The sequence below is a fragment of the Papio anubis genome, chromosome 1, assembly GCF_008728515.1.
Source record: "Papio anubis isolate 15944 chromosome 1, Panubis1.0, whole genome shotgun sequence".
NCBI lineage: Eukaryota > Metazoa > Chordata > Mammalia > Primates > Cercopithecidae > Papio > Papio anubis.
This window is the reverse complement of record NC_044976.1, coordinates 133,801,929-133,873,249: the sequence shown is the minus strand read 5'-3', so window position 1 is coordinate 133,873,249 and position 71,321 is coordinate 133,801,929. Positions and strand designations below refer to the sequence as shown.

General features: G+C 50.9%; 1 protein-coding gene and 2 long non-coding RNA genes across 4 annotated transcripts; 2 read left to right on the top strand and 1 right to left on the bottom strand.

Moving 5' to 3' along the window:
* Positions 1-12,443: 12,443 nt before the first annotated feature.
* WNT9A (Wnt family member 9A) lies at positions 12,444-42,082 on the bottom strand. Of its 2 annotated transcripts, XM_003893018.4 has the most exons (4): positions 41,940-42,082; positions 19,067-19,323; positions 17,939-18,201; positions 12,444-15,744 (listed from the first exon to the last, which is right to left on the bottom strand). In XM_003893018.4, exons 1-4 carry the CDS (start codon positions 42,032-42,034, stop codon positions 15,262-15,264), a joined length of 1,098 nt encoding a protein of 365 aa, XP_003893067.1. In that variant the 5' UTR covers positions 42,035-42,082; the 3' UTR covers positions 12,444-15,261. The 2 variants fall into 2 exon arrangements, with proteins under 2 accessions (XP_003893067.1, XP_009184287.1); XM_009186023.4 differs by lacking the exon at positions 41,940-42,082 and having other exon boundaries at positions 19,067-21,784.
* LOC103877481 lies at positions 28,732-34,001 on the top strand. The gene is made up of 2 exons (XR_004178230.1): positions 28,732-29,572; positions 33,240-34,001. It is a non-coding gene; the product is annotated as an uncharacterized LOC103877481 (long non-coding RNA).
* A 154-nt stretch (positions 42,083-42,236) lies between the features above and the next one.
* Positions 42,237-45,243, top strand: LOC103877478. The gene is made up of 3 exons (XR_637186.4): positions 42,237-42,399; positions 42,640-42,746; positions 42,862-45,243. It is a non-coding gene; the product is annotated as an uncharacterized LOC103877478 (long non-coding RNA).
* The last annotated feature ends 26,078 nt before the right edge of the window (positions 45,244-71,321 follow it).

The following is a 71,321-nucleotide window of genomic DNA, read 5'->3' as shown; positions in this document are numbered from 1 at the left end:
GACACCTAACAGCAAGAGAAAAGGGAAGGAAAAGGGATCAACAGTCTGGTCCAAGGAGAGCCACATGGACAAGCAGCATCCTGGCCTGACCCTAATGGATGTCAGCGTCTTGCAAAGAAGAGACCTTGATATGGGCAGAGACTTGGCCTGCGGATGCTGAGTGCTGACCATGAGTGATAGCAGGATGGCATCTGTTATGATGGCTGCCTCGAGCTGGTGAAGCCCTGTTCTTTTTATGGCCAGAGTCCTTGGCAAGGACGGATGGTAAAGAGTGTGCCTGGCTACGCCCTTATCTGGTGGGGGGCAGCCTCTGGATTAGGCGAACATCTGGTCCCTGCTGGCCTGATGCCCTCTCAAGTGCAGGAGGGAGTCTTCCTAAGAGGGAGTGACTATGTGCAGAGTGCCCTGCACACCTGTGCAGCTTGTCCCCTGCTCCACCCATACCCGAGCAAATCATGCCAGCCTCCCCACCAGCATGCCAGGCCCATCCTAGAGACCCTGGCACCTGGAATCCCAGCCACCCCAAGAGAAGCTTGCTCCTCCCAGCCCCTCGCCAAGGGGCTGCCTCACCCATAGCCCACAGTCGCCTCACCAAGGGTGGCCCACAGCTACCTTATCAAGGGTGGCACCCTGCAGATCCCTAGGCCTCCTTCTAGATGTGGCCAACACCTGTTCTGCCACCTTGGGGGCCACTGGCTCAGAGTTACAGGGACATCAAGGTTGCACTGGTTGTGTGGGGGGTCCCTGTCACTCTGAGTAGACAGAGATCTAATGTGTGGGCCAAGTGCTTCGAAAGTCCCCAAGGGGCTGGGCATAGTGGCTCACGCCTGTAATCCCCAGCATTTTGGGATGCTGAGGCAGGAGGATTGCTTGAGCCCAGGAGTTCGAGAACAGCCTGGACAAAATAGTGAGACCCCCGTATCTAGAGAAAATTAAAAGTTAACTAGGTGCAGTGGCACACACCTGTGGTCCTATCTACTTGGTAGGCTGAAGTGGGAGGATTGCTTGAGCCCAGGAGTTTGAGGCTGCAGGGAGCTGTGATTGCATCACGGCACTTGAGCCTGGGTGACAGAATGAGACCCTGTCTCAAAAAATTAAATAAATAAAATAACAAGACCTAGGACCATGCCATGGGCCCCTACACTTAAAGAATAAACTGTGTTCTAACCGCGCTGCAAGGGTTTTTTCTCCAGCAGCTAAACAAGCACTGGCCTCCAGCTAAGCAACGTTAAGACAACTGCAGCTTACCCAGCTCACTGTGGCTGACTCTCTGACTCCCTGCTCCACCAGCCATGACAGCAGCGTTCACTGGACAGGACACTGACTTCAGGAGCTTTCTCCTGATGAGAGACCACGACCATGGGCTGGTCCTGGTCAGTTTACAGAGGCTGTGCACTTGAGCACCTTTGAGTCTTGGAAAGACCTAATTGGAATACATTCACATGTGAAGCCTCCACCCCAAGGTAAGCATGTGTCACATGTCACATGCATGTGTGTTCCATGAACATGGGTGAGGGCTGCCCTCATGGATCTTCATAGCCCTCCTGTAGCCTGTGGAATATGTGTGTTTAGCACCTGGACTGCACACCCTTCTCCATTCTCTGCCTCCTCCCAACCAGCTCCTCCTCATTGTCTGTGCTGCCCCTGCAAGACTCCCCAGAAGCTGCTCTGGCCACATGCAGGCTGGCCAATGACCTCCAAGGCCAAGTCCACCTGCTGAGTTCTTCCTTCATCATGCTCACCGTCAGTCCCCTTGTCCGCAGCCTCTTCCACCATTAGAATGACTTTCAGAAAACCAAAACTAAACAGTATTGATTGGTGTCATGTATTTATAAAAATCAAGCAAAATATAAATGCACCATGAAAGTAAAATACGACCCCAGATTCCTTCCCTGAGAAGTAAACTGTGCTAACCCTATGTGAAATTTAATCCAGCCCTCCCCCATGCATTCTGTAGGATCCTGGGGTTAACATACAGGCCAAGAGACTTACAGTTTATTTAATTATAGGGCTACCTTAAATGAATAGTGTTGACTGTAAATATGTTCTTTAAATTATGGGAAGGAAGGAAGGAGAAAGAGAGAGAAAGAGGAAAAAAGAAAAAAGAAAGGAAGAAGAGAGGGAGGGGGGGAAAGAAGACAGGAGGGGGGAAAGAAGAGAAAGAGAGGAAGAGAAGAAATAAAAGAAGGAAAAGGAAAAAGAGGGGGGGGGAGGAATGGAGGAGAAAAAAGAAAATATGAAAGGAAAAATGAAAAAAGAAGGAAGGGAGGGAAGGAAAAAGAAAACAAAGAAAAAAGGGAAAGAAGAAAAGAAGGAGAGAGGAGGCAGTTTATGAGGAGGGAGGAGGAGAAGGGAAGAAGGAGGGCGAAGGAGGAAGGAGGAGGAATATAAACGATGATGATGATGGCTCTGTTTGATGGTTGATGATTTTATTGATGGAAACGGAAGTCAATTTTATTTAAAACAACATGATGACGGAAAATGGACGATGATGTCGACCTTATTTTTGTTTATTTAAACGATGGTACCCAATGATGATGATGCAAATGTCAAATATTTTATTATTTAAATGATGTGATTTAAATGATGATTTGGGTTGATGGAAATTCTAAAATGGAAAATGATGATGATGGATGACATAAAACAAAATGATGATGATGATGATGATTATATTATTATTAAAATTTAAATGATGATATTTATTATGATGATATTATTAAATTTTAAAAATGATGATGATGATGATGATATTTGTTTGTCGATGAATGACATTTTATTTATTTAAGTCGGAAATTCCAAATGATGGAAATGATGATATATTATTAATTTTAAAATACTCTATTTATAATATTATTGATGATGATGATGATTTTAAAACAAATGAGGAAAATGATGATGATGATATTTATTTTTAAAACGAAAATGATTTTAAAATGATGATATTTATTTATTTTAAATGATGATGAAAAGATGAAACGGAAATGATGTGTTCTGTCCATATTAGCTTTTATTTATTTTTAACGTAAGTCGATGATGATGATTTTAAAACGAAATGATGATGCAACGGAAATGAAAATGATGTGATGAATGAGAGGATGCATAATGGTACGAGTTGTTGTTGTTGAAAATGATGATGATGGAATGAGTGAGGAAATAGAGATGATACGAATGATGTTTGTTACGAGTGATGATGGAAAATGGAATGATGGAAATGGTAGCCGAGGAGGATAGCCGGAGAAAGCTGATGAATGATGGAATGGAATGATGTGATGATGAGGATGATGATGAATAAGATGATGTGAAACTAGTCAGAGGATGAAGAGGGAAGAGGGAATAGCCGAGGTATATGGAGGAAATGGAAGCCGATGTATAAGTTATACGAAGAGCGAAGGATGATATATGATGTGATGAGTATAAGGAGACGATGATGATGGTACGGAAGATACGATGTAATGGCGATGCAATGATGTTAAGTAAATATGCCGATGAGTGATGATGATGTACGATGAGCGCTGCGCGCGCGATGATGAGATCATCCGAAGCCGATCACCGAGGAACCCGAGACAACCAATCACGTCACACACGCGTTGTCAAATCAACCTCCGGTCGGCAGGTGCGCGTCCATGCCCGTAACCTGCGCTAACTCCTGCATACCGGCTACAAGTAGATTACGACGTCAGGAGTTCAAGGCCAGCCTGACCAACATGGTGGAAACTCGGCCCTACTAAAAATATAAAAATTAGTCGGGCGTGGTGGTGCTCTGTAATTCAGGTACTCAGGAGGCTGAGGCAAGAGAATTGAAGCCAACTGAAGCTGGCAGAGGTTGCAGTGAGCCAAGATCACACCACTGCACCCAGCCTGGGTGTCAGGAGCAAGACTTGGTCTTGAGGCAGGGCGGGGGAGGGAATCCTTCTTCCATTAAAATAAATGGGAGGATAGGAGTCAAGATAGGAGCCTTTCAGCCCATGCTGGAGGCTCCCATGTCAGCCGCCCAGCCCCAGGAGTCATTGTGCTGGGGACTGTGATGCTGAGAGGTTTCTGTCTGCTCCTCCGGGGTTCAGTCCTCAGAGGATGGTAAGTGGGCTCCCACTACCCACCGTGCCCAGCCTCCTCCTAAACAGTTCTCCATGTCGAGGTCTTTATTTTTATCTTAACACAAGGACCTGCTTTGTTTGTTTGGTTTTGTTTTGCACAGAGACTCACACAGACTGGCTGTCAGGCCATGGCTATCCCTGCCTCTCTACCTCCCTGCCCTGGCTGCAGGGCCAGCCCCGCTGCAGCTGCTGCCTGATTCCCTTCCTCATCACGCAGAGGAGCTGCTCCTTGGGACCTCCAGAATTCCTCTCCTTGGTTTGTTCTCTTGTTTTGTGAGAGCACACCCTCAAATAAGTTGACTGGAAAAGATGTGAGGGTAGTGAACTTTTCTGGAATTTGCCTGCCTGAAAATGCCTTTATTCTAGTTTTTTAAAAGGAAGTCTGGCTAGGTGTGGACATCTAGGTTGCAAATGACCCTCCTTACAGGTTTGCAAGGGGCCGCTGCATTTCAGCCCAGCATCCCTGCTGCAGATGACAGGCCTAATGCTCCGGGCTTGATGTGCACATCAGTTAGGAACAACTTGGGTGGCAGATGACAGAAAACAGCCAACTCTAGCTTAAACAAATACAGTTTCATTTGTTTTAAATCACACACACAACAAAAGCTAGGATTTGGCCTGGTGTGGTGGCTCATGCCTATAATACCAGCACTTGGGGAGGTTGAGATGGGAGAATCACTTGAGCCCAGGTGTTTGAGATCAGCATGGGTAACATGGTACGACCCAGTCTCTACCAAAAATACAAAAATGAGCTGGGCATGGTGGTGTCTGCTGTCTTTATAAAGCTCATATAAAGCTGGCGCCTGTGGTCCCAGCTACTCGGGAGGCTGAGGTGGGAGAACAGCTTGAACCTAGGAGGTTGAGGCTGCAGTGAGTCGAGCCCTCACCACTGCACTCCAGCCTGGGCGACAGAGCCAGAACCTGTCTCAAAAAACAAAATAAAACAAAACTAGGGTTCATGTGAGAGCACCACGAGGTCACGGGAGCCTTTTCTATTTTTGCTCTGTCATCCTTAATGGTTCGCTTCCCTACTCATGATCTCAAAACGGCTGCAGTGACTCCACCATCACATCCTGTGTCCTATGCAGGAAATGGATGCAAGGGAAAAATATGTGCTGAGCAAAATGGGCATGCTTTCAGCAAAGCTTTGCCTGCTTGCTGGAGAAGAGAGCTTCTCACTGTAGGAATTTATCATGACATCTTATTGGCCAAAACGGTGTCAAGTGCGCACTGTAGATTCTCCTACAGCCAAGGAAAAGTTGACCCATTTTTTTCTCACTAGATTTCTTGGGCTTTATATTTCCAATTTTTATTGGAAATAATTACTTCATTGGCCATATTTTTGTTTTCAGTAGTTTACTTTTTTGTTTTATTGTTCCTTTTTCATAGATCATTTTCTTTTTCTTCTTCTTTTTCTTTTTTTTTTTGAGACAGATTTCACTCACGTTGCCCAAGCTGGAGTGCAATGGTGTGATTTCAGCTCACCACAACCTCCGCCTCCCAGGTTCAAGTGATTCTCCTGCCTCAGCCTCCCGAGTAGCTGGGACTACAGGCATGCACCCAACCATGCCTGGTTAATTTTATATTTGTAGAAGAGACAGGGTTTCTCCATGTTGGTCAAGCTGGTCGCAAACTCCCAACCTCAGGTGATCCGCCCACCTCGGCCTCCCAAAGTGCTGGGATTACAGGCATGAGCCACTGCACCTGGCAGATGATTTTCTTTCTTTTCTCCCTCCTTCTTCCTTCCTTCCTTCCTTCTTTCCTTCTTTCCTTCTTTCCTTCCTTCCTTCCTTTTCTTTTCTTCCCTTCTTCCCTTTTTTGAGACAGAGTAGTGGCATGATCTTGGCTCACTGCAACCTCACGTCAACCTCCTGGGTTCAAGCGATTCTTCCACCTAAGCCTCCCAAGTGACTGGGGCTAGCAGCACCCAGCACCTGTAATTTTTAAAATTTTTTTTGCAGAGAAAGGGTCTTGCTATGTTGCCCAGGCTGGTCTTGAACTCCTGGACTCAAGCAATCCTCTGGCCTCGGTCTCCCAAAGTGCTGTGATTACAGGTGTGAGCCAATGCCCCAGATGGTTCTTTTTTCCCCCAGGTTTTCCTAATGATACTTACTAGAGTTTATTTAAAACTCTTGTCTGTGCCCTGGATTATTTGTTTTTTCAGCATCATTTTTTGGTCTGTCTCCCTGCAGCATCCACATTGATTCTGCGGACACATAATGAGACCACATCTCACTTCTGCCTCAAACCCCTGACATCCAGAAAGCAAGGAAGTCCTCAGAGACTCAAAGAATCACAATGGCATTGCATTGAAACAGAAGGAAGGACCCATGCATCTTTAGCAATACTAAAAATCAAACACAAATAAGGGAGGGAGAGTTTTCTTTCCTGAATGATGACATCTCATCGGTGTAGCAGGGAAACAGAACGAGCTTGAAGTGCTGATGTCAGGACTGAAGCAGGAGCATCCGTGGGGCCCAGAAGCATCGCCATTCAAGGGCAGCTAACTCTTCACCTACGGAAGCAGGCAGTCCCTGAGGACGAGGCACGGCCTTGATTGGAGACTGGATTCGGGAAATACACAAAAAACAAGAGCAGCTCAAAGGAGCACCATGGGAGGGAGGATAGGACAGGACAGTGCAAACGCTGTGGGCCCCAGCCCATCCAGTCACACTGTCACATGTGAAAGGAGAATGCCGATTCACCTACGGTACCAGATGCCTCCAACTTCCTCTCTAAGGGGCCAAAAAGCAAAAAGACATTCATCTTGTTTTTAGAGACAGAAGAGAAGAGAGATCAAATGACTACAGCTCATCCTGGAACAACGTGGAGGTTAGGGGCGCCAGCCCCCATGCAGTTGAAAATCCCCACATAAGTTTTGACTTCCCTGGAACCGAACTGGTAACAGCCTCCTGCTGACTGGAAGCCTTGAGAAGAACATGAACAGGTGATTAGCAGGCATTCTGTATTATCTGTGTCACATACTGTGTTCGCACAATACATCAAGCTAGAGTCTAGAAACCTTAGTGGGCAAATCCCAAGGAAGAGAAAACGTACTTCCTCTTCCCTGCATGGAAGGGATCCTCCTAAAGGCCTTTGTCTTCCTGATCTTCATGCTACAAGGCTGAGGAGGAGGGAGGGGACTTGGCCTCACTGTCTCAGGGGTGGCAAAGGCAGGAGAAAATCCACATGGAAGGGGCCCACACAGGGCAAACCCATGTTGTTCAAGGGCCAGCTGTAAATGTGAACAGTTGCTGAATCCCGATGCAGGATGCTGGCCACCATGGCAGACAGTCCCTCATGCATCCTGTGATCCCTGCGTCCCAGACTCCTGCCCTGACCTGCTTCCTGCCCAGCAGAGCACAGCAGCGGCGCCTGCCCCATCCCCCCCCACCCAACCCTGTTGGCAGCTCCACAGACTTCAAGGCTCCTCCTTCCAGCAGACTTTCTCCATCACCCCCACCTTGGGAAGTGAAGGAAGCGCCCTTCAGAGAGGCCCTCATGGCAGGGAGCTGAGGATGGCCTCCGGGGACAGCTCCCGAGGACCCAGGTCCTCCCTCTGACAGGGCACGGTGCCTGGAAGCAGAACCTGCCCCAGGCGAGCCTCAGATGAGACCCTGGCTCTGGCTGACACCACATCCTCAAGAGACCCCGGGTCTGAGGCCCCAGTCACCTGCAATGGGTGCTGATAAGCCTGTGTAGATGAAAACCCATGCACGTGCACTCACCTGTGACCCAGCCCTGGACAGATCCAGGGCGCCTGTGAGAGCCACTGCTCCCTTCCACAGCTTAGGACTTGCTGCAGAAGGCAGGGAGGACTGGCTGCAGAGCTAAGGCCACCCCTGGAGGCCTGGCCTGGGACACGCCCCACCCCAGCCGCTTCCCCTGTCTCCCCTCCTCTCTCTCTTCCTCTTTTAACTCCCCTCCTCCATCCTCTCCTCTCTCTCCTCTCCCCTCCTCCTTTCCCCTCCCTCCCTGCTGGGGAGGCCTCAGCCTCTGGCTGGTAAGCACAGCAGGAGCCCCCAGCCGTTGCCATGGACGTGGGCCCAACACAAACACAGGATGCTAGGCTCCCTTGCCAGCCCTGGACCCCCCACCTCCAGTCTGGCCCTGTGCAGGGTTGGGTGGGCAGATGAGGTCATTGCCATGGGAGCCCCCTCTGCAGGGCTGCAGGCGGAGTGTTTATTTGGTCTTGTTTCCCTGGCAATCTCCTGGACCCCTGCTCCACTCTGTCCACCATCCACAGGGGCATTCCAGCAAAGCCACACAGCCAGGCCCCGCTGACCCTGGTGCCTACACCAGCCCCTCCACCTGGCCTGGCCAGCCCCACAGCAGACCCCTGCCCAGAATCCCAGGCTATCAGACAGGGGCTGCCTCCTAAGGGGTGGATGGGGAAACTAAGGCCCTGGAGCCCGGTAGAGGCAGGACCAGGCAAGGCCAGGACTCTGGTCCCCAGCCTAGGCCCTCTGCAGCCCCCAGAAGTGTCCTGTTCTTTCCCGATCAGCCCCCTGGGCCTGGCTGACCCAAGGCCACCTCCAGGGAGGTGACAGCTCTGCCCAGCATCTGCTCCTCCTGGGCCAGCCAGCTGCTGTATGCATTGGGCAGTGGGCGGGGAGGGGCTTCCGAGGAGCACAGAGGCTGCAGAGAGAGCGAGCCCAGTGGGACTTAGAGGAGCAGGGGCTCTAGTGCATGTCAGGGGCACTAAGAAGATAGGCAGCATGGTCAGGGGACGAGATGCAGGACAGCTCGAGGCCACCCCCTTGTGAACAGCCACCCCTGGCCCCAGGATGAGGCCCACCCACATGAACAGGCCCCGGGAACAGAGTGTGCATGCAGAGAAGGTGAACCCCTGTGACCCCAGGCCCCAATGCAGGGGCTGTGGCCTGTGTAGCCAGATGGGGCAGGGAGTGAGTTTGAGCCTCCCACACCTCCAGATTCCTGCATCCCGGGGCCTCCTGGGCCACCTCCTTCTACCCTGACGGCAGCTGCCTCATGAGCTGGCCCCAGAGCACCTGCATGTGCAGCCAGACCCCATGGAGGCAGTGAGGACATCATCCTGGGGTCCCTAACAGTTCCCAAGGTCCACGACACAGGAAGGGCAACACAGGACCCCACCACGGCCTGTCTGGGCTCTGGGGCACCAGACTCACTCTTTGCACCCTCCCCTCCTCCTCCTTGTCCCTCCTCTTCCCTCCTCTCCTTCGCCTCCTCCCCTACTCCTTCTCCCATCCTTCCCCCTCCTCCTCTCCACCTTCTCCGTCTGTCTCTGAAGTCAGTCTGGAAGGCCAGGCAGGATCCCACCCAAAGCTTCCTGCTGTACACCCCAGGTCCTTCTAAGACATTACCTAACCGCGCCTTCTTACCTAATCCCCTAGCCATCCCCTGCCGTGCTTGGAGGGGAGCCAGATGCCTGCCACCGCCCCAGCCGCCTGGGCCCAGCCAGCCTGGGCTCAAGCCTGGGTTTGCCTCTGGCCACCTGTGTGTCCTGGACTTGTCTCCCACCTGCGAATGGCACCTGAGACCGCTCAGCTAAAGTAGCTCCATGCCCTGTGGGCCCTGCTTTCCTCCCCCCCGCAAGCCAAGATGGGGATGCCCTGTCGTCCAGAAACTGCCCAGGAGCATCTGACCTGTGCTCGAGCAGGTGAGGAAGCACCTTGCGGATTCCAAGGTGTCTCCACTCACCTGGTGGATGTCGTTGGATAGGGTGGGCCCAGGGCCAGTGGGAGCTTGTCAGCTGGAGGAGACCAGAGTGGGGATAGGGGCCAGGCCTCAATCACCCAGGAAAGGCAAGGTAGGAGACTAGAAAGGAGATGAGCTATGGCTCAGCACACACCTACAGCACTCAAGCACATGTGTGCATGCAGAGACACGCATGACACAGACACATGGACACGTGCACGCATGTGCACCTGCCCACATGGACACAAACACACATGTGCACATGCATGCACATGCACCTGTGTGCAGAGACACACATGACACAGACTCATGGACACATGTATGCACACATATGAATGTAGCTGCATGAATCCAGCCACCTATATGCACATACACATGCACTCACCCATGTAGACAGATACACAGACCCAGCCATACATACATACATGAAGAGACACACACAGACACAGATGCATAGGCCTAGCCATATGCATGGATGCATGCAGACACACAAAAGATACACACATATGTATGCACATGCATGCACAGACACCAGACATGCATGCACAGCCACACACATACATGCAGACACACTCGAGACACACATGCACACCCGGACACAAATGCATGGACTTAGCCACATATATGCATGTACACATGTGGACACATGCACAGACCCAGCCACATGTATGCATGGAGACACATGCACAACACACACACACACATATGCTCACATGTAGACAACACAAACCCAGCCACACAAACATGCATGCTTGCATATAAATGCACACAGACATGTGGACACATACAACACACATGCACACACACACAATACCTACAGACACAGATGCACTGACATGCAGACCCACACGAATCCAACCTCACACACACACATGTGCAGATGCAGACCAGACACACAGAGCATCCACCATACACAGGGGACCCCAGCCCAAACAACTAGACCCAGGACAAAGGGGGAGGGTTGGCTGTGCACAGTGGCCTGTCCAGCCAGTCCACCCACCAACGACTTCTCTCCTCAGCAGCCTGGCCCCCGCCTGCCCGCCGCCTGCACCCGGATTGAATTCAGCTATGGTTTCACTGCTGTCACTCAGAAGAATGGTCTCATTCAGGCCACCTGCTCCCTGGCTGGACAGCTCACATCCCTCTCCTGCCTGGGCTCAGAGGCCCAATCCCCCGACTACCCTGCCTTCCAGAGGCCTGTCCCTCCAGGCAGAGCAATCCAGTGTGGCTTCCCCCGGCAGTGGCCAGAGGCTGAGGGCCAGGGACCGGCACCAGGAAGTCCCCACTGGCCTCTTAGTAAGAGCTGTGGCCATGGGTCTGGAAAGGAAGCCTGGACTATTCCCATCAGAGAGATAATCCCACATTCCTCAGTGGGCAGCCCCTCCCTCCCCGGTGCTGTGGTGGGCGTGGACCTGGATGTCTGGGAGGGCACAGACCAGACACAAGGTGGCAGGAGAGGGACAGGCAGGGTCTGGAGGGGCCAGTGAGGGGTTGCCAGCAGGGCATGTTGCAGCGGTGGGGGACCCACGATGTGGGCTCAGAAGGGTGATGGAGATGAAGGGAAAGTGAGGACTCTGGGCTGGGAACTGGCTCTGAGTCAGGGAGATGAGGGGCTGTGCCCAGAAGACCCCCAGATGCAGGGCTAGGGGATGATGAGGCTCTGCTGGGGACCCAGCACTACGAGAGTGAGAGGCCTCCTTCAGCTAGAGGCTGTGGGCAGGAGTGGGATGGAGCTAGGCGTCTGAGAAGACAGGGCTGGACAGGGCTTCCTATGGCACCCCACGCTCTCCAGCCTGGACACGGGAAGCACAGAGACCAGAGACAGCTGGGGCCATACACGCAGCCTGGAGATGCCTGCCCAACAAAGGTGCCCAATGTGACTGGGAGACAGGGCTTCTCCCCCGGAGTTCCTTCTTAGGTCCTCTTCCTCCCAACGGTCCTCCTCTTCCCCAGATCCTCCTCCCCAGGACCCTCCTTCTCCCCAGGGTCCTCCTCCTCCTTTCCAGGGCCTTCCTTCTCCCCAGGTCCTCCACTTCCTCAGCGTGTCCTTCTCAGGTCCTCCTTCTTCCCAGAGTTCTCCTCCTCCCCAAGGCCCTTCTCTTCCCCAGGGTTTCCCTCCCCAGGGCCCTCATCTTTCCCAGGGTCCTCTTCCTCGCCAAGTCCTCTTCCGCAGGGCCCTCCTCTTCCTCAGGGTCCTCTTCCTCCCCAGGGCCCTCCTCTTCCACAGGATCCTCCGCCTCCCCAAGTCCTCTTCCCCAGGGCCCTTCTCCTCCCCAGGTCCTCCTCTTCTCCAGGCCATCCTCCCCAGGGTCCTCCTCCTTCTCAGGGTGCTCCTTCTTCCAAGGGCCCTCCTCCCCAGAGTCCTCCTCCTCCCCAGGGTCGTCCTCCTCCCCAGGTCTTCCTCCTCCCCAGGGTCCTCCTCTGTGCATACCCCTTCTCCCCAAAACCTCCCCCTTCCTCCTCCTCCCTGGTCCTTCCTCCTCCTCCCTGGTCCCACCTCCCAATTTCTCCTCCTTCCCAGGCACACCTCCCCGAGTCCACCTCCTCTCCAATCCTCCTTTCTTGTCCTCCTCCTCCCAGAGGCTGACTCCTAGGCCTCCTCCTAAGGCCCTCCTCCTCGTCCCAGGCCTACAGAAGCCCCTGTGAAGGCAGCAGACTGAGATGAGGCTATAATTTAAAATACATTTATTTAGTGTTTCCATTTGTTTCTGGTTCTGTGACACAAAGCTGTTAAATAAATACATTCTCCACAGTCCCTCTGGGACAGGCCACACAGATGAGGTAGAGAAATCATTGCACGCACGGAGACTCAGAGCACAGACAGGGCCCCTCCCACCCACCCACGCCTGGCCAGAAGCCACCTGGGAGTCCAGGTCCCTTGTGGTGGGGCCCGGTGCGGAGAAGGTGGCTGGGATCCCTTGGCCAAGGAGCGGGCTGAACCCCTCCCAACAGCCCTTTCTCCTCTACTGCCCCTCGGAAGAGAAGCGCATGAAACAGGAGGCTCCGGCTGAGCGGCCTCTTCATCCAGCAAGACATTCGAATATATATTTGTATAGAAATCAACCAGCTAGCAGACATTTTTGGTCTGCCTTGTTTAAAAAAATACTTTTCTGAATATTTATGACATAGAGCTAAATGTGTTATTTGATTAAACATAAAAACCTTCCTCTGACTTGATGCCCTTCGTAGACTCAATAGTGACTGAGTGACAGTCTTGTCATGTCATGAGGGTGTGGCCAGCTATGCTGCTCAGGGTCCGGTGGATGCGGACACTGCAGAGGGCAGGGGCTACCACCCCTATCCCTTCTAGCCAGGCCTCCACGAGACCAAGGACAAACCCAGCATCTTGCACCCACACTGTGGTCTGGGGATGCAGCTGCAGGCACGTGTTGGGGTGCTCTCTGAACCACAGGAGAATAAACGTTCTTATGTACTATAACACAGGGATGGCAGAGACCCACAGCAACATAAATAGGTTTTCTTTTAAAAACACAGACCCCCCAGCTTTCTGGAGACCCATGGGACTCTGAGACACCCATTCACTCAGTAGTTCCTGTGTCCATACCAGTCACCCACCCAGAACCCAGCCACAACCATCAGGACACCCACAAGATGGAGCCCAGGGCGAGAGGCTCTGGGAACCTAAGGCACCACCATGCCACTGACAGCACAGCACGGCCCAGGTGACCACACCAGTGCGCGCGCGCGCACACACACACACACACACACACACACTGACCACACCAGCATGCATTTACACAACACACACTTACGCACATTGACCACGCCAGCACACACGCACTCACAACACACACACACGGATGCACACTGACCATGCCAGCACACACACTCTCACAACACACACACACACTATACCCTCAAACCAAGCCAGGTCAGTGCAGGTCACCCTGTCCCCAGCACACACAACAGCAGGGCCATAACGCATGACATTCCATGGCCAGATGCGAGCCCAAGACTGCCTCTACCGGCATCTGTCCCAATCTGTCCCCCAGTGACACAGAGCAAGCAGCTTCCTCATGACATGACATGAACCAATCAAAGGGCTGCCCTAACCCCTCACCATACCCACCCCTCCCTACCACCCCCAGCCTGAGAATCTGCACCGAGCCGCCTGGAGGCTGAGCCGTCTGCCCACAGGGTGCAGGGCAGGGGCCGCCGGCTGGCCCACCATGTGGCAGTGGCTGGCTGGCATGGAGCAGGGGGAGCTGGCTTCCAGAAGCCCCAAGGGCTGTGGCCAGACGCAGGTCACTGTATTTCCTTAACTACACACATCTATCTCCATTTAGTGGTTTCAAACAACTAAGCAGATCAGAGGCAGGGTTAGGAGGGAACATGTCAGAGATGGAAGGCGGGGCCCTCCCAGACTGGGGCTTGGTCGAGAGCGGGGAGCTGCAGCCGGGGAGGTGGCAGGGATGGAGAAAATAATAATTATTATATTAGTTAAATAATCATAATAATTTAAAAGTCACTGATATTTACTCCAAAGAGAAGTGCTCAACGTCAGAGGTCGGCAGTGTCCTCCGAGCCTGGGCACCTGCACGGCCAGGCCCTGGGAGTGCAGAACAGGCTGCGTCCTCTTCTAGTGGTTTGAGTCTCTGAAGACAGTGCTGGTATTGGGGCAGCCTGGGCCAGGCCAGTCCCCAACGGGTGGCCCACATGGAGGCCACACGGTCACCAAGGTGCATCTGCTACCCATGCCTCAGAGGAGGTGGGGAGGGAAAGCCAATGGACTGGCATGGGGAGCCACTTCCCAGGGACTGGCGTGTTAGGGATGGGAGAAAGCTCAGAAAGCATTGGTGTGATGCTCTCGGGTCAGAGGGAGGAAGCTGAGGCCCAGGGCACAAGCAAAGAGGTTGCACACGCCAGACCAGAACCAACTCCCGCCTCTGGGTCCTGGAGAGGGGGAGACACAGGGCTTGGACAGTCAACCCAGAAGACCCCTGGCACCCTGCTCCAGCTGTACACCCCTATGTGCTAGAAAAGCCCCTCAGTGCTTGCAGGTGTAGACTCCTCACACTGCGTGCATGGCCCTCACCCTGCACAGCAGGGTTGGCCAGGCCCGGGGACTCATCCCTTGCAGGTGTAGACCTTCTCACACCGTGTGCAATGCCTGCACTCTGAGCAGCGGGGCTGACTGGGCCCAGAGTCTCAGCCCTTGCAGGTGTATACTCCTCACACCATGTGAAATGCCTGTGCCATGTGCAGCAGGCCTGGCTGGGCCCAGGGATTCAGCCTTTGCAGGTGTAGGCCCATTCATGCTCTGTGCAATGCCTGCACCCCATGCAGCTGGGGCTGAGCCCAGGGACTCAGCCTATGCAGGTGTAGACCCATTCACACTGTGTGCAATGCCTATACCCCACGCAGCTGGGCTGCTCAAGCCCAGGGACTCAGCCTGTGCAGGTGTAGACCCTTCACACCGTGTGCAATGCCTGCACCCTGTGCAGCAGGGCTGGCAGGGCCTGGGAACTCAGCCCTTGCAGGTGTAGACCTCCTCACGCTGTGTGCACTGCCTGCACTCCACATAGCAGCACCAACGCACCTGGCACTGGCAGGGCCTGGTCACCACCCGGCTCTGTGTGTTATGGCCGCGGCCGCAGCAGATGCTCTCGCAGTTCTTCTCACGGTGGCACCTACGGCCAGCGGTGCCCGGGGAGAAGCGGCCGGCCAGGCAGAAGCTAGGTGAGTCGTCCAGGTGCACCAGCTCTGGAGTGCGGGGTAGCGGGTCACTGCCGCCCACCCCCGAGGCACGGCCCCGTGGTGGGGAAATGGCACCTGCCTCGCCTGCCGCTTCGTTGGTGGTGCTGCCCACCTTGAGTGCTGTCTCGTACTTGTGCTTCAGGTGCTTGCCCACCTCATGGAAGGGCGCCAGCTGCCGCCAGCAGGTCCGCACCGTGCATGAGCCTGACACGCCGTGGCACTTGCAGGTGGTCTCCACCCCAGCCTTGATCACCTGGCAGGAGGGCATGGGAGGGAGGGCAGTGTGAGGGCTGTGCAGGTGGGCCCAGTGAGCAGACCCTGCCCTTGATCCCCAGAGGGACCCCGCACCCCCACCCCACCTGGGCCTAGGCTCAGGCCCAGGCCCAGCCGGCAGGCATTGCCACTGCACATCTCACATCCAGCTCACTCTCCTGGCTCATGGGGCTGTCCTACCTCCTCTGGGCTGCTGACTGCCCAGGACAGAGACTCCAGGGCTGGCACCTCAGCCCCCAGGGTGGCCACCCTTGCACCTCCACAAGGGGAGGCTCCTGCCTGATGTCCACCCTGCATCGGGGGCTGCCCTCAGCAGGGGCTGGACCTTCTGCCCCCATGCCCATAATCACAGTCCTGCCAGGACTTCATATTTGCTCTCAGCACACAGCTCGCTGGACAGGTGAGGACAAGCGTGACCTCATCTGGTGGTGTATGTGTGAGCTGACCGTGACCTCCCTACCCCTAGTATCGGGAACCAGGTGCTACTGCACATGCAGATGCGACCCCCAGCCCACCGTTGCTGAGGGTCAGCATGCTGGGAGGCCAGTGAAGGCACCGCAGGAGCAGGGAGGCCCACGCTGCGGGGGAGAGGGGCTCCTGGGGAAGAGAGAGCTCCTTATACCATGAGAGAGTCCAGGCTGGCCCCAGAGCGGGATGCACCCCTCACCCACAGCAGGGAGGGCCAGCACCTACAATCTATACTGGGAGCTGCCACAGAAGCCTGGCTGGGCCTGTCCCCTCCCAGGACTTAGGCCCCCACCTGCAAAGACAGGCCTGGTGGGGAGGTCCCTTCCCAGGTGGGACCTGAGCCAGGCGGCTCTGCTCCCACGCCAGCAGCCCCCAGGAGGGCCGGCTCAAGGAGGATTAAGAAATCCAGCCACCTCTGGCCCAGCAACCATAGTCACATTTAATGATGTTTTGCAGAGAAACCCGGACCAATTTAATTAAAATGTTGGTGACCCAGGCTCTGTGGAGCTAATGGAGCACCCTTCATGTTCCGACTTCTCATTAATCTCTTACAAAGCGGTGAAGAGGGAAAGGGGGGGGTCATACACAAAGGAAAAGAAAGGGCCTTGCTTGGGGCTTGAATCTGCCTTCAAAGGCTCTCCCCTGCCCAAGAAGGTGGAAGGAGGCACAAGAGGCCCAAACAGGGGAGGCTGATCCTTCAGTAAATGGGTGATTGGGTATTCTGACTTCTCAATCAAGTGGGGCTCAGAGCAGGGCTGGCTCTCATTACCTCATCCCTCCCCAGGCTGGGGCTCTATCTTCCCAGCCTGCCTGGCAAATGTGAAGATAAGGGCAGGAGGCAGAAATGTCCCTCAGCTTCCAACAGAGGTGTCAACCCTGCCCATCCCTGTTCAGGAACTGCAGAGATGCTGGGGGCTCTGTGCAGAGTGGGGTTACAGGTCCAGCCCGGACTCCCCCAGACATGTGGACCTGGGCACTGACAGGCTGCAGGTGGCATGAAGGATGACCAGAGAGCTGGGGTCACCCCGGGCCAGCTACCCCAACAGCTACCCCAACCAGCCCTCTCTGTGGCCCCTGGAAGGGCTCAGGAGAGAGCCCTTTTACCTCGAAGTCTTTAGGTCGGGATTCTGTCTCTCAGAATAGAGGCCTGGCCACAGAGAGGGCTGGTGGGGCAGAATGAGACTCCCCTGACTCGGGTGAGTGGGTTCCATACCCCTAACCCTTCTCTGGGACCCCCTGCCCACCATGCGTCCCACCTTGGTCTGTGGGGGTCACGTTTTCCTCCCACCAGTTTTGCTGACAAGCCTGCCAGCTGGCTGACAGGTGGGGCCCACAGTGCCATGATCCTGGTTAGACCGCCTAACCAAGGACACCCTCCTGGTGGCCCCACAGGGACCGTGGGGGCCCCTCTGCAGGCAAACATGGCTAGTGCCCCGTTTGGTGGGTAGAGAACCTTATGGGCATGAGAGGTTCCAGGACCATGGCCGGCACTGCACGGCCTCCACCCTCCTGCCGGAGGCCACTCCACTGTGTGCCTGCCCGCCCTGCTGCAGCCCCGACCCCAGCCCTGCACCCCACCCCTACCCCCCTGAGGCTCTTTCTGGCCCTCCTTCCCACCCCGCCAGTCCCATGCCCCGCCCTGCCCCCCTGATGTTCTTTCTGGCCCTCCTTCCCACCCCACCAGCCCCATGCCCCGCCCCACTTACCTTCACACCCACGAGGTTGTTGTGGAAGTCCACACGGGCTCGCAGATCCTTGCTTGACCGTCTGCCCAGGAACTCCTTGACGAACTTGCTGCTGTACTTGAGGTTGTCTCCGCAGCCCCCCCACTGCCAGGCCTCACGGTTCTCCAGGTCGGGCGCCTCATCGCAGGTACAGCGCTCCATGCGGCCCGCGCTGCATGCCTTGGCCAGTGCGTGCGTCAGGCCAGCCGAGGAGATGGCATAGAGGAAGGCAGTCTCCTTGAAGCCTGGGATTGGCAAGGGCTGGTCAGTGAGCCCAGGCTGCCCAGAGTTCCCCCTTCACTGTCCTGCAGTCAAACCACCCCAAGAGTATGAATCCCATGTGGGGGCCCAGAGCATCTTTACTGGTGCTGCATTCGGGACAGGGTGTGGGTATGCCCTGGGCACCACAGGGTAGGAAGCGCCCAGGTGTCCCCCAGGCGCAGAGCTGGCTGGGAGGAGAAACCAGAGCCCGTCATGGCCATGGCTCCCGCTCCGTGGTCACAGTCTCCATCAGGGTCTCAAACCTCCCAGCCTCACCATGGGGCCATTGGAAAGTCCTGCCTGCCCTAGGCCTTGGGTCCCCAATTTTTACACAAGCTAGTGCAGTACGGTGGCACACGGCTGCAGCCCCAGCTACTCCAGAAGCTGAAGTGAGAGGGTTGCTGAAATAGGCGGTGGAGAGCCCCTGGGAGGGCGCAGGAGGAGGCCGAGGTGGGAGGGTGGCTGAAATAAGGTGGTGGAGAGCCCTCATGAGGGTGGGAAGGCAGGAGGAGAGTCTGCACAGGCAGAGCCCCCTGGGCACTGGGCCATCTGGCAGGAGCCGAGGGCTGTCGGGGCAGCACCGGGCAGCCTAGGGCCCCATCAAAGGCGGAGTCAGCACACCCTGGCCACCAGCAACGACTGTGCCTGTGCCAAAAGCAGGGCAGGGCAGGCAGCACTCAGGGAGGTCCAGGGGCTGCCCTTTCCAGGGCCTAGGCCCAGGAGCTCTGGGCAGGCTGGGCCCAGTGTCCCCAGGAGTGCAGCCTGAGAGGGGCCTCTTGGGACATGGACCAGGCCTGGGCTGCTGCCTCTGCCTGGGGCCTTCCTGAGGGCCAGGCCGGCCACACTCACCTCGCTTGAGCAGGCTGGCCCGGTAGCGGCCCTCCAGCGTGCAGTTCCAGCGCTCAAAGCGGAATTGGAACTGGCACTCAAGCGCACTCATGCTCACGGCCTCCACCAGCGTCTCTGCCACACCCGGGTCCCGGCGGCACATGCGCCGCTGCTTCCGCTCCAGCTTCAGCCGGTCGCAGGCCTTGTAGTGCGCCTGGGCGGCCGCCTCGGGCTCCAGGGTCAGCGGGAGGACGGTCAGGGGCTCGCTGCCCGTCAGCCTGGGCACAGAGAGGCCAGTGTGAGCCCAGCGCCAGGAAGCCCTGCTGGAGCCTGGCCAGGTGTCTCGGTGGCCAGGGGACAGGGGACAGGCATGTCCATCCGGGGGTGAGAGGGGCAGAAAGAATCCAGGATGAGCAGGCAGGGGAGGGGGAGGTGAGAAGGGCCTTGGCCCCCTGCACATCCATGGCCCCCACTCCAGCGAGCATGGTCGCAGCAACCACAGGGCTGTCTGTGCTGCCAACTCAACCCCCACAGTTTCAGGGAGTCTAGCTGACTCTAGCTATGCTGGACAGACAAGACCTTCACAACACACACAACATACGAAAGAGGACAGCCCCGCCTAGTGCTGTGGGCAGGGAGGAGGCTCCGGAGCCTGAACCCCTAGCTATGCCTGATGGGCATCTGCCACACCCTCCACTCTCTTCGGCCCCAGCTGACCTGCAGGACCCCGCCTGAGGTCCCCCTACCCTCTGCCATGACCTGCTGGGATGTCTACGGTCCTGTGGCCCCCTGCAGCTTCCCAGCACTCCTGCAGTCTATGCATATGTCCCCAGGTTCTGGTTGGGGTCTCCCCACCTCAATGCCTGGGTGTTGCACTGGGAAGTGGCTCTTGGTTCTCTGACACTCTACCCTTCTCACCTCACCAAGCCTGGACATCCTCCTTTGCAGGACAGACCCCAGCTAACCCCTCCCCATAGGTCACCCCTGGGGGCCTCTGAGCTGACACACACCATCCTCCATTTTTACATGAGGCCTTGCACCAGCCCCCAGCACTGAGGATGCATCCCCAACCTCAACTGCTCCAGGAACCCGGCTCCACCCTATTGGATGCCCCCTCCCCGCAGCCCGCTGCTGGCTCACCTGCTGCTGCTGCTGCTGCTGCTGCTGCTGCTGGACTCACTTCACAGGGCTTCCCTCACACCCCGCCCTGGCCCAGCCCACATGGAGCCAAGGCCTTTCGGTCCTCAACCTCAAACCCTGACCCCGCCCCCATGTCACCTGTCTATCCTGGGACTGACCGAGCATGCTCTGCAGCTGTGTCAGACCTGCCAGCCCAGTGTCCCCACATGGGTGAACTGTCAGGGGCCCCAGGCACCGCCACCTCAAGCCAGACTCAGCCCCACAGCCCTTGGGAGGGCACCTGCCTGGACAGGGCCAGGGCTCGGAGGCCCCTCCCGAGAGCACCACTGGACACATGCTGCCCAACTCACCCCCAGCAGACCTCAGCAGAGAACAGTAGACTCAGTACGTTCTGGGAGCTACCGGGGTGCCAGCTTGGGAAGGCTCCCCCTACACCCTCGCATGGCCCTGCTAGACCCCACCACCCACCCAGAGGGAGTAGCTCCTGCCCAGGGGTGTGGAGGGGAGGGGCCCAAGAGGCTCCCTAGCACATCCCATCAAAGGCAAGGCCACACAGGTGACCCCTAGGCTACTGAAAGGCACCTGCCTCCAGGGCCACAGGCGCAGGCCACAGAGGGAGCAGGTAGAGGCCCCAGGAAGGACCCCACAGCCCCTCCACAGGAGCCACCCGCCTGGTGGGCGTGCTGAGATACCCTGCCCGGCCAAGCTGACGTCCTGCTCCCTAAGCTGGGGTCTGCTCCTCCAGGATGCTCAGAGCCAGCCCGAGCCCCCGTGAGCCCTCTGAGTTGAGCCAGAGTTGCAGGCAGCAGGACCTGCAACAGCCCCCCCACCAGTCAGTGAGCCACCAAGGGGCGCCACGGGGGGGAGGTCTTCACTTGGGGAGGCCATGCCCGGGATTCAAGACACACACCCATGTGCCAGGCTGCCAGGGAGTGGGTAGAGGAGGACCCCAAGGGCCCTTCTAGCAAATCCCCAAGGTCCCCGAGGCACAGGCCCCACAGGGAGGACAGGAGGGACCAGTCAGTCCTCCAAACCTGGACACTGCTGTGGGCTAAGGCTGGGAGATGCCTGGGTGAGGGAAGGAAGTGCAGTATACACAGGTCCCCTCAGATGCCCTAGGGGTCAGGACAGGAGCACGGGGTGGCACTGTGGGCATCCATGCACAGACACCTCCAAGCCCCAGGGCCAGAGATGGGATATCCCAGGACAGCTGGGCACACAGAGCAGGACTAGGGCGGGGGGCAGGCTGGGGAGCAGGGCCAGGAAAGCCACACCTCACACACAAGGGCAGCTCGCAGGTGGAGACCTCCATCCCTAGATGGAACGACACAGCTGTGACCAGAACAGCCCTCAGGAGGACAACAGCCTTCCACCTGTGCCTCCCCCCAGGCCTGGACCCGTCAGGACCCAAGAGCCCCAAGCCACTGTCCCAGAAAACCCCTATAGCCAGGTCAGCATGGGCCCTCCACAAGCTGCAAAACCCAACTGTGGGTATGGACAGGGGACAGGGAAAGGGGAGAGGGAGGGCACTAAGAAGAGGTGGGGGAGGGGAAAAGCAGAGGGGAGGAGAAGGAGGGGAGGAGGGTAGTGGATGAAGACAGGAGGGTGAAGGGAAGAGGGCAGGGGAGGAGGGGGAGGGGGCCCCATCTACCAGAGCCACCCCTCCCTCCCTGTCAATGGTGACTGAGGATATCAGTCTGCCCTGCCCCCTCCCTGTGGCCCACCACCTGGCCCACACTGGTCATGCTGGGGCACTGACAGCTGGTTTGACAGTGACAAGCTGAGTCCTCCAGCCTTCCCTAGGGCACTCCTGGAGCAGGCAGACAGCAGGGCAGCAAGTGTGGCTGCACCTGGAGACTCGCTGGGCAGCCCCAGGACACCCCTCTATCAGAGGCAACTCCCTAAATGCAGCTGCAGGTAACTGACCCTGATCCAAGGACAGGCAGGGTGGGCAGGGTGGGCCATCAGCACCGGCAGAAGGGTGTGGAGGGAGGGTGGCCCCAGCCCAGGAGTGGCAAGGGATGGCCTGAGGCCCAAGGGCTACGCCTTTCCCTGGAGTAGTCACTGAATTCTGTGCTGCTCTGGCCATGGCCTTCTTAAGCTCCTGCCCCCTCACCTCTCCCACCCTTGGTGACCCCTGCCCCATGCCTCCTTCATTGTCAGGGTGGGCTCCGCATGCAGCCAACTGAAGGGATTCACAGCGCCAGGGGATGAAGATCTGAGGATAAACAGGCAGACCACAGGCACCACAGGGCATGCTGGGGAACGGGGCAGGCGATCTCAGGGCCTGGGCCCAGCAGAGGAGGCCCAGACCCTCCTGACAGGCAGGGCTCTCTGTCTGCCACACGACAGAGCCACAGAAGGGCTGAAGAAGGGAGGAGTGGTTCCCAACACAACCTCAGAACAGAGAAGCTTTCTTCCGTGAGACTCAGAACCCAGAAGTCACCGAAAAGTGAATATATTTGACTACTTAAAAGTATAAAAATCTCTGCATAGCAAAAAACAAAAAAGAGGCAGCGCAGAGTCCAGAGACCAAGAGACAAATTACATCTGGGGCAAATGCCTGCAACTCACACCCCAGACCAGGGGCCAGCGCTGTACACGTATGTGTCTGGATGCATATCTCTTCCTATAAACCAATAACAAAGGAACCGACTGAAGACAGACAAAGGGTATAAACCCACAGGCCAAGGGAAGGAAACCAACTGGCTCTTCAAACCCACGAGCCAACACTCAGCCCCACTCCAAGACATTCTCTGCCTGCTGTCCCAGCTGCTCCAGAGACCATGACGGGAGAGTTGTTTGAGCCCAAGAACTGGAGACCAGCCCAGGCAATATAGCAAGACCCCATCTCAAGAAATAAAACTATATTGATACATTATGCTTCGTTAATTAATAAGCACAAATCAAATGTCCGATGAGAATATTGTCAAGGACACGGGGAGACACTCTTCCATGGCTGGAATTCCAGACTGACATATCTAGGAAACTTTAAAAATAAACCACTGCAGTGGTCTGAATATTTGTGTCTTCTCCAAATTCATATGGTCAAACCTAACACCATCAAAGTGGTAGCATTAGGAGCTGTGACCTCTGGAAAGTGATTAGGTGATGAACAGGATTAGTGTCCTTATGGACCCCAGGCTGGGGTGCAGTGGTTCATGCATGTAAACCCAGTACTTTGGGAGGCCAAGACGGGAGGATCATTTGAGGTCAGGAGCTCAAGAGCAGCCTGGGCAACACAGTGAGACCTGGTCTCTATAAAATATTTAAAAATTAGCCAGGTGCAGTGGTGCATGCCTGTGGTTCCAACTACTCAGGAGGCTGTGGCGGGGGGAACATTTGAGCCTGGGAGGTCAAGGCTGCAGTGAGCTGTGGTTAAAATAATAATAAAATAAAATATAAATAAATAAAAGGGACCCTGGAGAGACCCTTGCCTCTTCTGCCATGTGAGGACATGGTGAGAAGGCACTGTCTATGAAACAGGAAGTGCCCTCACCAGACACAGAATCTGCCACACCTTGACCTTGGCCTTCCAGCCTCCAGAGCTGTGAGCAGCATACTTCTGTGTTTTACAAGCTCCCAGGCTGTGGTGTTTTGCTGTAGCAGCCTGCGTAAACTAAGATGCCCTACAATTACAGACATAATCACATCTTTCTGGAAGCACAGACTGCACATGCATTGTACCTTCCCGGCATGCCATTCAACATAGCCTTGTTATAGGAACGTGCTGGAGACAGCAGGAGAGCAGCTGGGAACGTCAGATCCACACGCTTCGTGGCGTGTCACATGGTCCGTGAGCAGCCATCCGTCCCGTGTGAATCCATGCCAAGTCACGCCCCAGGTGTGCTCAGTGGACAAGCAGAGCCCAGCAGTGGGTGGATAAGCTCAGCAAGGGCTGCATGTGCCTGCGCGTGTTTGTGGCTGCACCGGACCAAGCAAAGACCCAAAGATGGAGGAAGCGTGTTCTTCCCCACAGAGCTGTGAGTTGTGCCGGCACACAGATGGCCTTTCCAGAATCCATAGAACTCGCTCCACACTCAGCAAATGGCACAGGCCCGGGAGGTGGGGGCTGCAGTGAGCCACAGGCACACCACCACACACCAGCCTGGGTGACAGAGTGAGACCATCTAAAAACAAACTAACAAAAAAACCAGCCTGCATCACCCTGGTTTATATAAAGGTGGCAGCAGCTATCCTGGTCTTGTTCTTCATCTTCAGAGGAATGCCTTTAACATTTCAGCATGAAGCCTGACGCCCAAACACCGTTTCAGGCCACAGGGGCACCCTTTGGTTCTCAGTTGGCTAAGAACCTCTAAAAATCATAAATGGGGCCAGGCGCAGTGGCTCACGCCTGTAATCCCAGCGTTTTGGGAGGCTAAGGTGGGAGGATCACTTGAGGTCAGTAGTTTGAGACCAGCCTGGCCAACATGGTGAAACCCCGCCTCTACTAAAAATACAAAAATTAGCTGGGCATGGAGGTGCATGCCTGTAATCCCAGCTACTCAGGAGGCTGAGACAGAAGAATTGCTTGAACCCGGGAGGCAAAGGTTGCGGTGAGCCGAGATCACGCCACTGCACTCTAGCCTGGGCGACAAGAGTGAGACTTCGTCTCAAAAATAATAATAATAATAATAAATAAATATCGAATGTTATCAAATGTCATCCTTACATCTTTTGAGGTATGACTTTTCTCTCTCCTTCCTTCCTTCCATCCTTCCTTCTTTCATTTTTTTAGAGGAAAAGTGTCACACTGCCACCGAGGCTGGAGTGGGGTGGCACAATGACAGCTCATTGCAGCCTCACTGTTGCAGTGAGCTACAGAAACTGACCAATGTTCTGTGGAAGTTTGTCTTCCTGGACTCAACCTGGCCAGGATGGGCTCCATTCTTTTCTATGGGGCTGGATGTCTTCTGATAGTGTCTTCCTAGGATTTTCACATCTGCGTTTGTGATTTTCTTCTCTCTAGCTCTTCCCACTGAGTTTCAGTGCCTGCCTATGTGAGGGGTCTTCTGTTCAACTTTCCTAGAAGAGTTTGTATCAGATTAGAATTGTGTCTTCTTAACTGTTTGTTCTGAAGAACTGGCCATGAAGCCATCTAAGGACTGAGCTATTCTTGGCAAAAAGATTTCCTTTCTGATCCAGTTTCTTTTTTCTTTTCTTTCTGAACAGCTTTACTGAGACATACAGGCACACCTTGGAGATGTTGTAGCTTTGGTTCCAGACCATTGCAATAAAGAGAAGGTCAGAATAAAGCAAATCATGAGTTTTTTGGTTTCCTAGTGCTTCTACAAGGTATGCTTACACTATAGTCTATTAAGTGAGCAACAGCATTATGTCTTAAAAATAATACATATGCTTTAGTTAAAAACACTGGACTGCTGAAAAAGGCTAACAATCATCTAAGCTTCATTGAGTTGTCATCTTTTCACTGGGGGACGGTCTTGCCTCCATGCTGGTAGCTGCTGACTGATTAGCATGGTGGCTGCTGAAGTTTGGGGTGGCTGTGGAAATCTTTTTTTTTTTTAATCTTTAGTAGAGATGGGGTTTCACCATGTTGGCCAGGCTGGTCTGGAACTCCTGACCTCTTGACCCACCTGCCTTGGCCTCCCGAAGTGCTGGGATTACAGGCGTGAGCCATTGCGCCCAGTCAGAAATTTCTTAAAGCAAGACAACTATGAAGTTTGCCACATCAATGGACTCTCCCTTTCATGAAAGACTTCTCTGTAGCAGGTGATGCTGCTTGATAGCGTTTTACCCACAGTGGAACTGCTTTCACAATTAGAGTCACTCTTGTCAAACCCTGCCACTGCTTTATCAACTAAATTGGTGTCAATTCTAAATCCTTTGTTGTCATTTCAACAATGTACACAGCATCTTCACCAGGAGTAGATTCCATCTCAAGAAACCACTTTGTTCATCCATAAGAAGCAACTCGTCATCCATTCACATTTTCTCATGAGACTGCAGCAATTCAGTCCCATCTCCAGGCTCCACTGCCAATTCTCGTTCTCTTGCTGTTTCTACCACATCTGCAGTGACTTCCTCCCCTGAAGTCTGGGATCCCTCAGAGTCATCCATGAGGGCTGGAATCAACATCTTCCAAACTCGTGTTCGTATTGCTGTTTTGACCTCCCATGAATCATGAATGTTCTTAAGGCATCTAGAATGGTGAATCCTTTCCAGCAGGTTTTCAATAGACTTTTCCCAGATCCATCAGAGGAATCACTGTCTGTGGCAGCTGTAGCCTTATGAAATGTCTTGAATAATAAGATTTGAAAGTTGAAATGACTCCTTCATCTGTGAGCTGGAGAATTAATGCATGTTGTGTTAGCAGGCATGGAAACAACATATATCTCCTGGCACATCTCCGCCAGAGCTCTTGGGTGAACAGGACACTGCCAATGAGCAATAATACTTCCCAGGAATCTTTTTTTCTGAGCAGTGGGTCTCCACAGTGAGCCTAAAATATTTAGTAAACCAGGCTGGGAACAAATGTGCTGTCATCGAGGCTTTGTTATTCCATTTCTACAGCACAAGCAGAGTAGATTTGGCATAATTCTTAACAGTTGTAGAATTGTTGCAATGGTGAATGGGCACTGGCTTTAACTTAAAAGTTACCAGCTGCATTAGCCCCTATCAAGAGAGTCACCCTGTCCTTTGAAGCTTTGAAGCTAGGCATTGACTTCTCCTCTCTAGCTATGGAAGTCCCAGATAACATCTTCTTTCAGTAGAAGGTTGTTTCATTTCCACTGAAGATCTGTTGTTACTGTGGCCCCCTTCATCAGCGATCTTAGCTGGATCTGCTGGACAGCTTGCTGCAGCGTCTCTAACAGCTCTTGTACTTTTATGTTACAGAGACAGCTTCTTTCCTTAAACCTCGTGAACCAACCTCTGTTCGCATCCACCTTTTTTTCTGCAGCTTCCTGGCCTGTCTCAGCCTTCATAAAACTGAAGAGGGTTAGGGCCTTACTCTGAATTAGGCTTTGGCTTAAGGGAATGCTGTGGCTGGTTTGGTCTTCTATCCAGACCACTCACACTTTCCCCATATCAGCAATAAGACTGTTTCACTTTATCGTTTGTGTGTTTACTGGAGTAGCACTTTCCATTTTCTTCAAGAACTTCCTTGCATTCACAGCTTGGCTAACTATAGCCCAGCTTCCAGCCTGTCTTGGCTTTGGACATGCCTTCCTCACTAACCTAAATCATTCCTCGCTTTAAAGTGAGGGATGTGCAACTCTCCCTTTCACTTGAACACTTAGAAGCCACCGTAGGGTTATTAATTGGTCTAATTTTAATATTCTTGTGTCTCAGGGAATAGGGGGGCCTGGGTAAAGGGAGAGAGATGGGGAATAGACTGTCAGTGGAGAAATGAGGACATAAAACATTTATCAATTAAGTTTATTGTTTTACATGGGCATGGCTCACAGCACCCCATAAGACGATAGCAACAGCAATGATCACTGACCACAGATCACCATAACAGATATAATCATAATGAGAAATTTTGAAATATTGCAAGAATTACCAAAATGTGACACACAGGCAGCAAGTGAGCACACACTGTTGGAAAAATGGCCCCAAAGGATGTGCTTGTGGCAGGGCTGCTACTAACCCTCCACATACAATGGCACTACAGAGCCAAGCACAGTGGAGCAGGGTCAGGCTGCAGCTCACACACCACAAACTCACCCACTGCAAGATTCACTGTGTATTCACCAATACGGGCAACAATCACCACAGTCAGATGCAGGGCCTGCCACCTCCTCAGAAACTTCCCCAGCCCTGATCTGCTTTCTGTCTTGATGGATTTGCCTATCCTGGATATTTAAGTGGAATCACGCAGCATTGACCTTTTGTGGCTGGCTTATTTCACCCAGCACAATGTCCTCAAGGTTCATCCCAGCTGCAGCCTGTGTCAGAATATCCCTCCTCTTAAGGGTGAATCCTATTCCATCGTGTGGACGGAACATGTTGTGCTCATCCATTCATGTGCTGAGAGGCACGTGGGTTGTTCCATTTTCCAGCTTTCATACCTGATGCCGCTATGAACATTCACACATGTGTTTGTGTGGACATATGTTTTCACTTCTCTTGGGTATACACCTGGGAGTGGAGCTGCTGGGTCACAGGGAAACTCTGTGCTTAATCCCTTGGAGACTCAGATGTTTTCCAATGTGGCTGCACTTTATATTCTCAATGCCCCATTTTCTTTAATTATTATAGGATTAATGAATATTTCTGTATCTTGACTTAGTTTCTATTACTTTTCTTTTTCGGTTTTGCCAGTTTCATCTAAATTTTCAGATTTATTGTCATGATTCTGTTAATTGCTTTCTCCTGTTTTTGTCCAAAGAATCTGTAGGGATTCCCCTAGACAGGAAACTAATCCAATGAGCCTCATCTTTACTGGATTAGTCTCAGATATTTCCAAGAAGTGAGCTGTCATCTCTACGGCATGTCTACTCTTATGTAATTACTGTTGGCACTATTTCCAACGTCTTCCTTCTATTTCCTTTCATGTTGGCCTGCAGTTCTCTCTCTAGCTTCTCAACAGTACTGTGCATTCTAGTTTCTCTCCTGTTCTAAAATGCACACTTAAAGCTATCACTGTTATCATTTCAGTTGCTCCTAAATTGCAGCCTCAGTCACAACTTCAGGTCATGATGCAAAGCCTGAGTCACAACCTCAGGGAGCTCTACAAAGCCTGAGTCATAGCTCTAGTTCACCATACAGAGCCTGAGTCATAGCCTCAGGTCAGCTCAAGCTGATCATAGTAGGGGCCGTGACCCCAGTCACAATCTTAGGTCACCATAGAGAGCCTGAGTCACAGACTCAGGTCACTATAGACAGTCTGGGTCACAGCCCCAGTTTACCACATAGAGCCTAAGTCACAGCCCCAGTTCACCATACAGAGCCTGAGTCACAGCCCCAGTTCACCATACAGAGCCTGAGTCACAGCTCAGTTTGCCATACAGATCCTGAGTCACAGCCCCAGTTCACCATACAGAGCCTGAGTCATAGCCCCTGTTCATAGCAGACAGAAACTGTGGCCCCAGCCACAGCCTCAGGTTGCCAAGCAGACCCCAGATCACACCCCCAGTTCACATACAGAGCCTGAATCACAGCCTCAGTTCACTATACAGAGCCTGAGTCAGACTTGGTTCACACACAGAGCTTGAGTCACAGCTCCGGTTCACTATAATGGGGACTGTAACCCCAGTAACAGCCTAGGTTTCTGGTTGCCATAGAGAGCCTGAGTCACAATCTCAGGCTGCCAGAGACCAAGTCACAGACTCAGCTCATGCTGCAGAGCCCGGTTCACCATCTGGCCCTCTCCTCCTTCTTCTCTCAAGATTCCCTCTGTGCCCTAAGCCCTCTGAGTTGGTGAGTTCTCTCCCTTCCTCTAACATTCTATATCCTCCATCCTTGGAGTGTCTCTTACAGGGAAATTAGACTAAGCCCCTAACCACACTCCAATCAACCCAGCCTTTCGCCTGGAGCAGTTCATCTCCTAGGGTCTGGGGCCTCAGTTTACCCTCTTGTCTCATCCTTTCTGTTGACCATGCCTGTCCTGGATTTTTTCATCCTCTTTTCCTCTTTTTGGGTTTTTTGTTTTGCTTTGTTTTGTTTGTTATTCCACATTTTCCCTCTGCTCATCTGAAGTTGCATAGTCTTTTTTGTAATTTCCACGGTCACCTTCAATGCTATACCATGTGTCTGTGACCTACCTAAGCCTGATGCTGGTCAGTGCCTTCTCTACCTGGGCAGCACAGGGCCAGAGAACACATTCCCATCAACGCTCCCGCCCTGAGTTATGCACTAATTGCGTGTTTTATCTCCGTTTGGGGGCCCAACAAGACACTGTTTTATCAGTCAGCACTCCCTCCATGGCACCTTCAGAGCCCATGCTCTGCCCTCACTCCTTCCTGCATCTTGTTATGCAGCAGTGCCTCTGCCTCCTGAGGTCAGTGCCAGCTTGTTGGTGTCCTCGCGCCTCATCTGTATTCTGCTTTCTCAGACAGTTTTTATGATTCTCTGTCTTCAATGTTGTGCAGTTTTTCTTTTTCTTTTCTTTCTTTTCTTTTCTTTTTTTTTTTTTTTTTTTTTGAGACGGAGTCTTGCTCTGTTGCTCAGGCTGGAGTGCAGAGTGCAGTGGTGCCATCTGAGCTCACTCCAACTTCCACCTCCTGGGTTCAAGCGATTCTCCTACCTCAGCCTCCCAAGTAGCTGGGATTACAGGCACCTGGCACCACGCCTGGCTAATTTTTTTGTATTTTTAGTAGAGACGGGTTTTGTCATATTGGCCAGGCTGGTCTCAAATTCCTGACCTCACGTGTTCCACCTACCTTGGCCTTCCAAAGTGCTGGGATTACAGGCCTGAGGAACTGCACCTGGCCACCCAGGTAATTTTTGTATTTTTAGTAGAGATGGGGGTTTCACCATGTTGGCCAGATTGGTCTCAAACTCCTGACCTCAGGTAATCCACCCACCGCAGCCTCACAAAGTGCTGAGATTACAGGCATGAGCCACTGCACCCACTCTTTTTTTTTTTTTTTTTTTGAGACAAGGTCTTGCTCTGTTCAGGCTGGAGGGCAGAGGGCAGTGGCGCTATCTTGGCTCACTGTAGCCTCCACCTCCAGGACTCAAGTGATCCTCCTCCCTCAGCCTCCCAAAGTGCTGGGATCACAGGCCTGAGGCACTGTGCTCAGCATGCTGTGTGCTTCTAATGTGTCATGTTCCAGGGTGAACTTATTTTACTTTCTGCCTGGGAAGACACTGGGCTTCTGGAATCTTCTTTACATCTTTATTCAATTTCAGAACACTTTCATCCTCTCCCCTCATACATATCAGCCCTGTCCCACTCCTGTGCCCTTCTCAGCCACCTCCGGCATGGCCTCCCCATGTCGCCGAGGTGTCCTGCCCTCTGTCTGACATCTCACCGCCTCTCTGATACACTCTGGGTAATTTCTTCTGACCTATCTTCCAGTGTGCTAATTCCCTTCAGCTGTTTCTAATCTGCTTTTAAATCAGTCCATTACTTACTTTTTTCCCCCTCTAGCTCTATTTGGTTTTTCCAAACTTGCTGGGTCAGTCTTTGTGGTTTTCTGAGCCTTGCAGCCATCCCCAAGTGTCTTCCTTCCTAATGGAGGAGCGAGGAGAGCTGCTGCACTCAGCACCACTGCTCTGCTTCCTGGGCTGCAGCTGTCTTTTTGAGGCCCCCATTGTGTTTCTGTGCAGGCCTGGTTAGCTCTGACCCCAGGCTGCTCACTGTACTGAAGAAACAGTTGGCAGAAACAAGTTGAAGGAGAGGATAAAGGTACTACAGTAGGTGGAATGGTGTGCCCACCAAATGTGTCTAACAGAACCTCAGTCAGGGGCCTTATGTGGAATAACAGGCATTGCAGAAATAACTGAGATAAGGATCTCAAGGCAAGATCATCCCAGACACAGTGGGCTCTAAAGCCAGTGGAGGCTGTCCTTATAAGAAAAAGGAGAAGACAGAGAGGCAGACGAGAGGGCCACGTGAAGATAGAGGCAGGGTATAAAGTGGCTCAGTCACCGGCCAAGGAGCCCCACAGTTCACAACCATCACTGGCAGCTGGAAGACGCAGGAAGGACCCTCCCCTCAAGCCTCCAGAGGGGCATGGCCCTGCGGATGCCATGATTTCAGACTTCTGGACTCCAGACCTGAGACAGAAGTCCTCTCATTTCAGGTCAGCCAGTCTGTGGTGCCTGACAGCAGCCCCAGGACGCTAGCACAGATTTTGGAAAGGATCTCATTATGTGCACACCAGCCAGGCTTCTAGGGCCATCTGCAGTCCCAGAGTCAAGCCACCCAAAATCCAGCATAAGGCCAGGGCCCGGGACCACACCGGTGACTCAGACCTTGGTGCACACATGGTGGCTGTGCCCTGCCCTGGGGGCCACCTGGGGCTGTGGGAGGGTCTCCTCTGAGTACTCTCTCCTTAGCGGACCCCGGCCTTTACTATGCACCCTCATCCCATGAGACCAAACCAACCTCACGCTTTCTTGTTCAGCATCTCTTCTTGCTATTTCTAGGGATCCCCACCATCTATCCATTTCATCAGCTCTTTGACACTTATAAAGTTAAATACACACACACACATGCACAAAGACAAAAACACACCCACACAACCCCCCCCACACAGATACATCCATACACACAGACACACATGTACACACACACCCATACAAACCCATAAACCCATACACACACATACAGATATACCCATACACACACCCATACAAACTCATACACACAGACACACATAAACACATGTACAGGAACAAACACACCCACATAAACCCCCTTACACACACACAGACACACCCATATGAATCCATAAACCCATATACACAGACACATGCATACACACATGCACAGGAACGAACATACCCACACAAACCCCCCATACACACAGATATACCCATACACACATGTGTACACACAGACACACCCATACACACATGTACACACACACCCGTATGAACCCATAAACCCATAGAGATGCACACATAAGCACGTGCAGACACAAAACCCCCCCATATGCATACATGTATACAAACATGCACATGTACATCCAAACCCAAACACACATACATGCACACACACAAACATATACATGCATGTACACACATAAGATCCATGTAAAAATTCAGCTTTAGTTGTTTCAAGCAGAAAAGCCTCTAAGTCTTGTGGGTCTGTTGCTGAAAACGGGCATCTATGCTCTCCAGTGTCTCGTGTCTTCATGTCCTTAAACTACCTGGTGAGTGTGTTTTTGACTCTGCTACACCGGCAGGAAACCGAGGTTCAGGGGATTAAACAGTGTGGTGGCCCGTGCAGCCCGTGAGTGCGGAGGCAGGGCTGGGACCTGAAAGCGGCCTCTGACCTGACTACACCCCTGCCAGGCCCAAGGCAGCACCAGTTCGTGACTGCTCTCCCCAATGAAGGGCCCAGATGACAATGGCTCCACGGGACACCCATACCCCTCAAGCCTCAGCCACCTCCCACCTCTGGCTATCGTTCCAGGTGCAGCCATGCAGGAGGACACAGGCCAGCTGGAGAGAAGGAAGATCTCTCAACACCCATACGTGGCTGCAGCTGCCATGCCACAGGGCACACAGAACAGTTCCACACTGCAGATGGGGCTGCAGACAGTGCTGGTCTCAGGGACCATGGGGGAGGTGGCTCCGAGGAGTGGTGACCTGGCCATCTCCTTGAGCCCTGGAGGCTGGCTGGGGTGGTCAGCACTGACCCCTACAGAAGCTCTGTGGAGACCATTCTCCAGCCCCACAGAAACGGAGCTTAGCACTCATGGTGCTGAGTCTGGGGACGTCCCCCCACTCCTCGGGCTGGGCCTGATGCTCCCATGTCCTGGCTGCTTGGGGATCGGGCCACCCTGGGAGGACCCAGACACTCAGACACCTTGCCCTGTGCCTGAGGGTAGCCAAGTGGGCCTTGTCCCCAGAGAGAACCCGAGACACACAGGGATAGCCACCACATACTACCCAGTCCCTAAAGTCACAGGCTTCTTCCAGCTCCCAGCACAATAGACAAGAAATCCTGCGGAGGGAGCACACATCACCAAGGCTGGCCTCTGACCTCCCTGCCTCCTGCCAGCACGTCTGGCCACTCTGACCGGGACCCAGCTCTCTTCCCCAGGCTGGGGCGGAGGGAGAGGAGACTGCAGTTCCAGAAGCCACAACGCCCCGCCAGCAAAACCTCAGTCCTGCCAGACAGCATTTAATTTCTGTGTGAAACAAAATCAAAACAAATTCTAGCACTGAGAAACCGGGGCTGAGATCAACTCTCCACCCTCCCCATGGTCTGCAAATCAACCCAGCCCGAGCCCAGCTTCCAGCCTAAGCACGTCTACTGTGTCCCTCAGGGCTGCAATGCCACCAGGGCCCAGTTGCACCCAGGAGGAAGTGGGGCACATGCCTCAGGGATGGCAAGCATGGCCCGTGCAGATGCCCAGGTGCCCGTCAGGCAAGGAATCCTCGGGCCTGACAGAAACACCCCCCCCTCCACCCTGCTGAAAGCACCGTGTCCCACGGCAGCCCCTGGAATAAGCCCTGCCCTGTCTGTGTCTGCAGCACCCATGAGGTCCCCCAAACCAGACCACAGAGGCCAGCCCAGCTCCCCCAGGCCACTTGGGCTGACTGCCCTTTTCTGGGGCAGAACCCTGGACCCCAGAGGGGGCACAGCTGGTCTGTGGGCTGCAAGACAGGAAACCAAGGCTGCGCACGGGACCCCCGGGGGAGAGTTGAAGAGCAGAAGCTTCCAGAAGGCCTCTGTGCTCAGTGACCACAGCCCCCCATGGCCTTCCCAGACAGCCGAAGACCCACACAACTGGTCAGAAGGACAGGGAGAGCCACACAACCTTCCAGCGGCCACCAGTGTCACCTCCCACACTGTCATCCCCTCTGGAGCTCACTCTCCTTGTGGGTATCACAGAGGGGGCATCCCAAAGTCCACCTGGCTCCTCTCCCCACCCCACAGTGACCCCAGGACTGCCGCCTCTGTCCCCATCTGGCCAGGAGGGACGCCGGCCCTGACGTTCTCCAGCTCTGGGAGGCTCTGGCAGTGGCTCCTCCTGGGCCAGACCTCCAGCCCACTTCCCCTGGCTGCACTGACCTCAGGTATCGCTAAAAAAAACAAACGCAGCTTGCGGCTTGCCTTTTTCCATCATCCCGTCCGGCCACTGGTCCTGAGGTGCTGCAGCTGCCAGCTGGACAGCTGGGCTTCCTCTGGCGGGCAGTGGCGCCCAGCCAGCCAGGACCATGCTGGGAGGGGGACAGGCTCCAGGGAGAGCCCAGGCTGCAGGTCATGGAGCTGGGGCAGCCCAGTGCCACCCAGGTCAGCGGGCACAGCTAGACCATCCCCAGCCACCTGCCACCCTGCCCGGCCTGGCCCATGGATGTGCTTGAATATGACCCCTGAAGGAAAACCAGGGTCACATCCCTGCCAGGGCTGCACTCCGCATGGTTGCTCTGGTGTGGCCATCAACACCTGGCCTACCATCCACACACGGGAAGGTGCGGCAGCCTGGCAGCGGCAGGTCTGCATTGCACCACGTCTGGCCACAAGTGCAGACATAGCCCTGCCAGAGTCAGAGTCCTGTAGGACCCAGGGCTGGGCTGTCAGGTGAATGAGTGACACAGATCTACCTGGCAGAGAGAGCCTCAGGCTTGAGGGAGTCTTGGGGTAGGGGGGAACACAGAATACAGCTTGGACAAGACCCCACAGGGACCCTTCTGGCCAATCCCAGAATTAAGTGACCAGGGAGAGAAGGATGCATCTGAGGAGAACACAAGGGAATCCTCCTGGCTGACCCCAGAGTTGAGCAACCAGGGAGAGAAGGATGCATCTGAGGAGACTCCATGGGGACCCTCCTGGCCAACCCGAGAGTTGAGTGTGCAGGGAGAGAAGGAGGCATCTGGGCAGTCACTGGGCTTCCTGCAAGAAGCGGCAGCCCGGGCCGACCTCGAGGAACAGGAGAGGCCCTGGGAGCACAGGGGAGATGGCACTGCTGTGCCCTAAGGGCCTCACCTGACCCTCAGGGGTCGGCCCCATCAGAGGTCAACTTCCAGCCAGAAGGCATGGGGTCTGCGGAACCCCCATTCGTGGCCGGCCTTCTGGGTTCTGGGAGTCTGGCTCAGTCCCCAGTCCCAGACACTCCTGCGGGTGCCACCCCGCTCCCAGACAACTGCGCTGGTCCTGACCCCGCCACCCAGCACAATGCACAAAGGGAGCCCGTGCCGCAGCCGGGATCAGGTGGCGTGACCGAGGCCTGTCAACAGATGTCGCTTTCCCACAGCCCCCACCCTCCCACAGGCATTACCTCCTCCCTGCCCGGGTGTCCAGAGCCTCCGGGAGGTATCCGTGCCTGTGCGCTCTTTCCTAGGGGAAGAGTCACCCACAGGCTTCTTCAATGGCCAAACCCCAGAGCAGGGCACCCCTAGCCCGGGCCACCCAAGCAGCCGGCGGAGGGTCCCAGGCTAGGGCAGGCACTGGGGCCCTCTGCAGCCTGCAGCAGGGCGGGAGCAAGATGAGGCCAGCTGTCTCCCCATCCACGCGTCCGCCGGCTGTGGGTAGGACATCTGCTCCCTCAGCTGTGGCAGGCCAGGCGCTGCTGCTCCGTCCTCACCACACACCCTTCACACCCTCCAGGGAGCCAGGATCCCTAAGCAGGTGGGGCAGGGAGGGGTTGGTGGTTCCGAGGCCCCTGGGTGCAGAGCAGGAGGGAGGAAGGCCACCAGCGCCTGCAGGGGCCATCAGGCTGACACTCCAGGCCCTCTCACTTACGGCCCCACTGTCCAGGAGCCAGGTAACTGGGTCCCTCTACTGGCCACTGGGGTCACAGGCCAGGAGTCCTGGAGAAATGCCCCCACTTTCCACTGCCCCTGTCCTCTCCTCTCCATGCTAAGAAGTCCCCAGGGAGTTCCCTGGCCCCCAGGGCCCCTCCCCTCAGCCCTCTGCTGAAGTCTGCCCCACTGAGCCACTTCCACGATCTCTCGAAACAAGGCAGCTGCCTGGCCCCTTTCCTCCCTGCCCTTCTGGCCCTCCAGAGCATGCTGTGTGGCCTTTCTTCCTGATGCCAGGCCTCATGTGCTTCCTGGGGTGTCCTAAGTTGTTGGAGGGGGCGGGTCTCCAGGACAACACCTGCCCAAACCTAAGACTGAGCTCTCAGCTGCTCCAAACCCTCTGGCCCACAGTACTCAGAGCACCTGACCCAGGCCCCAGCTAAGGGGTCACCCCAGACCCCATCTTCCTGCCAGCCCCTTCCCAGGCTTCTCTTGCCCACCACACAGCCCCATGATTCCACACCTCAGGCCCACTCCTCTTTCTCCAGCCCTGCCAGGGACCCATAGGTGCCCCTCAACCAGGCAGCCAGCTGTACCCCAGGCCTGGTGCACAGAGAGGCAGAGCCATGGGACCAGGCAGGGCATGTCCTGCCCACAGCTGGCGGCCTCCCTCTTTGACCCTGTGGGGTCTGATGTTGGCACTAATGTGAGAAACACATCCCCTCCCCACACCCGTGACAGCAGCCTCTCCGTAGCCTCCTCTGAGAGTCCCTTGAGCACCCAGAACTGCCCCACACCAGGCTCCAGGAAACAGGGGATGTCCTGGCTGCCCCCACCCACCCAGTAGGGCTGCCAGGGTGTCACCTGCTCCTTGTGCAAGGGTAAGAGCACCCACGGGCTCACAGTTCTAGAGACAAGGTTCTCCTCAGTCCAAGGAGAGATCCAGAATATATAAAGAGCTCTCATAACTCAACAGGAGAAAGACAAGCAGGCCCACTAAAAACAGGCAAAGGAGCTGCATGGACATTCTCCAAAGAAGACCCATGGCCCATGAGGCCATGAAAGGATGCTCAGCACCACTGGCCACCTGACAAATGCAGTCAGAGCCACACAAGGTGCCATTCCACACCCACTAGGATGGCTGCAGTAGAAAATAAAACAGAAAACCAGTGTTGGCAAGGAAGTGGAGAAACAAGCCTTTGTGCGCTGCTGGCAGAAATGTAAAATGCTGCATCCAGAAGACAGTTTGGCAGGGCCTCAAAAACCTAAATGCAGGCGGGGAGTGGGGGCTCACACCTGTAACCCCAGCACTTTGCAAGGCTGAGGTGGGAGATCACTTGAGCCCAGGAGTTCAAAATCAGCCTGGACAACACAGCAAAACCCTGTTTCTACAAAAAACAAAATTAAAAAAAATTAGCCAGGAATAGTGGCTTGTGCCTGTGGTCCCAGCTACTTGGGATGCTGAGGCGGGAGGATGGTTGAGCCTCTGAGGTGGAGGCAGCAATGAGTCTCATCACATCGCTGTACTCCAGCCTGGGTGACACAGCAAGACCCTGTCTCAATAAAACAAAACAAAAACAAAAACATCACATGCAGATGCAGAGTTACCATGTGACCCAGTACCTCCGCTTCTAGGTAAGTACCCCAAGAACTGAAAACACACACATACACAAAACCCCACACACCAATGCTCACAGCAACATTATCCATCATAGCCAAATGGCGGAAGCGATCCAGATGTCCGTCAACTAATGAACGGGTCAAAAAGTCTCTCGGAGAGTCTTCCAGTCGAGTCTAACTCAGTCGTAAGAAAGAAGGCAATACTGACGCGTGCTACAACGGCGATGCTGAGTGAGAGAAGCCAGGCGCGGAGGCCACACAGCATAGGATTCCATTTCTAGGAAACGTCCAGGACAGGCAGACCCGTGGAGAAAGAACGCAGACGAGTGGTTGCCAGGGACTGGGGGAGGGGAACGGGTAGTGACTGCCTAATGCGTATGAGGTTTCTGGGGTGAGGAAAATGTTCTGGAATTAAACAGTGGTAAGAGCTGCACGGCCTGGTGAATGAGGTACTCAAAATCACAGGGCTGTATACTAAAAGAGTGGATTTTACAGGACGTGAGTTACAGCCAATAACAAAAATCCTCGGCCAGCCCTGATGCCCACCAGGCGCCCAATTCACAGTGGTCACTCCCTCCAGCCTGGCTTCTGGACCAGTTCCAAGCACCTTTCCAGCCCAATGGCTGGCTCTGGGGCCATGGCCGGGGGCACCTCAACAATCCCTCAGTGCCTGCCTTGGTCATGCCTCTTCCAGGCAGGCCTCCAGGCTACTGAGGCCCAGAGAAGGGGGCAAATTGGCAGGGCCTGGCCTCCCACCATCATGCCCTCCAAAGTAGCCTGCAAATGTTTCCTGAGTGATGTAAACTGCAAGGGCCATCACCACAAAACAGCCTCAGGGTCTTTAAAGAAGAACTCCAGTGGGAAGCCTCAGCCCTCATCCTGAGCCAGCCTGGGACCCCTAAGGAAAGGGCTGCAAGGTGCCAGGGAGCCAGGCAGCCTAGCAGCCAGAGGTGGGGGTCCAAGCGCCGCTGGGCAGGAACAGCCCCCAGGCCCAGGCCCAGCCCTGACTCCACATCCAGAGGGTCTGAGCCCAGCAGAGCAGCAGTCCTGGCATCTAATCTGGAACTATCATCTCAGCTGAGACCACAACCCAGCAAGGGCGAATCGAGAGAGGCCTCCCAATGGAGGACAAACCACGTTCTCAGACCACCACCAGGCCCACCCTCTTACAGTAACCTCGGGGAAAGGGTCTGAGTCTGCACCCCAAGCCCTTCCTATGACCTCAGGCTGGCCTTCCTGCTTACCCCTCTGTCTAGAAGGGCTTGGGGCCAGGCCAGTGAGGAGGCACAGGGACACAGCTATGGGAGAACCAGATGGAAATGCCACCTGCTAGCCATGCCAAGGTGCAGGGCCAGGCCAATGGGGAGCCTCTTCCCCACAGGGGGTCCAGCCTGGTGGCCAGAGGCTTCTAGGAGGGCAGCGGACGCCAGCCAGGGTTGGGTTGCAGCTCAGGGAGCAGGCAGGGAGGGCTCCCATGGGTCCACGTGACCCTCCCCCAGGCCAGCCTCTCCTCTCCGGGTTCCTGAGCTGTAACTGGAGCCGCGTTCCTGCCCGGGAGCCTCCGTGCCAGGCAGAGCTTTTGAGAGGGGGAAGGGAGAAAACGGCCCTAGATCCCAGCCCCTTCTCCCTGCTTCCTGGATTGGAGCTGGGAAGGGCCACCCCAGCCCCCCTCCAGCTCCAGCCCCACCTGGCCTTTAATGCCCTGGGCCACCCCCTGCCTTTGCTGGGCCAGGAGCCACAGCCCCAAACCAGCAGGAGAGGCCTCCACACAACCCAGCCTGGAGCCCTTTGTGCCCTGCTTCCCCTCCCCAGCCCAACCTTGGGAACTGACTTAAGGGGGGCCCAAGGCCTCTAGCAGTCCAGATGGAGCCTGGCCTGCCCTGACCCAGGATGCCCCCCAGCCCCTGGTTCAGGAAGGTACTCATTCTCCATCCGTCAAACAGAGTCCTAGCTGCCCTCTGCAATGCCAGCTGTCACCAAAGGCAGCACGCTTGCCCTCTGGACTTCCCACAGGGCAGCTACATAGAGAGCTGCCCTCAGGACTCAGGAATCCTCCCTTGATGGGTCCTTTGGAGCCAAGAAGCAGGGCCAAGGGGCCTAGCCAGAGAAGCCACAACAGCACTTAAGTTTTTGCTATGCGCCTGGCACCAGCCTGGACTTAACTGTCTGCAAGAGAGCTGAAACACACACACACAAAGCAGCAGAGCCCCTTGACCTTCTCCAGAGCACAAACCCCAGAGATAGGTCAGAGAAGGAGAGGCCAGGACCCAGCCCCACCCCCTCTCCAGGAATCGGATCACAGCAGGGACAAAGCCGCTGCAGCCCGGACAAGCCTAGGGTGTGTCCCGAGCCCCAGAAGCAGAGCCTCCGTTGGGCCGGAGAGCAGGGAAGCACAGCTGGCTGACGAGGCCACGGTGACTCACCGCGGACCTGTGGCCCTCCCTCCTGCCCTCCCGGGTGAGGCTACGGGCTGCACAGATGGCGTGCCCTGGCGTGCCAGCCCAGGCCCAGGGCCGTACCCACAGTCAGAGCCAGGAGAGGGCTGCGGGTGGGGGCCCCAGGGAACTGAGACACCGGGCTGACCCTGGAAGACGACCCAGAAGAAAGGAACAGAGAGAAGAAAGGGGGAGAAAGAAAAACACAAAGGGAAAGTTTCCCATGAAAATATTTTATTTTCTTTGAGAACAGGATACACCTGCAGGGCTCCTCGGCCCAGGCGGCCTCTCCCTGCCCGGGCGGGTGCCAGATTCCTGGACCAACGGGGCCCTCTGCCGGCCAGCCCGCCGCGCGCTGGCGCTCAGGCCAGAGGGCCGGGAACAGGTGACCAGTGGAGGGCGGCGGCCGAGGGAGGGGCCCAGGGCGTCCAGGTCGGGGACTGGGATCCGAAGGCCAGCCAGGGCTCCCGGGGCAGCGCTCGGGGTAGGAGGCGGGAGGGTGGCGGGGAGGCCCGGGGCGCTGCCTTGCACGGTGCCACCCTGCACCTCAGCGTGCCCAAAACGCAGCGAGGGTCCCTGTAAAGGTCGCTGGACTGGGCATCCCAGACTTGGCAAAGGGGGAGGGAAGAAAGAAGGGAAAGAAAGGAAGAGAGAGACGCGCCGACAGCCCCGCAAAGCGCTGCTGCAGAGACACGCGAGCACCGGCAGTGACACCGCGGGACGCCCCGGCCGGGCCCTGCGCTCCCGGCCAGGTCCCATGGACGCGCTACCGCGGGCCGGGGCCCGGGCCACAGCGTCAGAAGCAAAGCGCAAAAAATAAATAAATTCCTCCAGCTTGGAGGGTTTCTCTCTCTCTCTCTCTTTCTCTCTCTTTCTTTCTCTCTCTCTCCCCGTTTGGGGCTCAGAAAGAGGAACATCTGGATTTGTACGTATTTTTGTTATTGTTAAATTAACTTCTCGAGAAGAGAAAGGAGGGAAGCTGCTAGGTGGGCGATGGCCAGGGGCTGAGGACTCAGGCTCCAGCCTTTTGGCAAGGACAGGGCGGCCCAAGGAAGCCGGGACCTGATCCCAGTCCCTAAGCGCGAGGCAGTCCGGCTCACGGCGGCTGCGGCGACTACGACGACGACGACTCTGCGGTCACGGAGGACCGCGGCCCAGCGCAAGCCCGACGGGTCCACCCGCCTCTCTACCCGTGACACGCCGCGGACGGAGCGACTCGCGCGCCGCAAACAAACAGCGCCAGGCAACCAGGCGACCCCGCCGCGCCCCGGCCCAGCCACCCCGGGTGCCTCGGGGACTCCGGACGACCCCGCCCCGGCCCCGCCGCCCCCGCCCACCAGTGCGCGCCGGCCGCCGAAGGCACCTACCCGAAGTAGGCGGCAGAAGGGCGCAGCGCGCCGAGCAGCAGCGTCAGCCCGAAGGCCGCGGCCAGCCAGCGCGCCAGCGGGGACCCATCCAGCATCTTGCCGCACCGCGGCGGCCGACCATCGCGCTCCCAGCTCCGCGCAGGGCGCGCCGCGGCCGCCGCCCTCTTATAGCGCCCGGAGCGCGGCCAGCTGGGCCCGGCCCCGCCCCGCGCCCGGGAGGGGATCACGCCGGCGCCGGGGGCGGGCCGAAACCCGAGCCGCGCGCGCCCGTCCGCCCGCCCCTCCCGGCCGCTCGGGGCCCCGGCCGCCGCTCCCGGCGCGGGTCTCGGGCGCGCCCTTCCCGGCGGGGTTGGAGGAAAGGGAGGCGGGGAGCGGTGAGAACCGAGGGCTGGGCGTGCGAGAATCCGGGGCGACCACGGCGAGACGGCATTGGGGGACCGGGGCGGGCATCGGGAAGCAGGTAGAGCGTTGGGGGCGCTGCGGTGGGAGCTTGGAGCGGCCCCGGGGGCGGGATTGAGGGGGAGGGGAAGGGAGGCGTTGGCGGCCGGGTTAGCTGCCGGCGGGGCTCCAGGCCGGGACAGTCGAGGATGGTTCCACAGAGGACCCGGCCGTCTGCCCCGAGCTGCGAGCTGCGCTGATGCTCCGGGGAACCTTGGTGAGGAGGAGTTCGGCCAGCCGGTGATGCCTGCGCCTCTTGCAGATGCTGATCCCCTCAAGGAGCGGGGCCAGAGAATCGCTCCTTTCTGGCGGGGACTGTGGCCGCTTTCGGCCTGGGAATGAAGCGACATAGCCTGCTAGGGCTGTGAGGTGAGTAGCTCTACCTTTTGGGGTCCTGGTGGTCTCCCCATTCTTAAATTGTGGGAGGGGAGCTGGCGGCTAAGTCAATGCCACACCAGCCATCGGGCAACGCCCTTCTCTGCAGCCTGTTTCCTGTCCCGGACGGGGGAGAAAGAGGACTCCTGGGATGGAAGGTGCACGCCCAGGTAGCTAGAAGCGCACAGTCACAGCCCAGGGACTCATCCCCTCTGCTGATACGGATTTGGAACTGCTTCTGAAGCAGAATGGTGTCAGAGGACCCAGAGCTGGCATTAGGATACAGGTGCACACATTCCAGACACACCTGGGGGTGGCATCCAGGAGAAGGCTTGTAAGTTCCCTGGATGGGGCCTCTGTGCCACGCAACAAGGGACAGAAGAACAGGGCTTGGGGTCCAGGCTGGCGGTGGCATGCCTGCCACCTGCAGACCCTGGTCAGTGCAGGGCGGTGCCTCCAACACGGGCTAGGCTGCCAAAGCTGAGGACACAGGGCCAGCGAGCGTGCCCAGCCACGTGCTGCAGGGGCCTCAGAGACCTGGGCTGTGGTGCCAGCTCTCTAGGCAGTGCCGTCTGTGCCGGCAGGGACTGATTCTGGCACAGTGACCGCAGAGCCTGGGGGGTGGAGCACATGCTCCTGGAAGGCTCTGAAACCCTGCCAGTGGCAGCGACAGAGGCGAATATGAGGGGTCCTCAGAGGAAAAACAAAGACGATAGGAACAGCAGAAAATGGCCCCCACGAGGGTCTGAGCCATCCTCGCCACCCCTTGGGCTCCTGGCCCTGCTTCCCTGGGAAAGCCTGGCCATGTGAGTCACCCCAGTGAGCACACCCTTTCTGAGTCCCTGAAGGCCAGCTTGCCAGGTGACCTCCAGGTGCATGTGGGGCAAAGCAAGAATGGGGAAGGGAGGAGACCAGGCTTGGGCAGTCACTCCCTCTCGGGGCCTCAGTTTCCCCGTCTGAGACCCATCCAAAGTGGTGGCTTTCCTCTAAGGCATGATGTCCTGTGTGGGAGCCCTGGCCCCTGGTTCTGCTTTTCCACTAGGTGTGACTGGTCTCACATCCTTCCCCATCCATAAGACCCCCTCCCGTAGGGAGAGGGCACTCGTTTGTCATCTTTTGCTCATGAGGGGCTGGGCCACCTCCCTTGAAATGGGGCAGGCTCAGCAGAGGGAGCGCAGACAGCAGCCCAGCCCACCTAGGCTGCAAGCAACCCCAGTGGGAGGCCCACCCACCCCACGGCAGTGGGCTCCAGTGAGCCCCCAAAGTCTGGCTCTAGTGCCAGGAGGTGAGAGGCAGCAGTGGGAAGCAGACGGGACGGGAGACCTCCCTCCGCAATGGCATGCTTAAAGGCCCGGAGGTTGCCTCCAAGAAGACATGTGAGATTGTAAATATGCATCACAAGCGCCTCCGGCACCACAGAGCTCCCTTCCACTGAATCGCTCTCCCAGCGACAGCGTAGTGGTCACCAAAGGAAGGAGGCAGCTGCCTGGCCGACTGACGGGTAGAGGGCTCTAGTCCCAGCCCTGGACTCTCAGGACCACATTTGGTGCAAGAGGCTGCTGAGAAGGATGATCTGACATCCATGGAAGGACCCTGCTGTTTCCCCAGAGAGGGGAGGCTGTCAGCTCATGGCAGCTTTTGGTGGTGGGAGCGGCAGGCAGGCCATCCCTGAGTGGCCCCACCAGACCCCCACTTGAAGCCCTGGCCCAACTCCAGCCAGGAGCCTGTCAGAACGCCCAGGAGCCCAGGGCATGTGGCTGACAGGACCCAGGGCACATGAGTGGTAGGGCCCAGTGCCCCAGCAGGGTAATGTCAGAGATACACCTGAGGTCTGGCAGGGCTGGCTCAGCTCTTACCTCACTACACCTAGGATGATGGTGGCAGATAGAGGCAGTCCCCTCAGCCTACCTGGAACCAGGGAGAATTATACTCCCTCCCACTAATCTCCCAGGCTCAAACTCCCTTTCATGTCTGGCTGCCCTCGCCCACCGTGGCCTGCCTGCTGCTTCAGCCACAGCCACTAGTGGCCCTTCCCAGAGGGCAGCGTTCACCTGCCCAAGGGCACACAGCGCTAAGAAGGCAAGTACCTGCCCCCACCCTCTGCTTCTCTCAAACCATATCCAGAAAACCCTGGGCACAGTTCGAGGGGGAGACGTTTCCCAGGAAGTGTGGGCTTTTTTATTCTCATCTGCCATACTGCAGTCTGGCCCCTATATTTCTATTGGAGAGGCAGGGGCTGGCAGTTCTCTGACTAGAAGCTACATTGTACCCCTACAACTCCCCATGGCCTTCCAGGCCTAAGAAGCTCTCCAGGTAAGGGGAGGGGAGTAGGCAGGACAAGCCATCGCTGGGCCCACGGTCAGGTGAACAGAAGTCTAACTCTAGTCAAAAACAGGACAGGCGTGGTGGCTTACCCCTCTACTCCCAGCACTTTGGGAGGCCAAGGCTGGAGGTTCGTTTGAAGCCCAGAGTTTGAAACCAGCTATAGACACATAGCAAGACCCTGTGTCAATAAAAAAGTAAAATAAGCCAGGCACGGTGGCTCACGCCTGTAATCCCAGCACTTTGGGAGGCTGAGGTGGGTGGATCACCTGAGGTCAGGAGTTCTAGTCTGGCCTGACCAACATGGTGAAACCCTGTCTCTACTAAAAATACAAAAAACATTAGCCAGGCTTGGTGGCAGGTGCCTATAATCCTAGCTACTCAGGAGGCTGAGGCAGGAGAATCGCTTGAACCCAGGGGGCGGAGGTTGCAGTGAGCCGAGATCGTGCCATTGCACTCCAGCCTGGGCAGCAAGAGCAAAACTCCATCTAAAAAAACAGAAAGAAAAGAAGAAAAGCAGATTAGCAAATTAGCTGGGCCAGGCACAGTGGCTCACACCTGTAATCCCAGCATTTTTGGAAGCAGAAGCGGGTGAATCACTTGAGGCCAGAAGTTCGAGACCAGCCTGGCCAACATGGCGAAACCCCATCTCTACTAAAAATATAAATAAATAAATAAATAAAATAAGTTAGCTGGCCATCATAGTGTATGCCTGTAGTCCCAGCTACTCAGGAGGCTGAGGAAGGAGGATTGCTTGAGCCCAGGAGTTCAAGGCTGCACTGAGCTATGCTTGCACCAGTGCACTTCAGCCTGGGCAACAGAGACCCTGTCTGAAAAAAATATATATATATATATGTGTGTGTGTGTGTGTGTGTGTGTGTATGTGTGTATATATATGTGTGTGTGTGTGTATATATATATATATAAATCCAAAGTCCAAGCTCCTCAGTCAAGTCCCAAATTTGAGCCAGTTTGCAGACCCAGAACCCCCTGGATAGAGGGGAGGCTGAGCCCCCTTGAGGGGGACCCGCTGCGCTACCAAAAGCTTACTGTTCTTATCTTTCTCCCAGCCTTCCCCAAAGGCACTTCTGGCCTTTTACCAGGGTGAACATGCAGTGGGGAGAGGAGATAATCAGACCTTTCTGGGATAGCTGGTCACAGCCCTGAACCGACATCAATTCCAGGAGACCCAGCAGGTCGCAGTGGCCCCAGGCACAGCAGGGGCTTGTGGAGGTCCCAGAACCCATGGAATTGTAGCTCAGTCAACTCCCAGTTGGTCCCACAGCTCCTGGAGCCCCTCCTGTGGTGGTTTCCCCAGCTCCAGATGTGTAATTGTAATGGATGCGCTGGGTAGCTGGCAGAAGCCCCAAGGGATTGCAAGAAGTGTTTAAGGCCAGGCTGGGTTTTTCCTGCTCTACCCCCTACTAGGGTTCAGCATGCTTTCCAAGGGGTAGGGAAGGCACAGCCCTAACAGGTTGTGTCAGCACGAGGGAGGAGGCATGGGCTCAGGAAGGAACCTCACCATGTAGAGAGAAAACCCAAAAGCCGCCTATGAATGCTCATCAGGTCCAGGCGCTCTTGCAAACATCTATCTTCGTGCAGACCCCTGCCCTGTGAAGTGCTGAATCCCCCACAGCCGCAGACCCTGACTGTGTCCACACAGGACAGCATGTACAGGGGCTGCCTGAGCTGCCGCGGTGTCTGGATGCTGCTGGGTCGCCCTGCTGGACAAAGGCAGCCACTCCCCGAGACCAGGCTCATCCCCACCTCCCTTCCAGGCCCAATCTGGATTCCTCAGGGAAGTGGTGTGGGTTGTGAGGGGCTTGGAGGGCTCTGGGCTCACACACCCCCAATGGTGGACCCCTTTCGAAAGCCAGGGTGCCCCCACCAAAACAGAAGCAAGTCTCAGAAGCATGTCCTTGGATCCACTCAAGTCACCATGTGGCTGGGAAGAAATAAGTGCTTGTTCCCCTAGGCCTTGCCAGAAAGCTCAGGAGGCGGGACCCTTGAGAAACAGTGACACCTCCTCCCCAGGGCCACTCCTGCCCCGCTGTCCCTGGCCACGCACAGCAACTGGGCTGGGTGAGGATCCTGGCGGCTCCTGTCTCCACCTCTTCAGTCCAGTGATCCAACCTCTTCAGTCCCATGCTCCCTGGGCCAGAGTCACAGAGAGAGAGAGAGATGGAAAGAGAGACAGAGATGAAGAAAGGGAAAGAAAAAGAGAATGAGAAAGAATGAGAGACAGAGATGGAGAGACAGAATGAATGAAAGACACGGAATTAATGAAAGATGAAGAGAGACAGAATGAGAGGGAGACAAAAGAGACAGATGGAGAGAGATACGAAGACAGAGAATGAGAGACAAAAAGAGATAGAGAGGGAAAGACAATAAATGAATGAGATAGAAAATGAGAAACAGAATAACAGCATGTGAGAGAGAGGGAGACAGTATGAACCAGTGAGAGAAAGGGAGCCTTTCCCTTGGGGCAGGGAGGACAAAGAGCAGAAATCCCCACAGCCACAAGCCCCTGATTAAGCCCGTGCAGGCGGGGTGTGCGGCAGGGCTGCCTGAGCTGCCACAGTGTAGGCACCGCCAGGACACCCTACTGGGCAAAGGCGTCCCCCCCACCACGCCCACCAAGGCCACCTCCCCAGCTGATGTGCTCCTCTCTGGACCTGGCCCAGCTAACAGAGTACATGAGGATGGGGTTCCAGGGAGCTGCATACCACCGCTCTGAGCTCAAGAGACCATGGGGAGGCTCAGGGTGGGGAAGCTGTTGGCACCGCCCAGGGAAGGGGGGGCAATCTCTTGGGTGGTCTTAGAGGAGTGGGGCGAGAGGTTGCTTATCAGGAAACGTTGCCTCCTTGGGAAGATTTATGAGGCCAGGCAGAGGGTGTCCCTAGGGGAGAGGGCAAAAACCACTCATGAGTCATTTGAAATGGAGCTGGACAAAGAGCTCAAGCAGAAGCAACCCACCCAGACTGCCAGCCATGGGCAAAATGAGCTCACGGGCTGCGCCGTGTGTGTGTGTGTGTGTGTGTGTGTGTGTGTGTGTGTGTGTGAGAGAGAGAGAGAGAGAGAGAGAGAGAGAGAAAGACAGACACACAGACACACAGACACACAGACACAGAATAGCTCCTGGGCTTACAAGGTCAGGCCTGGGAGGCTGAGCCCAGCCCAGGGGCCTCTGCGGAGCCTGGCTCCCCGCAAGGCAGCGCTGCACCCTGCGGATCAGCTAGAGAAGGTGCCTGCATCCCCGCCAGCACACACACACACACCCCTCAGGCGGCATCCAGCACAGGACCTCTCTTGCTTATTCTCATGGATAGTACCATGTCCTCTGTCAGATGCATACTGGACACTTGCATAGAAATAGTGCAGAGAGACCCCTGGTATCCTTCCCCTGGTTTTCCCCAATGTAACCGCTTGCAAAACTCTAGGATGTTATGACAGCCAGGAAGTTGACATTGATACACTCCACTGACCTTGTTACAGTCACTCATTTTTGTATGTGGGTGTTTAGTTCTGTGCTAGCTTCATGTGTCCACTGCCACAATCAGGATACTGGACATTTCCATCAGAATGGGACCCCTCATGCTGCTGTTGTGTAGACACAGCCCAACCCAGGAACCCACTCATCTGTTCTCCATCTCTCATTTTGTCTTTTCGAGGTTGCCGTTTACCTGAAATCCTACAGCAGGTAACTATTTGGGATTCACTTTTTTACTCAGCAAAATTCCCTTGAGATCCACCTACATGGATCAATAGTTCATGACGTTTCACTGCTGCATAATATTCCACTCTACAGATATACCACAGTGCATTTCACCATTCACCCCTGGAATCTGGGCTGTTTCCAGTTTCTGACTGTTACAAATAAAACTGCTCTAAGCATTCAAGTCCATGTATTTGTGAACATAAGTTTCATATCTCTAGGAAATATGCCCAAGAAAGCAAAGACTAGGTCACAGGGCAACTGCATGTTGAGTTTTGTAAAAATCTACAAACTGTCTTCCAGAGGCACTGTGCCAGCAGGCACATTTTACACCCTCACCAACAGTGAAGGAGTGATCCCGTTTCTCCACACACTCACTGGGATTTGTACTTGTCACTTTTTTATTTCAGCCATTCTGATAGATGTGCAGTCACGTATCATTGTGGGTTTAATTTGCATTTTCTTCATGGCTAATTATGTTGAACATTCATGATTTTTATTTGCCATGTGTGTATCCTCTTGATGGAATGCCTGTTTGTCTTTTGCTCATTTTCCTTTTTATTTTAATTTTTAAAAATATTTTAAATAGGCCGGGCGTGGTGGCTCAAGCCTGTAATCCCAGCACTTTGGGAGGCCGAGACGGGCAGATCACGAGGTCAGGAGATCGAGACCATCCTGGCTAACACGGTGAAACCCCGTCTTTACTAAAAAAATACAAAAAAACTAGCCGGGCGAGGTGGTGGGCGCCTGTAGTCCCAACTACTCGGGAGGCTGAGGCAGGAGAATGGCGTAAACCCGGGAGGCGGAGCTTGCAGTGAGCTGAGATCCCACCACTGCACTCCAGCCTGGGTGACAGAGCGAGACTCCGTCTCAAAAAAAAAAAAATATATATATATATATAAAAATATATATAAAAAAATATATGTGTTTTAAAATATATATATAATATATATTTTTTAAAAATATATATTTTAAAAATATATATGTATTTTAAAATATATATAATTTATTATTTTTGCCCATGGAGGCAAAAAACTTCTGAAGGTCCTGAGAACATATGCTCCTGCCCACTCTCTAACTGGATTTTTAATGTTGAGTTTTGAGAGTTCTTTATATATTTTAGGTATAACTCCTTTGCAAATGTGGTTTACAAATATGCCCTTCCAGTCTGCAGCTTGTCTTTTCATACTCTTCACGTGGACTTTTGCAGAGCAAAACTTTTTAATTTGATGAAGTCCTACTTAACAATATTTCCTTTTGTGGATCATGCTTTTGGTGTCAAGTCTGAGAACTCTTGGCCTAGCCATAGATTTTGAAGATTTTCTCTCATTTATTTTATGTGTTTTATAGTTTTACAGTTACATTTAAGCCTGTGATCCATTTTATGTTATTTTTTGGGTAAGGTGTGAGATTTAGGTTCAGATTTAGTGTTTTGTTTTTGTTTGCCAATGGCTATCCAGTTACTCCAGCACCATTTGTTAAAAGGGCTGCCTTTTCTCTACTGAATTGCTTTTGAACCCTTATAAGAAGAATCAGTTGTGGATATTTGGATGGAGCTATTTCTGGGTTCTCTGTTCCATTGATCTATATGTCTGTCCCTCAGCTGTTACCACACTGTCTTGGTTTCAGTAGCCATATACTATAGGAAGACTTACCATCAGGTAGAGCAATTCTTCTCATTTTGTTCTTCTTTTCTAAGATAATTTTAGGTAGTTAGGGTCTGTGCCTTCCCATACATTTTATTTATTTATTTTTTTATACTTTATGTTATAGGGTACATGTGCACAACCTGCAGGTTTGTTACATATGTATACATGTGCCATGTTGGTGTGCTGCACCCATTAACTCGTCATTTACATTAGGTGTATCTCCTAATGCTATCCCTCCCCACTCCCCGCACTGCACAACAGGCCCTGGTGTGTGATGTTCCCCTTCCTGTTCCACTTCCTGTCCAAGTGTTCTCATTGTTCAATTCCCACCTATGAGTGAGAACATGCAGTGTTTGGTTTTCTGTTCTTGTGACAGTTTGCTGAGAGTGATGGTTTCCAGCTGCATCCATGTCCCTACAAAGGACACGAACTCATCCTTTTTTATGGCTGCATAGTATTCCATGGTGTATATGTGCCACATTTTCTTAATCCAATCTGCCATGGATGGACATTTGGGTTGGTTCCAAGTCTTTGCTATTGTGAATAGTGCCACAATAAACATACATGTGCATGTGTCTTTATAGCAGCATGATTTATAATCCTTTGGGTATATCCCCAGTAATGGGATGGCTGGGTCAAATGGTATTCCAGTTCTAGATCCTTGAGGAATCGCCACACTGTCTTCCACAATGGTTGAACTAGTTTGCAGTCGCACCAACAGTGTAAAAGTGTTCCTATTTCTCCACATCCTCTCCAGCACTTGTTGTTTCCTGACTTTTTAATGATCACCATTCTAACTGGTGTGAGATGATATCTCATTGTGGTTTTGATTTGCATTTCTCTGATGGCCAATGATGATGAGCATTTTTTCATGTGTCTGTTGGCTGCATAAATGTCTTCTTTTGAGAAGTGTCTGTTCATATCCTTTGCCCTAATATCCAGAACCTACAAAGAACTCAAACAAATTTGCAAGAAAAAAACAACCCCATCAAAAAGTGGGCCTTCCCATACATTTTAGAATAAACTTGTCTAAACCCACAAATTGGCTGAGGATTTGATAGGAACTACATTAAACCTACAGATCAATGTGGGAACAATTGGCATCTTTGCTATTTGAGTCTTCCAATCCATGAACATAGCATTCCTATTTATTTAGGGTTTTTGTTTTTTACTTCTTTCAGTATCATTTTGCAATTTCAACACATACTTGATCCTATACATGTTTTTGTTAAGTGTAACTAAATATTTCATTTTCTTTGGAGTGACTGAAAATGGTGTGTTTTTATATTTATTTCAGCTTCCACATGTTCACTATAAGTATATAGAAATAAGATTATTTTTGTGTGTTGATATTTTATCTTGCAGCCCTACAGAACCCATTTATTAGTTCTACAAGGTTTATTTTTTAGGATTCATTGGTATTCCTATGTAGATAATCATGTCATCTGCCAATAGGAAGAGTTTTATTTCTTCCTTTCCTATCTGTATGCCTTTTATTTCCTTTTCTTGCCTTATTACACTGGCTAGAACATTCAGTATTGTGTTAATAAGAGTGATGAGAGCTGACATCCTTGCCTTGTTCTTGATCTTATGGAGAAAGCATTCCTCTTTTATCATTAATTATGACATTAGCTATAAAGATTTTTATATTTTTATTACAAAATATATTTTTAAAGTCCCCCTCTGTTCCTAGTTTGCTGAGAGATTTTGTTATTTAATGGGTGTTCCTATTTTTCTAAGAGATTTTGTCATTAGTGGGTGTTAGATTTTTCCAAATGCTCTTTCTGCATCAATACAATCATACGCTTTTTCTTCTTTAGCCTGTCGATATGATGGATTACATTGACTTTGAAATACTGACCTAGCTTTACATACCTGGAATTAATCCCACCAGGTCATGGTATATAATTCTTTTTATATATTGCTGAACTCAATTTGCTAATATTGTGTTGAGGATTTTTGCTTCTAAGTTTGTAAGGGATATTAAAAATGAGTTGGGATTGATTCCCACCGCTTCTATTTTCTAGAATAAATTGCATAAACTTCCTAGAATAAATTGTATAAATTTTTCTTTATTTTTCCTTTTTTAAAAAGTAAAGAGACATATTCTCACTGTGTTGCCTAAGCTGGTCTTGAACTCCTGAGCTCAAGTGATCTTCCCACTTCAGCCTCCCGAAGTGCTGAGATTACAGACATAAGCCACTATGCCTGGACTTATTTCTTCTTTAAATGTGTAGTAAAAGTCTCCAGTGAAATCATCTGGCCTTGGACATTTGGGGAAGGAATGTTTATTTACATCAATTTTTTAAAAATGGCCATACGACTATTCAAGTTGTCTATTTCATCTTGATGGAGTTTTGCTAGTCTGTCATTTGTGAGGAATTGGTCCATTTTTCTTAAGCTTCTCAATTTATGAGAGTAGAAATGTTCATGGTGTTACCTGATTATTCTTGTAATGTTGCAGGATCTGTAGTAATGTCTCCAGTTTCATTCATAATATTGGTGATTTGTGTCTTTTTCAGTCTTACTACAGGTTTATAAATGTTACTGATTTTATTCTTTTATATTTTATTATTATTATTATTATTTAAATGGAGTTTCAATCTTGTTGCCAAGGCTGGAGTGCAATGGCACAATCTCGGCTCACTGCAACCTCCGCCTCCCGGGTTCAAGTGATTCTCCTGCCTCAGCCTCCCGAGTAACTGGGATTACAGGCATGCGGCACCATGCCAGGCTAATTTTGTAATCTTTTATTAGTAGAGACGGAATTTCTCCATGTTGGTCAGGCTAGTCTCAAACTTGCAACATCAGGTGATCTGCCCGCCTCAGCCTCCCAAAGTACTGGGATTACAGGTGTGCGCCACCGTGCCCGCCTCTGAAGCCAAATTTTTGTTTCATTGATATTTCTCTATTGTTTCTCTGTTTTTTGTTTCATTTACTTATTTTTCTTCTTTTTATTATTTTCATCCATCATCTCGCTTTTGTTTCATTTTGCTCCCCTTTTCCTAGTTTCTTGAGGTGGGAATTTAGAATATTGATTTGAGAGCGTCCCTCTTTTCTAGCATTTACTATTACAAATATCCCTCTCAGCACTGCTTTAGCTGAATCCCATATATTTTGATATGTTATAGTTTCATTTTTGTTTCCAAATGTGTACATACCAAACAATAGAGCCTCAAAATCCATGAAGCAAAAACTCATAGAGCTGAAGATGTAGACAAATCCACAATTATAGTGGAGGACTCAAAATCTCTCTGTCAGAAGTTGATAGAACTACTCTAAGAAAATCAGCAAGGATATAGAAGAACTCAATAATACCATTGACCTGGAGGATCTGCTTGACACCGATAGAACACTCCACGCAATAACAGCAGAATATACATTCTTTTCAAATGCCCATGGAACATTTGCCAAGATGGAACACACTATACACCTCAATGAATTTAAAAGAATCGAAGTCACACAGGATGCACTCTCTAACCTCATGGTGGAAGATGAGGACACCAAGCATGAAGCTGGCCAGCCCCTTGGGGAGGCAGGTGAGGTGCTGGGCCAGGTTTTGGTGCTCCCACTGGGTTGGCAGCCCTTCTCTCCCCAGATGCTCTCCAGACTCAAGATTCACATCTGCGAAGTTTCCTTTTTCATCTTGGCCAGAGCTTTGAGCAGTAATCCAACTAAAAGCAGCTCTAGATTCTGCCTGCCTTTTCACCTTCCCATGGCTGGGACTCCCGCCCATGACTACAGCTCCCTAGTGGGCCTCAAGGGGCATGAATTCCCGCATCCAGGCCCTTCCTGGCACCAAGTACTTGTCCCTCTAAACCCCAAAGCAGCCCAAATCTAGTCAAGGGCCCCTGGTCCAAGGGTGCTCACTGATTCTCCTGGGAGGAGGGTGTGGACAAGCAGGAAGATCCTGAGCTCTTCACTTGCTCATGGGCATGTCCCTGAGGGTGGGGCCAACAGCCTCCAGGGTTGGCTCTGAACTAGTAGCTCTTCTCAACATGTGACAGGCTCAGCCTTTGAGGCCAAGGAGGCCTGTGAGTGGCCCCTTCACCCCGCTGAGCCTCTCTGCCAAATTTAATTGACTCCCTGAGCTAGAACAAGACTCCAGGGAGTATGGACCCCAGGAACATTTTTGCCTGAGATTTGGGTAAAGGAGCACCTTGTGTCTTTAAGCCTGGACGCAGGCACAGGCAGATGTGTCCCACCCAACAGAGAGCATGGGACAGTGGCTAGGTCCATGGCTCCCTACTCCTGCTGCATCTTACTATATTTTATTTTATTTTATTTCATTTTATTTTATTTTATTGAGATAGGATCTCACCCTGTCACCCAGGCTGGAGTACAGAGGTGTGATCATGGCTTACTGCAGCCTCAAGTGATCCTCCCACCTTGGCTTCCCCAAGTGCTGGGATTACAGGCATGAACCACTGCACTCAGCTTTCCTGCTGGATCTTTTGCCTTGGCCCTGCCCCCCACAACCCTGGCCAGCCAGCGGGTGTTTAATGCAATACAAAAGGCAGCATCCTGTCCTGCATGGACCCATCACTGAAGGTAAAGTCTGGGAGGTGGCAGGAGATCCCTCCAGGTCCTGCTGCACCTTCCTGGGCCGTGACTCTGCCTCACAGGAGCCTCATGTCCATCTCATGCCCATCTTCCACTCCCATCTTCCCATTCCACGAACTTCCAAGTCAACAGCTTTCAAGAAACAGTATAGGCCAAGCACGGTGGCTCACACTTGTAATCCCAACACTTTGGGAGGCCAAGGCAGGCAGATCACCTGAGGTCAGGAGTTCAAGACTAGCCTGGCCAACATAGTGAAACCCTATCTCTACTAAAAACACAAAGAATTAGCCGGGTGTGGTGGCAGATGCCTATAATCCCAGCTACTTGGGAGGCTGAGGCAGAAGAATCGCTTGAACCCAGGAGCTGAAGGTTGCAGTGAGCTGAGACCGTGCCACTGCACTCCACCTTGAGCAACAAGAGCAAAACTCTGTCTCAAAAAATAAAAAATAAAAAGCTGGGTGCGGTGTCTCATGCCTGTAATCCCAGCACTTTGGGAGGCCAAGGCAGGCGGCTTACGAGGTCAGAGATCAAGACCACCCTGGCTAACACAGTGAAACCCCGTCTCTACTAAAAGTACAAAAAATTAGCTGGGTGAGGTTGTGGGCACCTGTAGTCCCAGCTACTCAAGAGGCTGAGGCAAGAGAATGGCATGAACCCAGGAGGTGGAGCTTGCAGTGAGCCGAGATCATGCCACTGCACTCCAGCCTGGGCAACAGAGCGACACTCGGTCTCAAAAAAAAAAAAAAAAAAAAAAAAAGACAGTATAACCATATAACCAGCTCCCAAAGTGATATGAAGTCAAATTTCTGTCACATCTCCAAGCTGTTTACTTCTCCAATCAAACCCTGACTGATAGATACCCTGGGGTATGATGGTAAAGACATCTTGTCTGGGGGCAGTGGCTCAAGCCTATAGTCCCAGCATGTTGGGAGGCTCAGGCAGGAGGATCACTTGAGTTCAGGAGGTCGAGGCTACAGTGAGCTATGATCATGCCACTGCACTCCAGCCTGGACGTAGAGTGAGACCCTGTCTCTTAAATAATAATAATAATAATAATAATAATAATAATAATAAAGACATCTTCAGGTGTGAGTCAGCTTTGCAGTGGGCAAAGGTGCTATAGTCTAGAATTGGTTGGTAAGTAGTGGTTCTGGTATCCATATACACATCATTATAGCAGGGTTGTCAGGATAAAACTGGGGTAGATTCCAGGGCTCTGGGAGAACATTTGGTCCTGGGGATTCCCCCTCCCCAGCCAGACACGACCCCAGGCCCAGAAGCCAGTGTTATCCTGTATATCTCCCTTGGAAGCACCCAGGTATGGCCCCAGCTCAATTTGAGGAGGAGAAGGAAGGAGAAATGTTCCACAAAGATGTGCCGATGGAAAACCATTTTGAAGAGAGTGAATCAACTGTTTCACAAATAAAAATAAAGTCATACCCTAGCTTATGCCATAAACAATTTCTAGGTGGATTAAAGAGATTTTAAAATAATTGAAATACAGGAAAACTTTTTATTTATTCCAGAGTAAGCAAGTGCTTTGTAAGCATAGGAAGAAAGCGATGGTAGTATCTGGGTAGAATGATACAAAATTTTGGTGGCCATCTGGCAGTATACCTCAGAGGTTTTAATTTTGTCAAGGATTTGACCCAGTCTCTAAGCATTTATACTAGAAAAGTAACAGAGATGTACAAAACATTCTGCACAAGGGCAGTGATCAAAGCATTATTTACAATAGTGAAAAGTTACAAGCATTATAAATGTCCCCCAGGAGAACATCTGCTTTCAAATAATGTTTCCAAGAAACTTTAACTGTTTAAAGACATGAGGAAATGTCTGGTGGAAGACAGCAGTTTAATCTGTTTAACACTCACTGGTTTCTTCTTCAAGATCTCACTAAAATAGTCATGAATGAATGAAAACATGGAACACCCATAGGGACAAGTTGATCAGGAGAAGCTTGCTCAAGAGATTACAACAAAACTTTGAAAGAAAGAAAAAAAAAACAGAGAAGAGGTAACTGATAAGGCACAGCAGAGAGAGCTACAAGAGGATGGACGGCAGGGTCTCTGGGCAGCAACCTGGGACTCTGCTAAGGGCCGCCAGGGCTGGGATGAGGATGGAGTGGAAAACAAGAGGATGGGTTAAGCAGCTCTATTGTGAGACTTCTACTCCCAGCCGAGATTAAGTAAAAAGGATCAAATTTACCCTCCCTCCTGAAACAACTAAAAAATCTAGACAAAATGGATGGAACCACAATTCCCAACATTAGCCAAGAAGCAGCACAGGACAACAGGCCCTGAGAGGGGACAGAGTGAGGTGGGTCCAGGCAGGGGCCAGTAGTCTCCCTGAGGAGACAGAGCCAGAGTCCCAGAGGCTGTTCTGGGCTGAGTCCTGACCCTTTCCTACCCCTAAAATCCATATGTTGAAGTCCTAACCCCCAGTACCTTAGAATGTGACCAGATTTGAAAACAGGGTCTTTAAAGAGGTGACTGAGCTAAAATGAGGCCATAAGGGGATCCCTAATCCAATCTGACTGATGCCCCTATAAGAAGAGGAAGTCTGTACACACAGACACCGGGCTGTGTGTGCACAGAGGAAAGGCCATGTGAGGACATAGCAAGGAAGTGGCATCTGCAAGCCACAAGGGGAGGCCTCAGGAGAAACCAGCCCTGCCCATACCTTGACCTCAGAATTCTGGCCTCCTGAACTCAGAACATAAATGTCTGTTGTTTCAGCCCACCAGCCTGAGATATTTTATTATGACAAGCTGGCTGGAGTTCACAGGGCAGAAGACTGGAGAGGAGGAGGGAGTTGCAGAGGGCTGCAGAGTGTCCTCGTCAGGACTGATCAGTACACAAGGCAAGAAAACTACCTAAGACAGGGGAAAGAACCACTCGAAATGCAGGAGAAAAAATTGGTGAAGCTCACACAAAACTGGGAATAGGTCGCTAATATCCAGTTCAGAAAACCTCGCAATTCATGAGACATTGAGAAGAGGACAAGAAGGACACAGAGATGGCCAAATGAGCCCTTGACTATGAGTCACTCTGTGCTTGTTGAAAAACACTCAAAAGCAGTCTTTGAAAGGATCAAATTGCATCCCAAAACAAAGCTCAAAAACATTTAAAGAAATAACATTCAACAAGATGAAGTTCACAATGCCAGACATCCAATAAAACATAACTAGGCATGCAAATAAACAGGAAAATATGACCCATAATGAGAAAAAAAAATTATCAACAAAACCAGATCTAGAAATGAAAGAGATAATATAATTAGTAGATAAAATCATTTAAGCAACTATTATAAATACACCCCACATGTCCAAGAAGATAGAGGAAAGCAAGAGTATATGAAGGAGGTCTGGGTGCGGTGGTGCATGCCTGCAATTCCAGAATTTTGGGAGGCCCAGGTGGGAGGATGGCTTAAGGTCAGGAGGTTGAGACCAGCCTGGCCAACATGGAGAAACCCTGTCTCTACTAAAAATACAAAAATTAGCCGGGTGTAGTGGCAAACACATGTAGTCCCAGCTACTCAGGAGGCTCAGGAGAATCTCTCAAACTTGAGTGGTAGAGGCTGCAGTGAGCCAAGATCACGCCAATGCACTCCAGCCTGGGTGGCAGAGCGGGACTCTGCCTCAAAAAACAAAAATAAAAACAAAACAAAACAAAATGAAACAAAACAGAAAAAATAATAAACAAACAAAAAAAAGAGTATATGAAGGAGACATGTGGGAAATATTTAAAATACCTAAATGGAGATTATGGAGATTAAAATTTTCAAATAAAAAAATACACTGGATGGAATTAATAGCATATTAGACACTACAGCAGAAAAGATTAATGAATTGGCAATAGAAACTATTCCAAATGAAAACATGGATTAAAAAAAGAGACAGTAGAAAACAGAGCAAAGCTTCAGTGAGCTCTGAAACCATTTCAAGCAGTTTAACACCTGTGTAATTATACTCCCCAAAGGGGAGAGGACAGAAAGATTTGAAGTAAAAATGGCTAAAATTTTTCCGAATTTTAAGAGAACTATCAACTCTCACAACCAAGATGCTCAACAAATCACCAGCAGAAGGAATACAGAAAGGACTACCTTGATTGGATGTGACATAAGCAAAATAGCAAGGCAGGCAGTGCCAATCTCTTGCCCCTACCCCACCAGAAACAAGCAGAAACGGTCAGAATCAATTTTGTCAGAATTCTGGGAAGCAGTAAAAGGGTCACAGCAACCAAACAAATGCTGAATCAAGAAACAGGTGACTTTAAAATGGTAGGATGGCTCCATGGCCCTTTTACTTGCCCTTGCCCACTCTCTCCCTGGTGCAGCAGCAGTCCTGGAGAGGGAAGTCAGTATTCTCAGTGTGGGACCCTGGTCTCTCATACAAGAGGGAGCATACCAGACCTGATTGGCACATTATTGTGCATGTCTGTCCTAAGCTGTCTGAGGGCCTAGGGAGAGGTGGCCCAAAGGACTCATACAAGGTGCTTGTCTTTGTTTTGCCTAACTCAGAATGCAGAAGGAAACACTGCAGATATTGTGTATGTGTGTGTGTGTGTGTGTGTGTATACTGTGTGTATATATATAAATACTATATATAATACTACATATATAAACATATATGTCATATATATATATATAGAAAGAGAGAGCAAGGTGAACTCACATCCTGCAGATGCCTAGGGCAGAAGATTATAGTTGAGACCTACAATAAAACACTTAAGACCCAGTAGTAAAAGCTGGTGAGAGTTTCTTTGGAAAATCAGGGCATTCAAAAAAACACCCATGTGTACAAGGGGATTTAGAAGGCCACATGCATGCCCAGGGCAAGATGCATGCTCAGAAAACACCTGAGGAGATCCTAAGCGTCCACTTTGGGCTAATCCCTAAGCTAAGTGCAGGCTTGGATAAGTGTTGAAGGAGTGCCTAGCACAGAGTCAATCTGTAAAGTCTGGGAGTGGTTATTTGGTTTCTGCTGTTTGTTTGTTTGTTTCTTTTTAGTTCCTGATATTGAAGGGAATCTCTGTCAAAACACAAGCTGAGGTCGAGTGCAGTGGTTCACCCTTGTAATCTCAGCACTTTGAGAGGCCAAGGTGGGAGGATTGCTTGGGCCCAGGAGTTTGAAACCAGTCTGGGCAACATAATGACACCTAGTCTAAAAAATTTTTAAAATTAGTCCGGCATGGCAGTGCTCACCTGTAGTCCCAGCTACTCAGGAGACTGAGGTGGGAGGATTGCTTGAGCCTAAGAGATGGAGGCTGCAATGAACCATGATCATGCCACTACACTCCAGCCTGGGTGATAGAGTGAGATCCTGTCTCAAAAAATAAAAATATGAAATAAAAAAGCACAAGTTGAACACGAGCTATGGACAAAATGTCAGTGACTGAATATGCCTAGGAATACAGTCTTTGCAAAAAAACAGTTTGGGAAAGTCATTATAGAAATTACCTGCTATAGCCTTCAACGATAAAAAATCCAGCAAACACTGGGAAAAGGGATAATCTTATTTCCAAAGTTACCACATTATAATATTCAACTGTCTAGTTTTCAAAATAATTACACAGCATAATAAGAAACATGAAAGTATGGCCTATTCAAAGGAATAAAATAGATCGAAACTGTCCCTAAGAAGCCCAGGCATTGGACTATTGGATAAAGATTAAAACAATGATCTTAAATATGCTCAAACAGCTAAAGACAATGAAAATCAGGAAAACCACGTATGACAAAATAAAACTCTTAGTAAGATATAGGAATTATAAAATGAGACCAAACAGAATTTTTGGCATAAAAGGTGGGATAACTGAAATGAAAATTTCACTAGAGGAGCTCAATAGCAAATTTCAGCAGGCAGGAGAGCCTACAAACCTGAAGGTAAGACAACTGAAATTATTACGTCTCAGGAATAGAAAGAAAAAAGAACAAAGAAAAGTAAACAGAGACTAAGAGCTGTATAAGACACCATCAAGTGGACCAACATACACCGTTAGAGATTCACAGAAGAAGACAGAAAGAGGTAGAAAGAATAGTTGAAGAAACAATGGCTGAAAACTTCCCAAATTTGAGGAAAGACATGAATATACATGTCCAAAAAGCTCAATGAATTTCAAGCAGGATAAACTTAAAGACACCCACACCAAGACAAATTATAATCAAATTGTTGAAAGAAAAAGACAAAAAGAAATATTTGAAGGCAACATTATAAAAACATCTCATGCACAAGGGATCCTCAGTAAGATTAACATCTGATTTCTCATCAGAAAAATAAATGATGCCAGAAGGCAATAGGATAACATATTTAAATCTTGAAAGAAAAAAGAAAGCCCTGTCAACTAAGAATTCTATATTTAGCAAAAATTTCTCTTTATTCTCATTTGAGAATAAAAGATAAGACATTTCTAGAAAAACAGAAGCTGAGGGAATTTATTATCAGAAGATTGTTCCTACAGAAAATGCTAAAGGGAGTTCTTCAGGCTGAAATGAAAGGACATTAGACAGTAATTCAAAGCCATAAGAAAAAATAAAGATAATTACATAGGTAAATATATAGGCCACCATTAATGTACTTTTGGTATGGTTTGTAACATCTTTATTTTTCTATATGATATAGGCATACACATAAAATAATATCTATATATCTAACTTAATTGGCACATAATGTATAAAGATGTAATCTGTGACAACTAATAATATAAATGGGGAGGAGCAGAGATGTATAGAAGCAGAGTGTTTGTATGCTATTGAAACTAAGTTGGTATTACTCAAACTAGGTGGTAACCACTAAGAAAATAACTTTAAAACACACAGAAAAGGAAAGAAAGGAATCAAAATTTTATACTACAAAAAATCAACTAAATATGAAAAAGGTAGTAATTGGGGAGCAAAAATTATATAACACATATAGAAAACAAATAAATGGCAGAAGTAAATCCTTTTATCAGTAATCATATTAAAGGTAAATTAACTAAAATCTCTAAGAAAGCAGATTGGCATATTGAATTTTAAAAGTCAATGTCCATCTGTATGCTGTCTACAAGAGGCTCACTTTACATAGAAGGATGCAAAGAGGTTTAATATAGAAGAATAGAAAAAAGACTTTCTATGTAAATAGTAATGAAAAAGAGCTGGGATGGCTATATTATTGTCAGAAAAGTATACTTTACAAGAGACAAAGAAGAACAATATATAGAGAGAAAAGTCTTCAAACAGTAAGACAATAAGGCTATAAACATATAAACACCTAACAGACCAAAAATGTATAAAGCAAACATTGACAGAATTGAAGGGATGAATGGTTGTGCAACAGTAGTTGTAAACTTCAATATCTCACCTCAATAATGGATAGAAAAACCAGACAGAAGAACATTAAGAAAATAGAGGATTTAGAAAATACTATAAACCAATTAAACCTAAAATACCTATAGAGCATGCCACCAAACAATAGAATGCACATTATTTTCTTTCTTTTTTTAAAAATTATTATACTTTAAGTTCTAGGGCACATGTGCACAACCTGCAGGTTCGTTACATATGTATACATGTGCCCTGTTGGTGTGCTGCACCCATTAACTCGTCATTTACATTAGGTATATCTCCTAACGCTATCCCTCCTCCCTCCCCGCTCCCCACAATAGGCCCCGGTGTGTGATGTTCCCCTTCCTGTGTCCAAGTGATCTCATTGTTCAATTCCCACCTATGAGTGAGAACATGCGGTGTTTGGTTTTCTGTTCTTGCGATAGTTGAATGCACATTATTTTCAACTGCGCATAGAACATTCTCCAGGATAAATCACATGCTAAGCCACAAAACAATTTTTAATAAATTTTAAGAGATTGAAATAATCTGAAGTATTTTTCTGATCAGAATGGAATGAAACTAGAAATCAATACCAGAAGGAAAACTGGACATTTTAGAAATGTGTGTAAATTAAACGAAACACTCTTTTTTTTTTTTTTTTTTTTTTTTGAGACGGAGTCTCGCTCTGTCGCCCAGGCTGGAGTGCAGTGGCGCGATCTCGGCTCACTGCAAGCTCCGCCTCCCGGGTTCACGCCATTCTCCTGCCTCAGCCTCCCGAGTAGCTGGGACTACAGGCGCCCACAACCGCGCCCGGCTAATTTTTTGTATTTTTAGTAGAGACGGGGTTTCACCGTGGTCTCGATCTCCTGACCTTGTGATCCGCCCGCCTCGGCCTCCCAAAGTGCTGGGATTACAGGCGTGAGCCACCGCGCCCGGCCAAACGAAACACTCTTAAACAACCAAGGGTCAAAGAAGAAATCACAAGGAAAATTAGAAAATAACCTTGAGTCACATGAAAATAAAAACAAAACATACCAAAACTTCTGGGATACCATGGAAACAGTGGTAATAGAGAAATGCATAGCTGTAAACACCTACATTAAAATAGAAAAAATATTTCAAATCAATAATTATACACCTTAAAAATTAGGGTAAAAAAGAGCAAACTAAACCCAAAGCTTCCATCCAAGAGAATGGAAATAATAAAAATCAGATCAAAGATAAGTGAAAAAGAAAATAAAAACATAATAGAAAAAATCAATAAAACCAAAAGTTATTTCTTTGAAAAGGCCAGCAAAAAATGACAAATCTTTCACTAGAACAGCCAAGAAAGAGAGACACAAGACTCAAGTTAATAACATCAGAAATGAAAGTGGGGACATTACTACTGATTTTACAGAAATAAAAATATTATGACTAAATGCCATGAACAATTGTATACTAACAAATTCAATAGCCTAACTAAAATGGATATTTGTAAAACACAAAATGTGTTAAAACTGACCCATAAAGAAATAGAAAAATTGGACCAGTAAGGAGATCTAATCAGTAATAAAATCAAGGCCAGGTGACCTCACTGGAGAATTCTACCAAACATTTACAAAAAAGAATTGGGTGTGGTAGCTCATGCCTGTAATCCCAGCAGTTTGGGGGACCAAGGCAGGAAGATCGCTTGAGCCCAGGAGTTTGAGACTAGTCTAGGCAACCTGGTGAGACCCTGTCTCTGCAAACAAACAAACAAAAAACAAATAATTAATTGGGCATGGTGATGCACACCTGTAGTTCCAACTACTTGGGAGGCTGAGATGGGAGGATCACTTGAGCCCGGGCGGTAAAGGCTGCAGTGAGCCATGATCATGTCACTACACTCCAGCCTGGGCAATAGAGCAAGACTCTGTGAGAAAAAAAACAAAAACTAATACCAATCCCTTTCAAACTCATCCAAAAAATTGAGGAGGAGGGAGCGCTTCCTAACTCATTCATTGAGACCAGCATTACCCTGATACCAACACCAAACAAAGACACTACAAGAAAACTATAGACCAATATCCCTTATTAATATTGATGCAAAAACCCTCAAAAAATGAAAGCACAATGAATTGAGTAGCATAGTGGAAAGACTATATATCTGACCAAGTGGGATTTATTCCTAGAATGCAGTAATGGGTCAACATACAAAAAACAATCAATAGAATATACCATATCAACAGAATGAAGGGGAAAAAAACATGACTATTTCAATTGATTAAAAAATGATTAGAAAAATCATTTGACAAAGTCAACACCCTTTCATGATTTAAAAAAAAAAAAAAACAAAACACTCAACAACCCAGAAATAGAAGGAAACTTTCTCTAGTTAAAGGCCATATATTAAAACCTCATAGCTAGCATCATATAATCAATGGTAAAAGACAGATAGCTTTCCCCCGAAGACCAGGAACAAGAGAAGGATGTTCACTTTTGCTATTTCTATCCAGTGCAGTAGTAGAAATTCTAGCCAAAGCAATTTGGCAACAAAAAAAAAAAAAAGCCAGGCACAGTGGCTCACACCTGTAATCCCAACACTTCGGGAGGCCGAGGTGGGTGGATCACCTGAGGTCAGAAGTTCAAGACCAGCCTGGCCAACATGGTGAAACTACGTCCCTACTAAAAATACAAAAAATTAGCTGGGCGTGGTAGCAGGCACCTGTAATCCCAGCTACTTGGAAGGCTGAGGCAGAAGAATTGCTTGAACCCAGGAGGCAAAGGTTGCAGTAAGCCAAAATCACATCACTGCACTCCAGCCTGGGCAACAATAGTGAAATTTCATCTCAAATAAAAGAAGTTAAAAACACATTGGAAAGGAAGAAGTAAAATTTTCTCTGTTCACAGATGATATGATCTTATACAGAAGAAATCCTAAATGATCCACAAAGAAATAATAGAGATTATAAAGAAACTTAACCAAGTTGCAGGATACAAAATCAACTTGCAAAAATCAGTTGCATTGTATACGGTAGTAATGAACAATCCAAAAAGAAACTTAAGGAAGCAATCCCAGGCAGGGGACAGTGGCTCACGCTTGTAATCCCAGCACTTTGGGAGGCTGAGAAGGGCAGATCACTTGAGATCAGGAGTTCGAGACCAGCCTAGCCAAGATGACGAAACCCCATCTCTACTAAAAAAACAAACAAACAAAAACACCCCACAAAAATTAGCTGGATATGGTGGCTCATGCCTACAATCCCAGCTACTTGGGAGGCTGAGGCAGGAGAATAGCTTGTTCCCAGGAGGCGGAGGTTGCAGTGAGCTGAGATCACACCACTGCACTCCACCCTGGGCAAGACTCCAACTCAAAAAAAATAAGTAAATAAAAGAGAGAGAAAACAATTCCAAAAGCTACAGTTATCCAAACAGTATGGTACAGGCATAAAGACAAACATATAGAACAATGAAAGAGAATAGAGAGCCCATAAACTCTCATGTACACGGCCAAATGATCTCCAACAAGACTGTCAAATCCATACACCAGAGAAAGAATGCACTCTTTGATAAATGGTGTTGGGAAAAATGGATATGCACATGCAAAAGAATGAAGTTGCATTCTAAGTTTACACCATAAACAAAAATTAACTCAAAATGGATTAGAGACCTAAACTTAAGACCTGAACCTATAAAATTTCTAGAAGAAAATGTAGAAAATTTATTGACATTGGATTTTGCAATGGTTTCTTGAATATGACACCAAAAGCACAGGCAACAAAGGTAAAAATAGACAAATGGGACTAGATCAGACTTTAAAACTTCTGCACAGCAAAGGAGACAATCAACAGAGAAGACAACCTATAATGTGGAAGAATGGGAGAGAATATTTGTAAAACATATATCTTGATAAAGATTAATATCAAGAATATATCTAAAAACTCTTACAACTCATCAACAACAACAAGCACAACCAAATAACTTGACTAAAAAATGGGCAAAGGATGATTCCCTATTTGGGAATAGATGATTCCCAAAAGAAGACATACAAATTGCCAATAGGCACATGGAAAGCTGCTCAACATCCTAATCATCAGGGAAATGCACGTAAAGACCAATGAGATACCATCTCACACTCCTAAGGATGGCCACTATAAAGGAAACAAAAATAGAAAACATCAAGTATTGACAAAGATGTGGAGAAATTGGAACCCTTATGCACCGTTGATGGGCATGTAAAATGACACAGCTGCTATAGAAAATAGTTTGGAGGTTTTCGACAAGACTAAAAATAGAATTACTAAGCCAGGCACGGTGGCTCACACCTGTAATCCCAGCACTTTGGGAGGCCAAGGCGGGTGGATCACCTGAGGTCAGGAGTTCAAGACCAGCCTGACCAACATGGTGAAATCCTGTCTCTACTAAAAATACAAAATTAGCTGGGCGTGGTGGCACATTCCTGTAATCCCAGTTACTTAGGAGACCGAGACAGGAGAATTGCTTGGACCTGGGAGGTGAAGGTTGCAGTGAGCCAAAATCATGCCATTGAGCTCCAGCCTGAGCAACAAGAATGAAATGGCATCTCAAAAAATAAATAAATAAATAAAAATAGAATTACCATATTATCCATCAACCCCACTCTGGGTATAGATCCAGAGAACTGAAAGCAGGATTTTGAAGAGGTATTTGCACATCCATGTCCATTGCAGCATTAATTACAGTAGCCAAGGGGTGGAAGCAACCTAAATATCAATTGACGCAGGAATGGATACACACACACACACAAACATGTGACATACAGTATATATACAAATGTGATATGTGATATATACAAATGTGATATATATACACAAATGTGACATACACATATATACAAATGTTGGCTGGGCACAGTGGCTCACGCCTGTAATCCCAACATTTTGGGATGCTGAGGCTGGCGGATCACCAGAGGTCAGGAGTTTGAGACCAGCCTGGCCAACATAGTGAAATTCCCTCTCTACTAACAATACAAAAGTTAGCTTGGCGTGGTGGTACGTGCCTGTAATCCCAGCTACTTGGGAGGCTGAGGCAGGAGAATCAGGAGAATCACTTGAACCTGGGAGGCAAAGGTTGCAGTGAGCCGAGGTCGCACCACTGCACTCCAGCCTGGGCGACAGAGTGAGACTCGGTCTCAAAAAAGAAAAAAAAAAAGTTATATATACGCATATATAAAAATGTGATGTGTATATATGTAATATATGTGTAATATATATTATGTATATATACAAATGAGATATATACAGTTGGCCCCTTAGCAACATGGATCTGAACTGCGTGAGTCACTTACGCTCAGATTTTCTTCTGCCTCTGCCACCCCTGAGACAACAAAACCAAGCCCTCCTCTTCCTCCTCCTCCTCAGCCTACTCGATGTGAAGACAAGGATGAAGACCTTTGTGATGATCCACTTCCACTTCGTAAATAGTAAATACATTTTCTCTTATGAAGTTCTTAATAACATTTTCTTTTCTCTAACTTACTATATTGTAAGAATACAGTATATAATACATACAATATACAAAATATGTGTTAACTGTTTATGTTATTGTCAAGGCTGCTGTAGTTAAATTTGGGGGAGTCAAAAGTTATACATGGATTTTCAACCATGCAGTGGTTGGCATGTCCTAGATTAAGATGGCCACTATAGAGAAAACAAAAATAGAAAACAGCAAGTGTTGACTGTAGAATGAAAAAGACACCCTAATCCCAGCACTTTGGGAGGCCGAGACAGGTGGATCACGAGGTCAGGAGATCGAGACCATCCTGGCTAACAGTGAAAACGTCTCTACTAAAAAATACAAAAACGGGCGATGTGGCCCGGGCGCCTGTAGTCCCCAGCTACTCAGGAGGCTGAGGCAGGGGAGAATGGCGTGGACCCGGGAGGCGGAGCTTGCAGTGAGCTGAGATCTGGCCACTGCACTCCAGCCTGGGGCTGACAGGCGAGACTCCATCTCAAAAAAAAAAAAAAGACACCCTACAAAATGGAAGAAAATACTTGCAAATTATATATCTGATAAGGGATTAACATCCAGAATATATAAAGAACTCTTACAACTCAACAACAAAAAACTAATTTAAAAATCAACAAAGAACTTGAACAGACATTTTTCCAAAGAAGATATATAAATGACCAATAAGCCACACTGGAGGAGGTTGAAGAGACATGACAGCTAAATGCAATGCATGATTCTGACCAAGACATTCTTTCTAAACAAGGCTTTTTGGGACAACTCGTCACCCTTGAACTGCTGTGACAATTAGAAAGCAGTAATGAGTCAAGGTAGTGTCTTGATTTCAGTGGTTGTAATGTAAGTATCAAAGTTCCCAAGACCCTGCCTTGTGGAAACCCACCCATCCCTCAGTAGGGACCTAACCTCTCAGTAGGGACCTAACCTCTCAGCCAAGCCCTGGGCATTCACTCATTCCTTGGTCCTTTGACTCAGAGACCAGGCTGCTCAAAGATTAGACAGTCAGGTGGAGGGGTGGGGACAGTTGTTCTCATGCTGTTGGTGAGGGTTCTTTCTGAATGTCAGTTTAATGATATGTAGCAAAATCTTCAATGTGCATGACACCTTGGGACCAACTGTCCCACTTTGAGGAATTCGTCCTAAGAAGGCCTTCAGGGAAGGAAGAACACAACTGCCTGTTAGCAGCCCCAGGACTCAATTGACAAGCCCTCCCTGAGGAATGAGATTCTCCCCACCCTGTAGTGTCTCTCCCCCGGAGGCCTTCTCCACCCTCTCCATCTACAGGCTTGCAAAAGCAGAGTTACCCCAGAGGGGAGCAGGCAGATGGGGAGATGGACCAGATAGGACAGAAATGTCCAGAGCATGCCCTTGCACGTAAACCCAAGATGGGATTCTCCTTGTGTTTGTCTTCCCTGGAAAGGGCCAAAATAGGTACCTAGAGAAGAGGGAAAGCCCCACAAGAAAGGGAGGGAGCAGAGACAAAAAGCAAGATAGAATCAGAGAATGTTCTGAGAGAGAGTTGTGGGGGACAGGCCAGCCGGCCAGGATGGAGGGTCTGGAGGCACGGGGGGGCTCCAGCCCAGGCCCCATCACTATGTGCTATGTGTGGATGCAAGTCCGTAATCTCTCTGGACTGGTTTGCCCACCAGTGAGATGTGAGGCTGGGCATTTGGGCTGGAATTCTGGGATTTTCTATTCCATGGCACTGCCTAGGACAGATTAAGACCCTGGAGGCTGGAAGTGTGGAATTAGTGTCTATTTTCCCAGTGTCACAATGGCTCCCCTTGAGTTTATGATGGTCTGAAAGCTGTGCTATTTTCTAAGTCAAGATCTGACAGAACTGGGCTAGAAGAGGGGGCTCTTTGGAGACCAGAGCCCAACTAAGCATCTGCCATACTGCAGTGAAGAGTAACTGCTAACTCTGCTGCAAAACCTGGAATCTTGGTCCATTTGCTATTGCTTATGACAGCATGCCTAAAACTGGGTAATTTATTTAAAAAAACAAAATTTATTTCTTATAGTTTTGGAGGACAGGATGTCCAAGACCAAGGGGGTGCATCTGGTGAGGGCCTTCTTGCTGGTGGGGACTCTCTGCAGATTCCTAAGAGAGTAGTGGGCATCCCATGGGGAGGGTGCTAGCTCAGGTCTCTCTTCCTCTTCTTAAGCCATCAGTCCCACTTCCATGATGACCCATTAATCCACTGATCCATGAATTGATTAATCCATTAATGAGGGCAGGACCCTCTGACTCAATCACCTCTAAAGGCTCCACCTCTCAGTACTGCCACTTCAGAGATTACATTTCAATATGAGTTTTGGAGGAGACAAACGTTCAAATCATAGCAACCAGCTTGAACTAGGCCAATGTAAGGCCCACCTTGGACAGGTGATAGACAGGTGAACTCTCCACTGTGGTTTTCCGGGCTGACCAGAGCCAGCTGAGCTCACACATGTCCTGACTGCAGAGAGGGCAGAGCTCATTTCCCAGAGGAAGAGCAGGGACCCCAGGCTCTCTACCAGCTGCATTAGAGATTGAGCCATCCATGGTGGTAGCCACACATGGCCAGTGGCTAGCCATGCATGGCCAGTGGCTACATTTAAGTTGAAATTCATTAAACTTAAAATTCAACACTGGGTTCCTCAGTTGCATTAGCCACACTGTCTAGAGAGAGTTTACACTGCAGCAGGGAGGAGGACTGAGTCCAGGGAGTTCAAGTTGGCTGGGGTTCACAAGGCAGAGTGCCAGACAGGAGTGACTGCATAGAGAGAGCTCCCAAGACTTTCAGAAGCATTCCTCAATGTATCCATCTGAGTGCTGGCCAGTGCACACATGTGATGAAACCACTACCTTAAAGAATTAGAGTAGCAATCCTCAGAGCTCACACAGTGCCAGCAACAGTTTGTCTTCCCAATAGCCAGAGTGGAAAAATCTAGTGATTCATAGGACATCAGGTGGAATGATCAGAAGGGTATTGCCTCAGTACTGGGGAAAAATTAGCCCTGGAATAAGTGCTGCTTAGGTTCTGCCTAACAAAGCTTAAAAGCAAGCCTCAGAAGAATTAAACTGCTTTCAAGTAATTTTACTCCATTCCAGAATAAAGCTGAAAAATATTTATAAGAATACAAAAGTATTCAGAACCAAGTAAGGTAAAATTCACGATGTCTGGTATCTAATCAAAAATTACTGGGCATGTGAGTAAGAAGAAAAATGTGACTCATGAATGAGGAGGAAAATCAATCAAGCAATAGAAACACACATGATGACACAGATGATAAAATTAATAGGCAAGCACATCAAAAAATTGCCTCTAGTGCTTCCACATGTTCAAGAAGACAGAGGAAAGATGGAGCATGTTATGTGTGGAGAAGGAGTAGATATTTAAAAGCACCAAATCAAACTTCCAAAGATGAAAACTATGATATCTGAGCGGACACATGCACTGAATGGCATTGATGGCAGTTTAACACTGCAGAAGAAAAAATTAGTGAACTTGAAGACATAGCATAGAAAAAAGGACTGCAAATATGAAAAGAGAATCAGTGAGC

Bases quoted from the DNA above. Each gene is read 5' to 3' on its own strand.
- WNT9A (XM_009186023.4), bottom strand. From the start codon at position 19,505: ATGTGCAGGGGGCCAAGGCCCTTCTCACCTCCCCCTCCCCTGCCTGCT. The intron at 18,202-19,066 runs GTGAGTGTGGCC...TGCCAATCCCAG, and splicing joins GGCCAGCCTGCTCAAGCGAG to GCTTCAAGGAGACTGCCTTC. The intron at 15,745-17,938 runs GTAAGTGGGGCG...CCCTCCTGCCAG, and splicing joins ACAACCTCGTGGGTGTGAAG to GTGATCAAGGCTGGGGTGGA.